Source organism: Pygocentrus nattereri, chromosome 29 (assembly GCF_015220715.1).
Source record: "Pygocentrus nattereri isolate fPygNat1 chromosome 29, fPygNat1.pri, whole genome shotgun sequence".
Taxonomy (NCBI): Eukaryota; Metazoa; Chordata; class Actinopteri; order Characiformes; family Serrasalmidae; genus Pygocentrus; species Pygocentrus nattereri.
Genome location: NC_051239.1, coordinates 4,407,861 through 4,479,949, shown reverse-complemented (window position 1 = coordinate 4,479,949; position 72,089 = coordinate 4,407,861). Strand labels below are relative to the sequence as shown.

General features: G+C 39.5%; 2 protein-coding genes across 2 annotated transcripts; both read right to left on the bottom strand.

Moving 5' to 3' along the window:
* Positions 1–30,079: 30,079 nt before the first annotated feature.
* Positions 30,080–37,677, bottom strand: LOC108442523 (H-2 class II histocompatibility antigen, E-S beta chain-like). The gene is made up of 5 exons (XM_037536273.1): positions 37,600–37,677; positions 36,996–37,274; positions 31,682–31,963; positions 30,258–30,371; positions 30,080–30,159 (listed from the first exon to the last, which is right to left on the bottom strand). Exons 1-5 carry the CDS (start codon positions 37,649–37,651, stop codon positions 30,137–30,139), a joined length of 750 nt encoding a protein of 249 aa, XP_037392170.1. The 5' UTR covers positions 37,652–37,677; the 3' UTR covers positions 30,080–30,136.
* Positions 37,678–51,268: 13,591 nt separating this feature from the next.
* Positions 51,269–66,042, bottom strand: LOC108442522 (H-2 class II histocompatibility antigen, A-U alpha chain-like). Its single transcript, XM_037536279.1, has 4 exons — positions 65,942–66,042; positions 62,071–62,319; positions 53,309–53,590; positions 51,269–51,442 (listed from the first exon to the last, which is right to left on the bottom strand). Exons 1-4 carry the CDS (start codon positions 66,027–66,029, stop codon positions 51,309–51,311), a joined length of 753 nt encoding a protein of 250 aa, XP_037392176.1. The 5' UTR covers positions 66,030–66,042; the 3' UTR covers positions 51,269–51,308.
* Between the last annotated feature and the right edge of the window lie 6,047 nt (positions 66,043–72,089).

Here is a 72,089-nt window from a genome sequence, read left to right as displayed (position 1 = left end):
GCTGGGGAAGAGCTTTTTCTTACAAAGCCCCCAAACTCTGGAATGATCTTCCAGAAACTGTTCGGGACTCAGACACAGTCTCAATCTTTAAGACTAGGCTGAAAACACATAACAGATCCAGGGGTCCATGGACACAGGGAATTATGGTAAACTGAGACACTGGTGCTGTAGTCCCACTGCGGGGATGCCACATGGGGATTCTCTTCTTTTTAGTTAAGCTGTTATATTCATTTCTGCTGGAGTTATTAGCCACACTCTGGAAATGTTCTCATTCCCTGTTTTATGTATAAACAAATGGAATAAAACTAATTTAATCTCCCTGCCTTTTTTTCAGTGTATACGACCACCCACAAATGTACGGGTCTAGCACTTCCATTTGTGCTAATATCTATTTTGAATATCTACTCTTATTATAGTTCTATCATTTGTCAGTTATAATTTGGTTATTGTCTCATTATAGAGTGGTATGATTTCAAAGGAGGGAAGTATTAATCTAGATTTGATGTTTCAATTGCATCTGTTTTTGCAAAAAATACGATATTGGGGGAAGACCATTGTAAAGGTGGTTGGTTGTTCAGGGACCCTCATGTGCTGAAGGGATTCAGACACTCAAAGATGGACAATAAGAATGGACTGGAAGACTTTGAACAAGGACACTGATGCCTGGATTCAACACATCGTTGTCACTACGTGGAGAGTTAGTGCTGCTGAGGAGCTGCAGTGTGATGCAGTCATAGGTCTTCTCTTATGTATTTGAAAATATTGGATTTTGGTTGACTTGTATTGTAATCTGGGATATTGATAGAGGTTATAGGAAAGTAATAATCTTGGTTGTGGGAGGAAACCGGAGAACCCGGAGGAAACCCGCACAGACACGGGGAGAAACTCCACATAGAAAGGACCCCGGTCGCCCACCCATACAACTGAACCCAGGCCCTCCTTGCTGTGAGGCGACAGCGCTACCCACCGTGCTGCCTCTTACAGGAAAACGCTCATTTTAATTGTTGCAATGTTATATTGCTATAAGAGAAACTGGTAAACTCATCGGATTTAGATCTTCTATTGTCTTCAGTAGTGGTGTAACATCTCATGTGGAATAAATCTCAGCATGTGGTGTTTACTTTACAAATTACCACAGGAAGTATTACATATCTAAAGGGTAGTTTGAGTGCAGCATTCCAGTTCCAGTCACATATTGGTAACAGAGTAATCTGATATACGTGAATCAGTTTAGTGGTTTCCTTTTATCGATTATGATGGACAATGATTTCTTTTTTTTAATGTGAGCTTCACTTGCAAAGCCTCATCAGGGCAATTTACACTTAGACACTAGATGTCACTCATTTCCACCTTTTTTGCTCCACATTTGAGTTGGGACAGTTGAGTCTTGGTCAACTGTAGATTAAATGAACCCGTCACAACATTAGCTTGAAAGCACGCCATAAGTTGCAATACGAGTCCACCTATTCACATCTTGTAAAAAGTACAATATACAAAAAAACACACACACTTTTATTTATATATATATATTAGTGGAATTGGTATGTATGTTATGTATTCCCTCTCTGGGCTTATTATATTTGTAATATTACTCTAAACTCAAGTCTTCCTGGGTAGCATACATTGTATCCTTCACTTTGGGTGTTTTTTGAAGCAGCTTCTCTGGCCTCCTGCTATTCAAACAGACAGTAAAATGCCGTCATTTATTCGTTTCCAGAAAACGGAGCAGGAATGGTAGCAAACAGCATTAACTTTCAGGATTTCTGGATGTAGCCTTGATGTGGTGCGTGTCACATCTTGCACAACGCTGCATAGCAACTTCTACGCCTTATTTATACATATTTATATATATATATATAGCCACGCAACACATTTTTTGTTTTCCAGACTGCTCTGAAAGCACAGAGCAGTGCATTGTAAATATGCTGACATTAGAACATGCAGCTCTATAGTAAAACATCTTAACTGTAAACAAATTTGACTGTAGAGCTCATGTATGTGATATTGTGTATAGCCCAGCCAGGTACCAGAAGGTTGGGGAAATTACTGAGAGCTCCACTATAGTTACAGTGCCAAACCTGCATGTCTTTGTAGGTTAATCTGGAGTTTAAGTTGAATATGCTTTCTATGTCCAGTAGGTGACAGTCTTGCATACACACTCTACTATTTACAAGTTGGGTGCTTTTATTAAGCTCTATCCAAAACAGCCTGGCCGTACCCACATGGTTGGAATGCTAACATGGCTCTCAGTTCCCCTTTGTATCAGAGACTCATGGGATGATACAACCCCTCTGCTGACTGCTAGATTTATTTGGGTTTGATGAGGGGAATCAGCAAACGGCGCCGGACACTGGCCCATCAGGTCCAGAACTGAATACACCTGCTCTATCTGTATGTGATTATGTGCATTTGGTACCTGAAGGTTATACAACTTTTTTTATTAGAATTAGGAGAATGCGATGAGGAAATAAAAAACATAAACAAGAGGGAACACGCATGAATTCACAGCAGTGCCATTTCCTGACTAAAAAAAAAACAACCTTTCAAAGACAGTGTGATTGTTGGAAACTGAGGGAGTGATGAGTGATTTAGGTGATTCTCCACCCCTGTTCCTCATTCCCTCAATGCTTGATTAGATTAGGCTTTATTGTCATTCGCATCACATGTGGTACATGAGGTGGAACGAAACATTGTACTCACGGTCCAGTTAAACTCCCAAGTAACAAAAATAAATAGAAGGTGCAAATAAAGGGGTGCAAATAACAGCAGCATGAACCACAGCAACATGAGTACGAGGTAGAAGGTGTACATCTTAATACTGGTGATGTGTAGGGGTGATGTAGTGGGAGCACTGGTTCAGTTTAACTCCTCTCTTCCCCCAGTACACCTAACTTATTTACCTCATTTCCTCATTATGCATAGTGGGATACCACCTAGAGGAAGCCTCTAAAAAGATTTTATGGGTTATGAACACCGTAGACTAAAATGGCTGTTAGAGGCCTCTTTATTTACCGATACACAACCAGGGACACACTGTAGTGAGGCATGAAGCAGCTTTAGCTTCCTTCAGGTTACTGACCACTGACTTTAAATTTCCAGAATCTCCTAAGAGATATTCAACTTCATTAAACACCAAAAATCTGAATATATAATTACTGTCTGTGGGCAGATTTTATACCAATAAAAAGCACATTACTGGAGATACCAATATGTACGGTATTGTGATTTCAAACTGCACAGTAACATTGTCAGCTTGGGTTACTCTTCTTTATTCTCGCAAAGCCTTCATCACTATAAATGCCAGTGCATGACTAACAAACGCAGCTTTTAACAGTTGTACACACATCATCGTCTTTATTAAAACACACAGTTCATTAATGGCAGAAAATGTCTCAATTCTCAAAGTTCCACATTGATTTTCAGAATTTGGGACACATTGTTTTGCAGTAAATGTGCTCTAACTGCTCACCGTGTGGCCATGACGGACAGGGATGCAGTCAGAGAACTTGTAAAGAGGAGAATTTCCACTCTGTAATGCCTTCCAGGTTTCTCAACCACTAGAGGGCGCTCCTGAGCAAGTCCAAAATGAATGGGTTGATATGAAGCATTTAAGTAAAATAGTTTATAAATGCTTAAACATTTTTATTGAAAAAATTCACTTCTTGAATACAGAACAGCATAGTGTTTTAACACTGCTGTTATTTTTTATTAAGAGCTTTTAAACTCAAGTTGTAGGAGGTCAGTGAGCGCCAATGCGCTGCTCTGCTCACCAACCAATCAGCACAAAGCAGCAGTAATGCTAACCAATCAGTACTCAGTAGCAGTAATGTTGGCATCCTGCTGCCCAAAACCCACAGAAAAAAGTTAACGAGGTGAGATTTCTTTGCTTCTGTAGTAAAATAAGTCCTACTTTCTAAAACTAAAGGAAAATTGTGGGAGAGTGACTTACAAACTATTGAAGACTCGCTCACGGGTGCCCTCTGGTTTTTTGCAGTCATGTTTTTGACAATGTGGGGAATAGGACAAGACCAGGCTCCTCATAAACCAACTCTGAAGTCTCCACCTATGGCCTAAATTTATTTATTTTTAACAAATTATCCCAATTTTCTCCCCAATTTAGACACATCCAGTTCCACGCACTAGTTACGACTCCCCCAGTCACATGATACCACCAGCACAAGGAGAGTGAAAGCTAGCATGGGCTTCTTCATGTCATGGGACAGCTGAATGTGCTCAGAGAAAAGTACCAACTACCAGTTCTGTTACTGTTGTGCTCTCTTGGACTCTGGGCCATGGATGGCTGTAACATCACTGAATCTCCTGATCTCCTGATGCCTTGAAAAGTTGTGCCACTTGGGAGCCTGGGACAGCAATTTTTAAATAAAATTTCCCAGTAGAACGTTCCCTAAAATTATGGTTTTGTATGTTTAGCTTATTACTATTTTAATTAGGACCTTGGGTTTAAGTAGATCACAACACAGTCCTTATAGATATCGACATTCTGGAAACTTGATCCATAGAGCACCTTGTAACTCCTAAACTCTATTCATACAGTATTTGGCCATGACCATAACACAGCAGAGCAGGAGGATGGGTAGCAAAAAGCAGAAACTTTCCGGTTTTTATTAGCACCTGTAGCTGTAAGTAAAAGATCTGTCAACGATTAAAGTCAAAGCAATGAGGCAATGAACTTAAACACTGTAATATGTCTGTGGTACAGTGTGGTAAACGGCGCAGTCAGATAATACTGGTTCAGAACATTTGAGAGCTCCACAAAGGACAGTGATCTGTATGTTAGCCTGCATAACTGAACACCAGAGGAATCAGGAAATACATGCTTTTTTTTTTACCATAAGCTTATTGTTAGTAATAAAGTTTATATAAGGGTTCCTTATGCCAGTGATTCTGAAATGGATCTCATAAATACTGCAGTGCTTAATTTCTCAGACATACAGATGTCAGGAAAGACTATATTAAAGATAACAGTACTTTATGTAAAAGACACCAGGAACACATTCAGCCAGGTTCATAAATAATTAGATGTCAAGAAGGTTATTGTTACTTTAGCTGTCGACCACATCATCTTGGAGTTGACATTAAATAAGGAATATTACTGCAGAGTTTCAGCTTTAATTTGAGAGCACTTGAACTGTGTAGGAAGTATAACCATTTTAGAGGTTCAAAGGTAATTGGACAGACTAACAAATATAAATTGTCAGTAAGTGAAACTGCTCTATTAGATTTAGGTCAAGTGCCTGACTTAGCCATTGCAGAACATGCCTTTTTTTTTTTTTTTAAATCAAAACACCTTTTTGGTTGCTTTCGTAGCATGCTTCAGGTCCTAGTCCATCTGCAGTGTGAAGCACTGTCTCTGAATCTGAGCAAACAGTAGAGCTTTATACATTTCAGAATTCATTCAATTCAGTTCCTTTGGCAGCAATATGTAACATCACACTACCTCCACCATGCTTCACAGGCGAGGTGCTATGCTTTGGATCATGAGCAACTCTGTCCCTTCTCCATGCTTTTCTCTTCCAATCATTCTAGGTTTTTTTGTCTCATTTGTCCAAAAGATGTTCCAGAACTGTTTTTTTCAAATGTTGTTTTCGGACATACCAATCATTTACATCTTGTTAACCCTTTCTTTTTACTCAGGTGAAGTCTCCTTTGGATTGTTGACTTTGACACAGATCTCCCTACATCCTGGAGGGTGGTCTTGATCTGGTTAACTGTTGTGAAGGCGTTTTTCCTTCACCAGGGGAAGATCGCCATTGTCGTCCACCGTAATTGGTTTCTATGGTCTTTCAGGCCTTTTCGTTGTTGCTAGGCTTACCAGTGCGTTCTTTATTTGTAAGAATGTATCATAGTTGGTTGTCCACACCTATTGTGTTTGCTCTCTCTGATGGATTTGCTTTGATTTTTGAGCCTAATGATTGCTTGCTTTGCTGCCATTGAAGCTCTTTGGACTTCATCTTGAAAGTTAAAAGCAGCAAATGCCAAACTTGTAGCTCTAGACCTTGTGTCTATGAATTGTAGGTGTGATGCTGTAAGTGAAAGGTCATGTACAAAAATAGTGGTAATCCTACATCATTCCTACACCACCTCATTTGAATGTAAATAAACTCAATTTTAATTTAATTCAGCCCCTTTGAGCTATATTTACGATTTACTTTAAACTTCATTCATTTCTATTTATTTAAATTATGCCACCATAATCAACGCGCTACTGTATTTTCTCATGACCTTTAGTAAAACTTGAACATGCAACTTGCTTTATTCTCATTTATCATACACTTTGTGTTTTAACAGAAAGTTGTTGTTCATCAGAACACATGAACAGATCACTTCTTTCAGCGTTATGGTCCATTTGTTAACATTTAGCACATTTGTTGTCTTCACTTAATTATGGTAATGCAGACTATATAAAACATTCTTATGACACCAGGAATGACCAGCAAGAGCTGTCAGGCAAAAACCTTGTGTATCCAAAATGGTAACTTTACAGGAGAAGGAAGAAATGTTAAATTTTAATGAAATGTGAAAATGTTATTCCAAGCTACTTTTGGGTCCTTTCTGTTGGTTTATTCATCCTGAAATTTGAAAGGGCAGCAGGTATTTTTAAATTGTGCCAAAAAATGAAACACCAAAAATGGAGATGCAAGGTTTTGTTCCAACAGCGACAGTATGCTTTTGTTATGGAACTCTATAGTGTAAAATGTAGTATTGGTAGTGCTTTACATTTAATGACATACTGATATACATTCAAAGTTAGATGTCAGAAAAACAGTCAATGGATATGGACATATTGATTTCACGTTTTTGTGTTATTATATTATAACTTCTCATCAAAAACTGGTAGCTTCAAACTTGCAGAACTGCACTGGCTGACAGATATGAGAAACAAGCAAAACATGACACTCTGGTTTTACTTTTGGGAGTTGGCATGAGCCAAATAAACCACAACCATGAAGTGATCAAACCAGTCTGGAAAAGTCCCAGATGAGTCTAAATCCCTTTCACCAAGTGAACCAATGAAAGAGCAGCAATAGAGCTGCATTATCAGTCTCTGGGAAGAGTTTAGTGTTAAAGTGCAAATCATGAATACAGTATGGGATTGATGGAGGCCTAAAGGTGCTCTTTAATATTGTTAATTCCACCTGCTCAATATGGGCAACACTTAAATTCCAAAACTACAGTTACTACCATAAATAAATGCACATATGACGTGCAAACATGGTAATTCTCTTAATTCCACATTCTTGAAAACGTGCGTAAAGTGTTCTTTAACAGCTTTTCTCAGTTTCATGAACACGTTTGTCACATTTTCTTTACAAAAAAGTCTGACCCCCACAAAATACTAAACATGTGCCACAAAAGAACTTTTGTCTATCAGACACTACTACGTATGATGGGGAGAGGAAATTCCACAATCACTACAACAACCAAAAAACACAAAATGAGTTTCAACAGAAACCCATTCAGCCTTCATTGGTGCTGTATGTCTATGCTCCATTAGCTGATATTTTACTGTAAATAATTTTACAATGTGCCAAACATACTAAACTGAAATTCCCAATGAAACGGACAAAACAACTTGGACCAGATCTGCTGTCTGAACTGTGCTGAACCACATCACTGCATCTCCTCTCTGATCAATACACACTGTGCAATATCACTACTACTGTAATGACACTTTCACTATACAATATTGATGCAACTCAAAGTTAGTCATGTCTATAATATGTGCTGTTAGACTACCTCATACCACTCAGTGCCTGCTGTCTGTAAATACAGTGAATCGGTCTCATATGCCATGTACATCTACAAATAGATATACTTTATTTCTTGTGTACTTTAACTTCTGTCTAGATTTATTTCTATTTTGTATTTTTCTGCATAGTTTGTGTAAGTTTGTGTAATTATGTCTTGCTACTGAAACACTGCAATTTCCCTCAAGGATCAATAAAGACTGACCTACTTTTCATGTTGTTTATACAGCATATACAGACACTCCAGGAAGCATTATTGTACTCTCTGAGACCCAAATTAGGCAGGTAGTACTGACCTACGTCAATTGTATGATATGGCCTGCATACAAAACCGGCAATTAAAATTGATTTCATACGTCAATTTTGATGGATGACTGTAAACTCCCTAGATAATGTAATAACAATGCTAACCAACTTCAATTTTGCACTTCAATATTTGCATTTTTTTGCATTTATTTAAGGCAGCCAACTAAGTGCATGCTTAGGATGCCAGAATTTCTGTTCAGTTTATGGAAAACAAAGATTTCAGTAATACATTTCAGAAAAGAAACATTGCCAGAAAGCAACTGCCCTACAGAGATAGACTCGCATCCCAGAGACTGGAGATGAGTCAAGTCTTAAGTCTCGGGGGTGTGAGTGAAATTGAGTCTTATGTCTCTGGAAAGGTTTTATTAAGGTTGGAGGTCATAATTAAAACTTGAAGTTTTATTCAGGTTTTGTTCTCAAGCTGAAATTTCTCAAGTCGTAAGTCTGGAGACATGATCTGCAAGTCAGTCAACATGTGACAGGAATGAGACTCAAGTCGCCATTTCTGCTCTTACACCTTACCCACCAGTCCCCCATATTCAAGCCCCTCATTTAGCTATGCTAATTTTAAATTAATCAATCAATTAATTAATAAAGCCCAGCACACATTCAAGTTCTGGGTTATCTTGTTGCACTACTACAGATTTCATAAGCATCTGAGCCACAGTCTCTTAGCGTATCTCAGTATAAATCAATTAGATTGTAGAACTTGCAGGAATATAGAAAAGGCTAATTTTGAATGCTTCACTATCTGCTTTGCATTTTTTATAAGTGCAATGGCTACTTAAGCTTCAGTTAGTTTGTCACCCCCTGTTTGTTATTCACGTTACAGAGGAAAGGACTCAATGTCTTAATCTACTGGGTTTCAGGTAATTTCATATCTGATTTTCTTCATGCAGTTTTTTTTTTTTGTTCTAGGCCATTAAGATTTTATAGCGATTGTCTTACCAAGTTCGGTGACCTAAGATTACAGTTGCAGGGTCCTGTGAGAATTATCTGCTAATCAGAAACACGAACCCAGAGCTCATTTACCGACAGATGTTAGAGCAATGAAAGTAATGAGGAACTTCTGAGTAGGAAAAATTATGGTGTGGTAAACTGGGCACAGTCAGGTAAGACCTGTTAGGAAACATTGTGAGGACTTCATGCTCACAGTGCCAAATCTGTGTTGTTTTGAAAAGGCTAGTCTGCATATCAGAAGGAGGAATCAGGAAATGAAGATGTTTTCACTTGAGATCTGTTAGATCTGTTTGCTGTTAAAGAGGGTGGGTGTGCATGAGGATACATGCAGAAGTGGCAGACAGCTTTGCATTATTCTCATAAACAAGAATGATCAGTTATTAATCTCAGCGTTACTGAGCTCTGCTAAAGCCTGAGTAGACTGATAAATCAATTCTTTATTCCAAGTTACTTTGGGTCATTTCCATGTCTTTGTTTTAAATTATTAAAGTGTTTATTCTTTTACATAAATGGTTGCAACTGCAATTTCCCTCAGGGATCAATAAAGGATTCTGATTCATCCTGAAATTTTAAAAGGAAGCTGATATTTTTAAATTGTGTTTAAAAAATGAAACGACAAGAATGGAGATTATTTTCAGCTTGGAATAAAGTAAATTGACATGGGAACATGTTGATTTCACCTCTTTTAGTCATATTATGTTTCAGCTTGCCCTGCGATGGACTGACGACCTGTCCAGGGTGTATCCTGCCTTTCGCCTGAAGACTGCTGGGATAGGCTCCAGCACCCCCCCGCGACCCTGACGGAGAAGCGGCTTAGAAAATGGATGGATGGATGGATGGATGGATGGATGGATGTTTCAGCTTCTCATCAAAAACTGGCAGCTTTAAACTTTCAGAACTGCTGTGATTGACAGATATGGGAAACAAACAAAACATGACTCTTTGCTTTTACTTCTGGGAGTTGGCATGAGCCAAATAAACCACAACCATGAAGTGATCAAACCAGATTTACCAAGTGAACCAATGAAAGAGCAGCAATAGAGCTGCATCATCAGTCTATGGGGAGAGTTTATATTGAGACTTAAAGTGCAAATCATGAATACAGTATGGGATTGATGGAGGCCTAAAGGTGCTCTTTAATATTGTTAATTCCACCTGCTCAATATGGGCAACACTTAAATTCCAAAACTACAGTTACTACCATAAAAATTGCACATATGACGTACAAACATGGTAATTCTCTTAATTCCACATTCTTGAAAACATGTGCATAAAGTGTTCTTTAATACCTTTAGAGTGTCTAAGCTGTATGAACACGTTTGTCCATTTAGAAACCCATCCATCCATCCATCCATCCATCCATCCATCCATTTTCTAAGCCGCTTCTCCGTCAGGGTCGCGGGGGGAAGCTGGAGCCCATCCCAGCAGTCTTTGGGCGAAAGGCAGGATACACCCTGGATAGGTCGCCAGTCCATCGCAGGGCATTTAGAAACCATATTCCTAAAACAGTTAAGACATGATATAAAACAAAGGCCTGCTGGTGAAAATCACAAACTTTCTTTACAAAACAGTTTGACAAACTTTTCTATCAGACAGCGTGACGCATGACCCTGAGAGTAAATTCTACAATCACTACAACAACCAAAAAAACACAATGCAAGTTTCAGTTTAAACCTATTCAGCCTTGGTACTTTGTCTTTTGCTCCATCAGCTGATATTTTAATGTAAATAATTTTACAATGTGCTTAAATGGAAGAATGTTACAATGTAGCTTATCCACCCACGCATATCCAAACATAAAGATTTCACCCAAAATATTCAGAGACAAAGATTTTTCCTGCTTTTTTCTTTCTTCCAAACTCTTGAAAGACAGATGAGACTGGTGAACCCAACATTGCCAACCACAGGCCTGAGTATTTGTCAGTAGAGGGACAGACTGTGAAAGAGGAGCCCAAACAGAAGGTCTTACGTGCGCAGCATACGAAACGAAAAGGTCTAGTGAAACAAACAAAACTTAGAACAGATCAGCAATCGTAGCTCATCCAGGACAGAAGGCAGTAGAAGGGTCCAACCCAACTGTAAGCCAATATACTGTAGCATCCATTGTATAATAAAAAAAAAACTCACTTATTACACATTTCTCTGCTGACCAACACTGTATCTGACCTGTTTGACACAATTTGGGACAACTCTATCCCTGACTCCAAGGAAATATACTGTAGCAAGCATTGGGTAATGTGAAAAATTGGTATGTCTGCAATTGTATAATTCATCTTTTCACATCCCTCTACTGACAAATACTGCCTCTGACCTCTTGTTTGAAGTAATTTGAAGACATTTTTTCACTACTCTCACTATTCCTTCATGAGTATGGGGAAAAAAAAGTGAATAACAGAAAGAAACTGAAATCTTTCTGAGGTTTTGGGATGAACGTGTTGAAGTTACCTTGAAATGCATTGTCACATTTAGCAATCTCAATAGGTATGCTCTGTTATTGTATAAATCCATTTTATCTAAAAAAAAAAAAAAAATGTCTACAGTTTTATTTTATCCATACCAGAAACCACTGATTTGTGAGTGAACATTAGTGTATTTCAAGATTTACACTAGTGCTGAAGAGCTCTGACTGTGAGATGTTTGCTTTCCCTCATTTTACATACTTACAGTATGTAACAGTAATGTGAAAATGTTAAGACATTTGTAAAAGGACACCCCTGCTGTGGTAAGAGAGTGACGGTGAGGATTAAGCTGACCCCAATTTCATTAAATGTGTTTTAGCAGTTGAGGGAAAAACTAATTTCATTTGCTCAGTGAAAGAAGAAACTGTGATACTACTTTCACTATAAGAAAAATACCAAGAGATCGATGTGTAATTAGTGGGTGTTCTTTAGTACCACTTTGCCAAGTGTTTCTGGTAAACTTTACAGTCGGGCAAAACAAGTTATGAAAAAGTCCCGATGCATATCTGCATCTCAATAAGAGTATTTTTCTTTTTAAGAATGTGATCTTTAAATTTCCTTTTAAATCTTTTAAAGTTCCTGTAAAACAAAGCTGCTGCACAAAATCTTTGAAAACCTGTTAAAGCATGTCTAATTAATTAATTCATGTAGTCTGTCTTCTAAAGACATCTTAAGTTACACTGTATTATAAGTAGCAATGCACAAATATGTAAGTATTTCAGGCATTCCACCAAGAAATGTAGTTTGTTTAGCATACGGTATCATTACTAAGCAACAATGGACCGCTGAATGAGGAGAACGTTTAGTTGCCCATTGCTGTACACTGCAGTCATTTTATTAACTTGTTAACTTTTTGTTGTATAACAATGAACATACGATACTGCAGAGCTGTTTAATGCAGAAACTTTCACTTTATAAGTACCTTTTTGGTCACAAAATCACCACCACACTATTTAGGGAAAAGGGAGCTGTTTGGGATTCAGCCTGGGTTTGATGAACTTCTGACTGAAACATGAACATTAGAAGCGTGTCAGTAGCAGTAAATCACACCATAAGTACTTTAATTCAAGCCTGTGAGCTGTTTAGGCTGTTGGCTCTTTTAGCTTGTTAGCCAGCTGACCAGCCTGGTTCTAGTTCAGAACATAAGTTGTCAGCCCCTCAGTTTAACCTCTTAACGGGCGCGAAATGTGTCATAATTAATGTTTGCCAGTGTTTATGAATAATTATAGGGTCAATATCGACACCCAATATGTCATATGAAAGCTTAGAACCTCTGCTTGCCAGCTATCTAGCCAGTTTAGCTGTATTTCCTTTCAGAAAATAACCATTTTGGGCGAAATATACCTTGCTAGCAAAAGTTTTATTAAAAAATAAGCTTAATATTTTTTATATTTGCGGTTTTTATAAATCCATATTTGATCCAATGTGGGCATGTTATACATCGTTCAAACCGTCTGGCTCTCCGGAATACGACGCGATGATCCGTTTTACTGTACGACGTAGGGTTTCCGAATTAGAGCCAAAAGAGTGTGGCGTTTCAAACAGGAGATTTTTTTTTGCGAAACCTCAGCAGCCGTGCGTAACGACCCCTGCCGGTCGGAAGAACACCTCGCACGGAAAACGCCCACGTCATCGCTTACCTCTCCTTCTTGGCTTCAAAATGACACCACACCCGTGTATTTCCGGTAACGCGTTCGGTAGTAATCCTCTTTTTTGTGCAAAGACTGCTTGAAAAAAACAGAAGGCAAAAATCTTTTATGTCTAATTTAAACCCAAATTAAAATATGATCTCTTTGTCCTATCGATTTCAAACAAACGCGGTCGTAAAGCTGAGATTCTCCCCTTTCCAACGACACGTCACTCAAACCTGTCGACCAACCAGGTGCCACGTTAGGCGGAGGCGCACCAGGGGAGGCGGGATATAACCCGGAAGATTAGCGTCAAGTGCGTTTTATTTGGCTTTTATAATACAGTTAAAATTGTTGTTATAACAAAATTTTGTCAAATAATGTAAAGAAATACACCATAGGATGTTGCCATCAAGAGTAGGTAATACATAAACACTTTTTTTCCTGCAAAAATAGTTAGAAAATTAGTTTTTTTCAATTTGGAGTGGTTGTGGTCCTTTTGGAGATTTCCAAAGGGACACTTGGAGAAATGTACACAGACATGTATGTACACTGTCTACTCTAGACTGAATAACTTCTGATCAGTGAGGGTAATCAGTTTAAAATTATACATGGTAAAAATTTGACCCCAAGGGGCAAAATATGGAACTGCAAAAACATTTCATGGACATGACCTCTTCAGTTTATGGTCCCTAAAATCTAAAACAAAAAAAGAAATTTTGAAAAGCGCCTTGTTTTTTTCCCTATTTTTACCATATTTTGGCCATTATAGTTTAATTTCAAAAATTTCAAGTGTTTTCAATTAATTTTGTAAAGGCTTTTGAGTAATAATACTTCTTAAAATTGCCTCTGGATTATATAATATTTGAGTAAAAAGCATTAATATTTGGGTATGTCATTTCAGGCGAAAATTGGCAAAAATAGGCTTGGAGTTTAAGAGGTTAAGCAAAAAAACTTTCATTGGAAGCAAAAGGGTTAAATTTTTCAAAGGGAAAATGATCCAATCAGGATTTTTGTCTCTTGGATATCTAGGTAGATGCAGCCAAGCAAGGTCTCTCACTGATTAGAACTTCAGGAGCTGAACATGTTAGATTAACTACCATCATACAGTGATGTGAGAAAATATTTACCTTCTTCCCAATTTCTTCTGCTTTTGCATATTTCGCCAGCCACCCCCAGGCATGACGGCTGCTACACCTGTTCAATCTAAACATCAATTCAACAGAACCTGTCTGGCAATGTGAAGCAGACTAGGTCTCAAGAAGCAACACACGATGCCACGTTCTAAAGAGATTTAAATCCAGATGTGAAACAGAGTAATGGAAGTCTGCCAGCCTGGAAAGGGTTACAAAGCCATTGCTGGGGTGTAGGACTCCAGCAAACCACCGTGAGAGCCATTATCTACAAATAGAGATAACTTGTGAAAAAAAAGGAGTGGCTGGCCTACCAGAATCTTACCAAGATTACCTCAATGACTCATCCAGGAGGTCACAAAAAAGTCCAGATGAACATCTAAAGAACTGCAGGCCTCAGTCAGTTAAGGTCAGTGTGTGAAGAAAGACACTGGACTAAAATGGCAACCACGGGTTGCAAGATGCAAGCCACTGCTGACCAAAAAGAACACAGAGGCTTGCATCACATTTGCTAAAAAAAACATCTCAATGACCCCACAAGACTTTTGGGATAATATTCTGTGGACTGATGAGTCAAAGGTGAAACTTTTTGGAAGACATGGGTCTCACTACATCAGGTGTACAGCCAAAACTGCATTCCACCATAAGAACATTATACCAAAAGTCAAACATGGGGGAAGTGTGAAGGTCTGGGGTTGCTTTACTTCTGCAGGACCTGGACGACTCGTCACACATGATGGAACCATGAATTCTGCTCTCTATGAGAACATCCTGAAGGAGAATGTCTTCTGAAGTACAGTTGTGTTATGTAGCAGGACAATGTTAAGAAGCACACAAGCAAGACCACCTCTGAATGACTCAAAAAGAAACAAAATTAAGGTTGGGAGTGGCTGAGTCAAAGTGCTGACTTGAATCCCGTTGAGATGCTGTGGCAAGACCTTAAAGGGGCAGTTCACGCTTGAAAACCCTCCAGTGTAGCTGAAGTAAAACAATTCAGCAAAGAAGTGTGGGCCGAAATTCCTCCACAGCGATATAAAAGACTTATCGCAAGATTATTGCAAACGTTTGATTGGGGTTGTCACCGTCAAGGGTGGCACAACCAGACATTAGAGCAATTACCTTTTCACATGGGTGATTATACTGCAGACTTTATAAATCTTTATCTTCAGTGGTTGGAATATCTGAAACATTTAAATAGGACAGATTAGCAAAAATAGTCAATCAGGTGAGGGTGAAATATTTACTTTGTCTGTAAAAGTAAAAACTTGGGAATATCTAAACACCACTCTGCATGGATTTAGCCAACTGGCCCACATGCAGATCCAACAAGGCCTTAATCAGCGGCTGGAGAGAACATCACACAGGAGCGTTTCTCAGAACATGAGCAAGCCAGCGGCGACGGTGGCAAGGAAAAACTCCATAAAAGAGGAAGAAACCTTGAGAGGAACCAAGACTCAGAAGGGGAACCCATCCTCCTCTGGTCGACACCGGACAGCAAACATTATTAGTATGAAGTATTATAGTAAAGTGGGAAAAGAAAGATCTGAGGGTGAGGACTGCACAGCGCTGTACAGCAAGAAGCTCAGTGGTGGTCAAACCGGTCCAGAAGGCTGGTGAGCAGCGGCACCAATCAAGGCAGTAGAGGCAACAGCATCAGGCGCACAGGATGGGCAGCTGATCAGCTCGGCAGAGAAAGGAGAAGAAAAAACAGAGTTAGTACTGTAAAGAGTGGCTGACCACAGATTACAGTAAAACAGAGCAGTGGAGACTCCAGCAGGTCTAGACCTGACAGGGAAGACTAGTCACCAAATGCTTGACTGTACAAATAAGTTTTTAGCCTAGACTTCAAGATTGGGGCTGTGTCTGATTCCCGAACATTGGCAGGAAGATTATTCCAGAGCTGGGGGGCTTTGTATGAGAAAGCTCTCCCCCCTGATGTAGCTTTATTAATTCTAGGTACCAGTAGTAAGCCAGCACCTTGTGATCTAAGTAGGCGTGATGGTTCATAGTAGGAGAGGAGCTCACTCAGGTACTGAGGGGCGAGCCCGTTTAGAGCTTTATAAGTCAGTAATAGAATTTTATAATCAATGCGAAATTTAACTGGTAACCAGTGCAGGGCTGATAAAACTGGACTAATATGGTCAAACTTCCTAGTTCTTGTGAGGACTCTGGCTGCAGCGTTCTGGACCAGCTGAAGCTTGTTAAGGCTTTTGCTGTGACATCCAGACAGCAGGGTATTACAATAATCTAGCCTTGAAGTGATAAATGCATGAACTAGCTTTTCTAGTTTAAGCTTAGAGAATTTGAAAACTGATCTACAGTCTACAATTGTTACTGTTACGCTGCATTAACAGGTTTTGATTGTGGTTATGAAGTTCATCAGGGTCTTAAACATGGACTTTAGGCCCCAGATTGGGAAACTGTTCAGTAACAACAGTCACTGGTGGCTCATGTCCTTCTCAACACAATCTGTTTGAGAATCTGGTAACCAGAATCTTGAGCACAGAGATCATTTACCGACAGATGTTAGAGAAATGAAAGTAGTGGTATGGTGTGGAAACGTTGTGAAGACTTCACTGTGGTCCCAGTGCCAAATCTGTGTGGCTTTGAAAGGGCTAGAGGAATCAGGAAATGAAGATGTTTTCATTTTAGACCTACGATTAAAGTGGGTGGGTCTGAAATGTATCCTCAGGCATGAGTGGCAGACAGATTTGCATTATTCTCATAAACAAGGATGACCTGCCAACTCTGAGAATGTTTTTGTTTTTTTTTCTTCAGTTGCCTCTCGGACATATCCGCATGGATGAAGGAACGCCACCTTCAACTAAACCTGTCCAAGTCTGAACTTCTGGTTATACCAGCTAAACAATCCATTCAACACAACTTCACCATAACCATCGACTCACTCTCACTCTCCCCGACAAAGGTTGCTAGGAACCTGGGGGTTATGGTAGATGACCAACTCTCCTTTACGCACCATGTTGCCTCGGTGGCTCGGTCCTGCCGCTTTGCGCTGTACAACATCAGACAGATACGGCCGTTTATAACACAACAAGCCACCCAACTCTTGGTACAAGCAGTGGTCATCTCACGCCTCGACTACTGCAATGCCATACTGACGGGCCTCCCAGCCTGTGTTGTAAAACCACTGAAGATGGTTCAGAACGCTGCAGCGCGTCTGGTCTTTAACCAACCAAAACGGGCGCATGTCACCCCACTGCTCATTGAGCTCCACTGGTTACCGGTTGCTGCTCGAATCAAATCTAAAACTCTTACGATTGCCTACAAGGTGTTAACAGAGCAGGCTCCTTCCTACCTGCACTCGCTCCTAAAGGCTTACAGCACCGCCCGGCCGCTGCGATCCTCCAATGAACGTCGCTTAGCTTTGCCAAACATTCACACAAAGCAATCGAGACTGTTCTCATACTTGATTCCCCAACGGTGGAACAAGCTACCTTCCGCTGTCAGAGCAGCGGCGTCCCTCGCTATTTTTAAGAAACTCCTGAAGACGGAGCTCTTCAGGGAGCACTTACTCTGATCGCCTCTTGCAAATCTAACCACTACCAACCTCATCTCCTTCTTGCCCTCCTTCCCTTCTCTACCCCGCTATTACCCTTTGGCCTCCTTTAAGGCCTGACTATGTTTGTTCTATGTACCTCATTATTTGTAAGTTGCTTTGGATAAAAGCGTCTGCTAATTGTAATGTAATGTAATGTAATGTAATGCCCGCACACTAAAACTGGTCGAACTCTGCTTTCTGAACCTTTTCTCCAATTTCCAAAGTAAAGCCATTTTCTCATATATGTAGACAATGTCCGGCTGATACAGACACATTTCGGACCTGCCAAACACTTTTTGCACATTTCACTGCAAAGCGCAACTTGCCATGTCCTGTTATTGTTTCACCTGCTTTTTCCCTTTTCTAACGTTTAAACCTTATTCTCTGTTTACATGTCTCTTCTGTTATTGTTTGTTGTCCGGTGTCGACCAGGGGAGGATGAGTTCCCCTTCTGAGTCTTGGTTCTCTTCAGTCTTCAGGTTTCTCCCTCTTGGGGAGTTTTTCCTTGCCACCGTTGTTGTTGGGTGATGCTCATGGGGGTTCAGACCGGGATTTTCCTGTAAAGTTTTTCCTGTTGATTGATTTGACAACACCTGTTGTAAAAAGCACTATATAAATAAACTACGACTTGACTTGAAATTTCTGCCATTCAACACTTGTCAATACCAGAGACATGGCTGTCAGCTGTTAGCATTAAAAACTAAGTGCTTTTTGATGGAAATTTTTTTTCTAAAAAAAGGATCTTTTACATTGTGATATCAACCCATTTAAAAGCCAAACACATTACAAAATAATCAGGAACCAGCAGAAACACTTCATGGTTTCTATAGTTTTTTTTTTTTACAAAGTGCAATTAAAAACAACATGATGGAGAATAAAGTTTGAAATAGATGAAAGGAATTATTCTTTTTTTTGTTCAGGTTAGAGGAGGTGGTCAAAGAAAAAAGAAAAAAGAAATATGAGGTTGAGTAAAACAGCATATTACAGATTAGATATGTCCAGCAGTCTTCAAACACATCCATGGCCAGATGGAGAAGCGTGATTGGTCACTCCAGAGAACTCATCTCCACTGCTCTAGAGTCCAGTGGCGGCGCTTTACACCACTGCATTTGACGCTTTGCATTGCGCTTGGTGATGTAAGGCTTGGATGCAGCTGCTCGGCCATGGAAACCCATTCCATGAAGCTCTCTATGCTGTTCTTGAGCTGATCTGAAGACCACATGAAGTTTGGAGGTGCAGAAATAATACTGTATTATTCTAATAAAATGTGCATGATTTGATTTTTGTTTTTTTTTTCCCTAAAACTGATTTTCATCTCCATAAAAAAAAAGTTAACATCTGGCTAGAGTTCTTTTTTTTTTTTTTTTTTTTTAAAGTTGGAAATTTACCATGAATATTTTACGCTTTGTGAATTAATTACTAGTTCATTAGAATCTTTGATAAAAGTGAGTATAGTTAAGATTTTGAAAAAATAAGAGAATTTCAGGAAATGTGTTTTAGCAGTTGTAAATCCAGTTAACACCAGGAACACCTGCGAAGAGCAGAGATTAGAGTCTCTCATACAGAGACGGCAGCATTCATCTCAACATGCCGCCACCAGCTGCTCCTTCCAAAAACACAACTTGTCTTTTTTCCTATGATGAGTCTTTAGAGAGTCATAAGTACATATGTATTTAGACTAGATGCTGAAAGTATAACCACATTGAGCCAAAAACCCTGATCAAAAAATGATTTAACTAAACCATCTGTTACAATTATTAGCACCCCTGGAAATGAATAAGAATGAAATGTAACTAAACATGTTTCAATGTATATTTTACTTTTTTATTATTATCAGTAGAAGCATTTTATTATTATTATTATTATTATTATTATTATTATTATTAATAATAATAATAATAATAATAATAATAATAATAATAATAATATTTATTATTATTATTATTATATCTCTGTCGGGCGGCACGGTGGCGTGGTGGGTAGCGCTGTTGCCTCACAGTGAGGAGGGCCTGGGTTCGATTCCCTGGCCGGGTGACCGGGGTCCAGGTGACTGGGGTCTGTGTGGGTTTCCTCCGGGTTCTCCGGTTTCCTCCCACAGTTCAAAGACATGCAGTCAGGCCAATTGGACATGCTAAATTACCCCTGGGTGTGAGTGACTGTCTGTGTCTGTCTGTCTGCCCTGCGATGGACTGGCGACCTGTCCAGGGTGTATCCTGCCTTCTGCCCGAAGACTGCTGGGATAGGCTCCAGCACTCCCCGTGAAAATGGATGGATGGATATATCTCTGTCAGCCTGAGTGTTCGTCAACAATTTAGTGGTCATTCATGACTTCCTGCTTCACATGAATACGACACAGAGGCTTAATTTCCCTTCATTCATCTAATGATGCTTAAAGAGAATATGAGTATCCTGGCTGTAAGGTTGTTTAAACAGGTTCTGTTTGTGGGTATGAAGTTAATCTGGGGCTTGAACATGGACTTTAGGCCTCAGATTGGGAAGCTCTGTTTAGTAACAACAAACAATGATGGCTCACGTCCTTCTCATGAAGACCTGTGACAATTATCTGCTAATCAGAAACTTGAGCACAGAGCTCATTTACTGACAGCTGTCGGAATGAAAGCAATGAAGAACTTCTGAGTAGGCAAATCTATTATGTGAGTGGTATGGTGTGGTAAACTGGGCACAGTCAGGTAAGACCTGTTAGGAAACATCCTGAAGATGCCACTGTGGTCACAGTGGCAAGTCTGCATAGTTTTGAAAAGGTTAGTCTGCATATCTGAAGACCAGACCTACTTTAGACCTTCTGTTATAGAGGTTACTGTATGGTTACTAGAGCAGTGGTTCTGAATGGGACCTCATACAGGAATTCAGTGTTTTGCTTTATTCTTAACATGGATCGTAATTACAGTTAACAGTGATGAGTGTAAAAGAGAAACACCAGGAACACATCAGAGACCTGTGAAGAGCAAAGATTAGAATCTCTGAAGGAGTAGCATTCATCTCACCATGCCACCCCCAACACTGACATGAAGGACACATGAATGCCCTTCTTTGTCTTTTCAAAAATAACCTCCTCCTCATTCCCATAAACTCAGACATATTTCCACTTGTATTGTTCCTCTTCAGATTTTTTACCACAGTGCCGTTTATCCAGATATAGTTGTGTGCAAAAGTTTGAACATGGCTGGTGAAAGGATTTTTTTGTTGATGTGTTGATATAACATTGTCAGATTTAACTTTGCATGCAAATAAACCAAAATTGTTCATTGAGATTTGCCATAATGGCCTTTTGTACAAATGTTTGTGTGCAATTTGTTTATTTTTGAAAAAAAACCAAACAAACAAAAAACCATGAGATCCCCTAACTTTACACAGGCCACGTTTGATGTATTATTTTTAAAATCATGTTGTTGTTATTATTAGTAATTGTGTAGTAAAGCGTGCAGAGGTATGTTGTCTGTGTTGATTTATTTTTGTACTTAGAAAACCAAAAATGCATGCAGTTTGCCCAGGAATGCCCAAACGTTTGCATATGACCCCATTAGAATGTTTTTGTAAGAACACTTGAACAGTTGAGACTAGGTGTATTTAGACATTCTGGATGTGCAACTGACTTTCTTTAATTATAATGGCATCATGAAGCTTTTGTGGTTAGTTAACTCAGCTCAGTCTCAGACTAAAAAATAGGGAAATCTGACGTTGAATTGAATTTAATTTCAACCAAAGGTAATAAAAAACCCTTATCAAGAAACACACTTTATCCAAACCATGTGTTATAATTATTGGCACCCCTAGAAGCGTGTATATTCATTTACATTTCACGTTATTTTTGGTAGTTTTATTATCACGTTATTATGTCTCACTCAGTCCACCTGGGTGTTCAGGGACACTTAAGTGGTCATTTATGACTTCTGGTTTCACATCAATACAGATGACACAGAGGCCAAATTACTTAAATTACTTGAGATTACAGAATACACACATGAAATAAGACACAAATATGTAACCAAGCAATGAGGATGAAAATGACTAGCTACATTGTCTGTAAATGTCCATATGCTCTATTAAGACAATCACTATTTTACTCCCACACCCAGTGAAGAGTGTGGTTTGAGAGGAGAACAGGATCAGGCTTGGAGAGTTGTAGAAGATGGCAGCATTTTGGGTTCTCCAAGTCTCCAAATTAGACAACACCTCCATGCCAACAACTGTTTATAAGGCATGCTAGAAGAAAACCTTTTCCTTCATTTAACCACAAAAGTAAGCAGCAGGTGTTTGCTAGATGCTACTGGAACTTTGTGTGGAACCAGTCTCTTTAGTCAGATAAGACAAAATTTCAGCTTTTTCGCATCGACCTTGTAGTAAAAAGGAAGTTATAGAGAAAAGAAACTGTTGAGTATGGTAGAGAATCTATGATGCTTTGTGGCTGTTTTGAGAACTTTATAAAGATGCATGACATCATGGGCTTCGTAAAGAACCTGGAGATGTTGAGTGAAAATCTGGCTGCCTCTGTCAGAACACTAAAACTGGGTCGTGGATGATGTTCTGGCAGGACAATGATCAAAAACATCCATCTCAATGACCACAGAATCAAGCTTTAGACAGGCCATCCCATAAAGATAGTGAAAGATTGAGCTATTAAACTACAGATACTCTTCTTTTTCTCTTTTTAAGAATCTTTGAGAGTGTCAATTATAATGGAGCTGCTTGTAAATGCTTATGTTACATCAGAGAATCAAACATTTTCCTTATTTCTTTCTAAATGTGTCATCTATCAAATCCTTACCCACCAGAAATGAGACTTTCTTCATAATTTGTCATAATATGGACTTCACATGGTGAAGTATGGTGATTTCATTTCACTTCTTTCTGCAATATGATTTCAACCATGCAACCAAAACTGGAAGGTTCAAACTTGCAAAACTGCTGTGATGGATCAGGTTGGATTAATAGCTGCGGCTAACCTTACAAGCCTATATAACAAAAACTGGAAGTTTGAAACTTTCAGAACTGCCATGATTGACAGCTGCGGCTAAAAAACAAAACATGACTCTGTTTTGGTTTTGAGTTGAGTACAGTTTAGGGGGTGGGGGATGGGACAGCATAGAAGGCATTATGTATCAGAGACATCAGTAATCTACTTCATTGGAGCTACTACACTCTGATAAACCACCACCTTAGAGAAAATGATTTGTTTCAAGGAATGCAATAGATGCTTTATGTGGATTTGTTTCAGTTGTATTCTGTGATTATAATATTTCTGCCTCTCATCAAAAACTGAAAGCATCAAACTTTGAGAACTTCTTTCATTGACAGCTGTAGCTAACAAAGAAAACATGGTTCTGTTTTGGTTTTAAGTTTTATAGAGTTAGCGTGAGCCAAATGAAACCACAACTGTGAACTGATCAAACCAGTCTGGAAAAGTCCCTGCGGAGTCCAACCATTTATGTTACGGAAAGTGATTTTCATTTTTAAATCAGATTTCTTAGTGGGCCTATCTGTACAGAAGTGTTTTGGTAAACATCAGTTAGGGAAAAGTTCTCAAGTATTAATTTTGGTTTGCTTGTTGCCTTGAAAAAAACGGTATTCTGGCATCAGTAAGCGTAATTGAGAGGGCATTCTTAAAAAATGGTAATGCAGTAATTTTCAAGGTCACAATCCAGTGCTGTTTGACAGTACCTTATACTGATTACCTTAAATTGATATTAATAATTGCTAACTCTTTGCAGGCCAGTATTTCAGAAAACTTTGTTTTTCTGCACATGGAGGTGTATAAGAATTCTAAACAGTTGCTTAAAATCATGAACCATACAAAGCTTTTCAGATATAGGTGTCAACCATTTGGTGTCACATTTAGTGCCTTCACTTTTCCACAGAGCAATGGACTTGAGTGGCCTGCAAAATATCCAGGGCTACTTACACTGCTCTCTACAAATACTGGCACCGGGGTAAACATGAGCAAAGCTCAAGGTTGTAAAAACATTCTGGGGCACATCGCAAAGGATCGTAGACCATTTGTCCATATAGAACCTCTGCAGATCCTTCAGATTCTGAGCTCCACACTGGACTCTCCTCTTCAGATCATCCCACAGGTTCTCTGTAGGGTTTAGGTCAGGGGACTGGGATGACTGTGGCAGCACCTTTATTCTGTGGTCAGTGAACCATTTTTGTGTTGATTTTGAGGTGTGGTTTGCTGGAAGATCCAAAAACTGCCCAGTTTAAGTTTCCTAGTTGAGACTTTTGTGATGTTTGGTTTTGATTGTATTTCTGCTGGTGGAGAAATATGATGGAGTCTGTGATGCCATGTTTCTGAATAAACTTTCCAGGGACATTGAATCCACCGGTATATTTCACAGTGAAGATGAAGTACTTTTCTCCATGACTATCTTTTGTTTATATGCCAAACACATCTGGTGTTTATTGTTGGACTCATCTGACCGTAAAACCAGGTCCCGTTTAAAGATCCAGTATTTTGGCAAACTGTAGGAGCTTGAGTTTGTTGGTCTTTACAGCAGAGGCCTCCTTCTGGTAACCCCCCCAAACAACTTGTGTTCATGTAGGTGGTGTCTTATCTTAGTCTGGGAGACCTTCTGACCCCAGGACCTAACTAATCACTCAAACTATGCTCCTCACTGTTGTGGGGTCAATACAGACATATGTCCTCTTCTCAGAAGATTCTTAACATTTTTTATAGCCATTTCCTGATTTGTGTAGTCAACCTTTTGTTACACATCATTGCTGTTTTCTCTGGTTTTTCTCATAGTGATGGATGACTGAGGGAATTTGGCCTGTGTGTCACCTCATACATACCCTAATAAAACAGTAAGTCGTGGTTGACCACTTAAGTCTTCCTAATCACTCAGGTGAACTTTAATACAGAAAATATGAATGAGAACTTCCGTTACATTTCACTCATAAGAATTTCTAAACATGCCAACAATTGTGGCTGACATAGATTTGAGAAAATATTTTGACGGAAGATCAAAAGGATAAGCAATAAAGCATTTTTTATTGATCACTGATTTTGCTTGTTTACCGGGGTAACATTTACAAACTGACAGCAATCAGTTATTATCTGAACCAAGGTGTCACAATTGGCTCCTTCCAGTCCTGTCCATGTGCTTTTGTTTTGGTTTTTGTCTTGGTCTTGTCCTTCCCGGTCCTGCCCCCTTGTTTCTAGACCCTGCCCTTGATTGTTTTCACCTGTTACCTTCTTGTTAACTACCTATGTCTCATTACCTGTCCCTGTATTTAAGCCCAGTGTTTTCCCTAGTTTTTCGGCAGTCTTTGTTAGAATTGCTTGATTTGCTTGGTGTTTGTAGTGTGTGTATTGTTTATTATTTGTGAAAGGGTTAACTTTCCTTTGGCCTGTCTCTTCCCCGGTGACTAACATGTATTAATAAAATCAGACACTGCTGAGGGTGCAAGGGTGTCTGCCCTTTGTGCATACTTACAGGCTGTTAATAACTATTGTTCCTCTTTCATTCTGTAAACCACTTGCACTTTTGACTTACTGGATTTTGATGTTGAACTGAGCACATCCAGAGATGGAGAAAAACAACTCCATGTATGGACCAGCAGGTTACGACATATGTTAGAATGTGGTCGGGCCCTTCCTGGCTGCCTGCGTGCACGTGGGACGGGCTCTCTGTGTTTATAAAGAGGGGACTGCCCCTTCTTCTGTGTGCTTTGTGAATAAAACTCTCATCTCTCTACGAGAGTGTTGTTCATTATTGCATCGAGAGCTCTCTCTGTCTTGGGACTTAGTAGGATTGCCGAGCAGGTTTATCGCTTCATTCTCTGGTTTCTGAGGGAGAGCACTGTTCTAGGTGACCCTTCCTAACAATTTGTTTATTCTGGCCTCCATTGTGTTTTGCCCGTTTCCCTTGTTGTCATGTCTGTACCCCAGTCTCTCCGTGTTGGCTCTCAGACCCTGGACCGTCTTGACTCTGACAGTCTTGATTGGGGGTAGGGTTGGGGATTGGGTGTGTTTGACAGATTAAAATAGGAAAATTACCTACTAGATCTTAAATCTGCCCTGGTTACCCTTGGCCTGTTCATTAGTAGCAATCTGTATTGGGGCTATATGTGAGCTACCCTACATGAACATTGTCAATGATAACTTCATTAAATCAAAGTTCTAATCTTAGGTTAAGATTTCTTTATCAAAAAGTCTCCATTCATTTCTTTATTCAGAATTATTAGGTAACAAAATAACACAAAAAATCCTTTAAAAAGCACTTTTCAATAGTGTCACAGACTCAAACATGTCTGGCTCACTTCATGAGATCTCCTTTTTCTTTAAGTGCTCTGAAAAATAAAACCAGGTATCAAGCGTATAGCAGATAGAAACCGATGATACACCAACAAACACACTGGCACCATGTTGGATACCCGTCTTGGAGGTAGCAGGACAGCAGCAAGATAGAGGGGTGATCTTTTTGAGTGTTTGAGTGTTTCTAAAGCATTACATGGCCTTGCACCTACATATACAGTGCCCTCCATAATTATTGGCACCCCTGGTTAAGATGTGTTCTTTAGCTTCTAATAAATTGAGGGTTTTTTTAAATAATATAGGACCACGATGGAAAAAAGAGCAAAATCCAACCTTTATCTCAAGTGCATTTATTCAGTAGGAAAAAAATCCCACATTAAGAAATAATTGTTTAACATCAAATAATGTGTGCCACAATTATTAGCACCCCTGATGTTAATACTTTGTACAACCCCCCTTTGCCAACAAAACAGCACCTAATCTTCTCCTATAATGTTTCACAAGATGGGAGAACACAGAAAGAGGGATCTTCGACCATTCCTCTTTGCACAATCTCTCTAAATCATCCAGCGACCTGGGTCCTCTCCTCTGCACTCTCCTCTTCAGCTCACCCCACAGGTTTTCAATGGGGTTAAGGTCTGGGGACTGAGATGGCCATGGGAGGAGCTTGATTCTGTGTGTGGTCAACCATTTCTGTGTAGATCTTGCCATATGTTTAGGGTCATTATCTTGCTGAAAGACCCAGTGATGACCCATCTTCAGCTTTCGGGCAGAAGCCACCAGATTTTGTTTTAAAATGTCCTGGTATTTCAAAGCATTCATGATGCCATGCACCCTAACAAGGTTCCCTGGGCCTTTGGAAGAAAAGCAGGCCCACAGCATCACTGATCCTCCCCCGTATTTCACAGTGGGCATGAGGTGCTTTTCTGCATACTCAGCTCTTGTGTTACGCCAGACCCACTTACAGCATTTGTTGCCAAATAGCTCTATCTTTGTTTCATCTGACCAAAGCACACGGTCCCAGTTGAAGTCCCAGTACTGCTTAGCAAACTCCAAACGTTTACGTTTATGATTGTGAGTGAGAAAAGGTTTTTTCCGTGCATGCCTCCCAAACAGCTTGTTGGCGTGTAGATAGCGTCTGATGGTTGTTTTGGAGACTTCGTGACCCCAAGATGCTACCATTTGTTGCAGTTCCGTAACAGTGAGCTTTGGAGAACTTTTTATTTCTCTTATCATCCTCCTCACTGTGCGTGGTGGCAAAATAAACTTGCGTCCTCGTCCAGACTTGTTTACCACTGTTCCAGTTGTTTTAAACTACTTAATAATTCCTCTGACAGTAGATACGGACAGGTGTAGGTGAGTGGCTATTTTCTTGTAGCCATTGCCTGACCTGTGAAGGTCAACACACATCTGCCTTACTTGAATGCTATGTTCCTTTGTCTTTCCCATGTTGAAGAGAAATGGCCTCTGTGTCACGTCATAATTATACCCCAGGGAAACAGGAAGTTGTGAATTGCTAATTAAATGTTCCTACATACTTTGATTAACTTCGTAAACTACTGTAGAAGTGACAGGAATTCTTTAATTACATTTATTTCCTAAGAATTGTTAGGGGTGCCAATAATTGTGGAACAGGTGATTTTATGAAGAAAAATTATTTCTTAGTCAGGGATTTTATTTTCCCCCTAAAACTCTACTTGAGTTAAAGGTTACATTTTTCTACAATTTTCAGTGTGACAGTATGTTTCCACAATAAAAACTGAATTTATTTTAAGGCTTTTGACACATCTTAACCAGGGGTGCCAATAATTATGGAGGGCACTGTATCATGGACATGCTCTGTCAATGTGCTCCTTCAAGATCTTTGAGCAAGGTTTTTTGAATGCTTCATGGTTTCTGCTTAAGCTAATAGTAGATTTTAACTTTACTGTTGCTGTGTCAAGACTTTGGAACGGTATACCAACTGATATCACACAGGAACTGACTCTTGTTAAATTCAAGCTCAAAATATATTTCTATCAATTGGCTTTTACTAACTATTGAATGCTTTTTGCTGGTTGAGTACTGGATGTGGTACTGTTAATGTGTTTCTACTAGCAGCACTGTCGTTTACATAGAGTTCACACACCATTTGTCTATTAATAATTAAGCGCTTTAGTTTTATATGTGCAATATAAATAAAATTGACTTGTTTACTTACCAAGTTTTTTTTAGTAATAAATTTTACCCTTGTTCTTGTGCACCACTGTTCTAATATGTAAAATAATCAGATTCTACAGCCTTCACAGAGACACATGAACACTTTACTGAAGTTTTATTAAGGACAGTAAAATACATGCTCACAAAAAATAACTTGTCAGTTAAGAGAAACTTTGTCTATTGGATCAATATGCAAATACAGCAAAAAAGAAACTTATGCTAATTCAGAAAGGAAATATAGAAGTGATTCTAAGAGCAGGATCAATGAACAGATTTACCCCATGCTTATTCATTGTTAATTCTTTGCATAATCATACTAGTTTTTGTAGTGTTAATACACATATTTAGCAGATGTGAATATTGATGTTTGCATTTGATAAAGATTCTTAGAGATAAAACAGCTTCCATTTAGTCTTCACTGCATTTATTGCAGCTACATCAGCCCAAGGACCTGCAAGAATTCAGAGAAACATGGAATGCATAGGTTTTTTAACAGTAATAACACTTCATGGCAAGAGTACCTGAACCAACAGTAGTTTACAAAGTAACAATTAACCAGAAACCGATATGCCAAGAAGCAGGAACAAATTAATAAGTAGTCTATCAAAAAACATACAATTTAAATTACTCGGCATTAACTAATGCATATACTAATGTATGAAGAGGAAGGCTTTTGTCAGTGTGTGATTTTTTCCAAAATTGATAATAAACATGTTAAAAAGCAAGATATGGCCAGTAGGACTACTTAGCTCATTTGATTTCCTTGTATTCAAGCAATTCGTATTATTACTTATTGATTACCACAATACTTATATGGCTTATGTGGGAACACAAATGTTTTTTTCACAATTTTTTTTCCTCCAAAAGAGGCAATTTAATTTTAATTGAGCTGGTTTACAGCCATTTACTCGGCAGAACATTGAACTAGTACATATGCAGTGGCCACATGTTGCAGACGTACACAGCTATGTAGGCCATGTCGCGCAGCATCCAAAAATTCAAAACAATTGTTTTTAACAAAATTCCACAAACAACCACCACCGTTTGGTGTTCATGCATGTTGATGCTCAATGACTTCCAGAACTGCTTTCATTTTCTCTCCACAGCTAAATTAAACCCACAAAAAGTCCACAAAAAGCCATAGTAAGTGATGTGAATTCAAATGAAATACACAAAAAAGACAGCAAGTCTTCTGCTATTGTTCTTTTACCTCGTATATATTGTTAGCAAAATTTTTAATCTTTCGACTCAAAAGCAGTGATTTAGATAATGAATGTTTTATTTTGTCCTGTTTATATAAGAGGGTGTAGAACAAACTATAGCAACTGTCCCAAATGAGGACTGCAGGTTGAAGATTGTAAGCCTGACTTGTTTTATTTTATTGATTAAACACAGAGTCCCAGGGCATGAAGAAACAGACATCGTAACACAGGAAACAGAACAGGAAAAGAACAGACACAAGACCTGACAAAGACGCAAGTGAATACAAGCGCTGCTTTCTCAGCAAAACTAACAAAACACAGATGGATAAGATGATGACAGGATGGAGCTCCAAACAAAACACAGGTGACTGTGTGGGGAGGGGGGCAGGGGGGGGGGACTTGTGACAACAACATGCGTAAAGCCTTCATGACCTTCATCTTTGGTACATGCAGTAGTTAAAACTGAGGAATTTAATCTAATGGTTGTGGATATGACATTAATTTGTTCCTGCTTTATGAATAATTACTTTTTAAATTATTCTTTAGTAAATATCTTAATTATGGTCAGTTCGTGTACTGTTACTGTTACCAAAAATGAGTTCATACATTAAAAACAAAAGAATAACACTGTATAGCTTACCAGTACTTAAGTTGCCACTGGCAACTTCCCTGTAAAAACACATGAATAATTGTATGATAAATCATATAAATATATTAATACACCAGACAAGCCAATAATAGCTGAAGCCACTCTTCTTTCCACTGACCTGGGGATTTCCTCTTATAGTAGATGAATCCAGAAACTGCCATGACAATTCCCAGCAGCACTCCTGCACCACCGGCAGCAATCTTGCCCTTTTCAGAATCAGGAAGAGACGGATCTGTGGGACATAAACAGCTCATCATTTTGTCTTTATGATGTGGAGTTCCCAAAAAGAAATATATGAATATTATCCTTATTAAAAATGTATTATCAAGAACAGAGTCATTTCAACAACTCTGATTATTAAATATTGAGGCTTGCTGGCACATTGTTTGAAATATGATTACACTAAGAGTCTGTTTACACTTTTATTTTATGTGTCTCATTCAGATGCACAGACAAGATTTATCTTGACAGATAGAAAACTTCAAAAATAAAGCTTCCTAAATAAGTCTTGAAATAAGGCTTGAATGTACAGTTCTAAAAAAAAACTTAAAGTATGGAATAGATCCTTTACATTATGTAGAGATCTTTTACACTTTACTTTCTCACATCTCATTTGTTAAAACACTTCTTTGAAAAACCATCCATTGAAAGGTTCTTTAAGGGATCAAAATGTAATCCTTCTATGCAGGCTTGGATCATCCAGTGGGTTTTATGGCATGTGCTCAGGGGCCCAAGCAAGTAGGGAGCCACCAGGCTTATTATGGGAAAAATATAAACTTGGGATGGCACCTTTTGTAGTGGGACAGCGAAAAAAATAGCTAATTAATCAGTGTATTACAGCCAATCATAATCCTGATGCTCTCCACAGCCTCCCAGGGTGCCCATTTCCTTATACAAGCTATGAATGAATAAAGTTCTATTGTAATTTGTCATCTTCATTCGAGTCAATGTGTTGTGTGTGAAGAGTGGACGAATGCTTCATAAGAATGTTGCATTGTTTGTTGGACTTATGTTAACCTATGTTTTTGGTAAAGATTGTGTAACCTTGCTGTTGCAATGATGTGCCCAAAAATGTAGTTGTCATTGTTGTCATCCTGGTGCTATATGGAACTTGTGTATCTGCTGTGATATCATAAAAATTCAGTGTCTGTCCAAAGAATTTAGCCAAACTGTGGGACCAAACATTTGTGCTCATGGACTAATAACTTGATGATCCTGGCTTGCTTCTTTATCACCACTTCAAAGAAACCTTTGCGGCACTTTTATTTTTAAGAGCACATGCAGTTATGAATTTTGTAAGTGTTTGTCTCTCTTCTGTACAGTTTGTGAATATTTTTCACTAGTAACATAGTTGTGCTTAGTCATCTGCATCATTTGCCCCAAACCACCTCCTGAAATGTCTGAGCCACTGAGCAGCTGCATTTACACTGGCCTTTTTTATAACCCACAATTACTATTACAATCCAATCAGCTCAAGACTCATGAACTGGCTCGGTGTAAACAGGCAGTAAGGTCTGCAATAATCTGACTCAATATTCTCACCCCAGTCAGTGATGATGGGCTCCATGGAGCTGGCATGGTCCACCACACAGGAGATCTTCTCTCCAGATTTGGGTTTGTACTCCAGGTGGGAGTGGACCTGGTAGGTCCAGTCTCCATTAGCCATCTCCTCAATGAAAACAGAATCAGTGGTCACCTTTTTATTGTTTTTGAACCAGTAAATGCTGATGTCTCGGGGGTAGAAGTTGTATGCACTGCACATCAGTATGGCTGAACGATCAGCATCTGCTTCCTGTTCTGACCTGAGGTGGACCTCTGGCAGCACTGTGGACAGTAGAGATATTATTAGTGCCTTCATAAAATAACTTGTTTATAAATAACTGATTTATTTTAGTATTAGTATTGATAAAGTTATAATCTGTTTATTATTATTATTATTGTTATTATTATTATTATTATTATTATTATTATTATTGTTTCATTTGTTTTAAATTCTTAGCTTATTTACATATTAACTGTGCTAACTACTGCTTATTACACTTTTCTTCCCCTCTGCCTTGTTGTATGGAAAACATGTAATTATTCCTAGTTTCATGTTACTTAATCTTTCGCGGCTTATTTCTGTATCCTTCCACAGGTGCACAGTTTGAGTGGTTCTTTGTAGGTGATTAAGCAAAGCATCAGTAAACTATCAAAATATCAGTGAAGTAGCAGTAGTGAAACATCTGAACACACTGAAGAAAATAACTTGAAGCTGTACTGTAGCTAAAGATAGTTGGAGGTGGCTAAAGTGAGTTAGAATTAGCTAAAAGTAGTTAAAAGTAGCTAAAATAACACCCAATTTCCAAAAAAATTGGGACACTGTACAGAGTGTAAAAATGCAATAATATTTAAATGATGTAAACCATATTTTGAAGGAAAATTGTAAAAATAACACACCAAATGTTGAATGCCCATTTTGAATTTGATGCCAACAATACGTTCCAAATAAGTTGGGACAGGGGCCTGTTTACCGCTGTGATTCATCACCTCTTCTTTTAACAGCACTCTGTAAGTGTTTGGGATCTGAGGCTGCTATAGCTCTGAAATTTAAATGTTTTCCTGTTCTTGTTTGATACAGGATTTCAGCTGCTCATCAGTTTCAGGGTGTTCTTTGTCATATTTTTCATTTCATAATGTCCCAAATGTTATCAATGGTGACAGGTCTGGACTGCAGGCAGGTCAGATTATCACCTGGACTCTTGGAGTAATGGAGCAATGCTGCTGTAATACCTGCAGAATGTGGTCCGAAGATCACAGCCAGCAAATACTGTTTTTGGCCTTGTTCCTTACATGCAGAGATTTCTCCAGATTCTCTTGAATCTTTTAATGTTATTATGTACCGTAGACGATGAAAAGCAGTTCTTTGCTGTTTTATGTTGAGAAATGTTCTTCTTGAATCATTGCACTATTTGATGGTGCAGTCTTTCAAAGAGTGGTGAACCCCTCCTCATCTTTACTTCTGAAAGTGGCTCTGAGATGCTCCAATTAGACCCAATTATGTTACTGACCTGTTGCCAATTAACCCTTTAAAATACCAGTTTTATTACATACTAAGGCTTATTTTTTAGTAACTAGATTGGCTTCAATACCATCCATCCATCCATCCATTTTCTAAGCCGCTTCTCCGTCAGGGTCGCGGGGGGTGCTGGAGCCTATCCCAGCAGTCATCGGGCAGAAGGCAGGATACACCCTGGACAGGTCGCCAGTCCATCGCAGGGCAGACAGACACAGACAGTCACTCACACCAGGGGCAATGTAACATGTCCAATTGGCCTAACTGCATGTCTTTGGACTGTGGGAGGAAACCGGAGAACCCGGAGGAACCCCACGCAGACACGGGGAGAACATGCAAACTCCACACAGAGAGGACCCTGGTCACTCGGCCGGGGAATCAAACCCAGGCCCTCCGCGTGCCCTGCCCCCACCTTGGCCTCTCTGATCACATCTTAGTCATGCTGGTCCCTGCCTAGCACCCCCCGCTGAGATGCTCCAGACCCACACAGAAGACCATTACTGTGTGGCCCAGCGACGGTTAGTCTGTGCTGCAGGACTGCTTCGAGTGCACAGACTGGCAGGTGTTCAGGGATGCTGCTGTGCAGGATGGGGAGCTGGATCTAGAGGATTATACATCTGCTGTCCTCGGATGCATCAGCAAGTGTGTTGAGGATGTCACCACCACCAGGACTGTGACGTGCTACCCGTACCAGAAACCCTGGCTGAATGCAGAGGTCCGATCTCTGCTGAAAGTCAGGGATGCTGCCTTCAGGTCTGGCGATTCACAGAGACTCACGAGAGCTGATGGCAGGCGTAAAGAGGGCCAAAGCTGCATACGCTCGGAAGATCCAGGGTCATTTTTCTTCCCAGGATCCACGGAGCATGTGGAAGGGCATCAAGTGCATCACAGACTACAACACCAGAGATGCACAATACACTAAGGACCCCTCACTGCCTGGCGCTCTCAATAAGTTCTATGCCCGCTTTGAGAACCCAAATACACCCCCCAGCACCAGACTCACTCCAGCACCCGGAGAACAGCCCCTCAGCGTGACCCAAACTGAAAAGAGGAGGGTCCTAAAGAAGATTAACCCCCGTAAAGCTGCTGGCCCAGATAACATTCTGGGGCGGGTGCTGAAGTGCTGTGCAGACCAACTCTCTGAGGTGCTGACAGGCATCTTCAGCTCCTCTTTAATCCAGGCAGTTGTCCCCACCTGCCTGAAGACCGCTACCATCATCCCAGTCCCCAAGAACTCCACAGTGACAGTCATTCAGCTCTGTCGGCCAGTAGCCCTCACCCCGATAGTCACAAAATGCTTTGAAAGACTGGTTATGACCCACATCAAAGCCAACATCGACGTCACTGGGGATCCACATCAGTACGCGTACCAGAGAAACCGATCCATAGAGGATGCCATCTCCTCTGTGGTCCACACTGCCCTCACCCACCTGGAGAATAAGAATTCTTACGTCCGGATGCTCTTTGTGCATTTCACGTCTGCCTTTAACACCATGATTCCCCAGACCCTGGCTTACAAACTTCACACACTTGGACTGATCACCTCTCTCTGTAATTGGGTCCTGATCTTCCTGACTAACAGGCCACAGTCTGTGAGGATCCACAACATCTCCTCCTCCACCATCATCCTCAGCACGGGCTCCCCTCAGGGCTGTGTGCTGAGCCCCCTCCTGTTTTACACTGCTCACATATGACTGCTCAGCCGTCCATCCAGGCTGTCATATTGTAAAGTTTGCGGACGATACGGCAGTGGTTGGATGCATCACAAATAGTGATGAGTCTGGTTATAGGCAAGAGGTGGAACACCTAGAGAGTTGGTGAAGTGAGAACAATCTCTGCATCAACGTGAAGAAGACAAAGATGACAGAGATGATTGTGGATTTCAGAAGGGGCAACATCATCCCTCCCCTCCCCCTACATGTCGGCGGATCTGCAGTGGAAGTGGTCTCCAGCTATAGGTGCTTGAGGTTGAGGAAGTTGAGGAATGCTCAAAAAACACCTGTTTGGATCATTCCACAGGTGAACAGGTTAATTGGAAACAGGTGAGTGTCATGATTGGGTATAAAGGGAGCATCCCTGAAAGGCTCAGTCGTTCACAAGCAAGGACGGGCGAGGTTCACCACTTTGTGAACAACTGTGTGAGCAAATAGTCCAACAGTTTAAGAACAACGTTTCTCAACATGCAACTGCAAGGAATTTAGGGATTTCATCATCTACAGTCCATAATATCATCAAAAGATTCAGAGAATCTGGAGAAATCTCTGCAAGTAAGCGACAAGGCAGAAAACCAACACTGAATGCCCGTGACCTTCGATCCCTCAGGCGGCACTGCATTAAAAACCGACATCATTCTGTAACGGATATTCCCACATGGGCTCAGGACACTTCAGAAAACCACTGTCAGTGAACTCAGTTCGTCGCTCCGTCTACAAGTGCAAGTTAAAACTCTGCCATGCAAAGCGAAGCCACATATCAACACCACCCAGAAACACCGCCGGCTTCTCCGGACTGACGCAGAGTGGAAAACTGTCCTGTGATCTGACGCGTCCACATTTCACACTGTTTTTGGAAATCATGGACGTCGTGTCCTCCGGGCCAAAGAGGAAAAGGACTGTCCAGATTGTTTTCAGCGCAAAGTTCAAATGCCAGCATCTCTGATGGTGTGGGGGTGTGTTAGTGCCCATGGCAGGGGTAACCTGCACATCTGTGAAGGCCCCATTAATGCTGAAAGGTACATACAGGTTTTGGAGCAACATCTGCTGCCATCCAAGCAGCGTCTTTTTCAGGGACATCCTGCTTATTTCAGCAAGACGATGCCAAGCCACATTCTGCACGTGTTACAACAGCGTGGCTTCATAGTAAAAGCGTGCGGGTACTAGACTGGCCTGCCTGCAGTCCAAACCGTCTCCCATTGAAAATGTGTGGCACATTATGAAGCACAAAATACGACAGCGGAGACCCCGGACTGCTGAGCAACTGAAGCTGTACATCAAGCAGGAATGGGAAAGAATTCCACCTACAAAGCTTCAACAATCAGTGTCCTCAGTTCCCAAACGCTTATTGAGTGTTAAAAGGAAAGGTGATGTAACACAGCGGTAAACATGTCCCTGTCCCAACTTCTTTGGAACGTGTTGCAGGCATCAAAATGAGTGAATATTTGCAAAAAATAAAGTTAATCTGTTTGAACATTAAATATCTTGTCTTTGTAGTGTATTCAGTTGAATAGAGGTTGAAAAGGATTTTTTATTTATGTTTTACACAACGTCCCAACTTCATTGGAATTGGGGTTGTAGGGCTGTGACAAGCTTCTGAGTTATCACAAATTTTTTTTTTTTGCTCCTTGGAACTTTTCCTTTTCTCCAGAGAAATGGTATTATATGTAGAGACCTAAATTTGTTTGCATCAACAAACACTGTTGTTGGCAACACCAGAATTAGAGTCTTTTTTTTTTCTTTTGACTATAAGAATAAGTCTGATGTAGGGCCATGATGTAAGGTGGTAATATTAAGATAAGACTAAGAAAAGAAAATAAACAAAAATAAAAGCTTTCAGCTCTTGAAAAATCTTTATACATGCAGGACGTTCACTGGATTAAAATGGTTATTAATTTATTATAAAAATCTATGGAAAGATTTTTTGTAAAGTTTATTTCAACAGTATACTTAAAATTCATAAACAGCTAAATTAAAAACTCTAAGGGTCCCTCTCTGGGGGGTTTCTAGACACTCTATATCTCACATCCTACTGTTAAAGTGTTCAGAGGTCTTCTTTTAAACACTGTTCACTGTATGTGCAACTCACCTGTTTTTTCCAGAACAGCAGAGTAGAATACTTGCAGATTAGGTTTGCAGTATCGATCCACCTCACCCTGTAACTGCTGTAGAAAAGGACTTTTGTTCCATTTATCAGCCACTTTCTTTCCAAACTCAGTAAACCCTATAAATGTCCCCACACTGCTGTTAAACTCTACAAGTGTATCCTTATTAAAATAAAGGGTATACTTGTATTCCGCATCAAACAGATCTGACGAACTAGTGATGCATTCATCTGTCCTGCACATAAAATATCCGGCAACGATATCTGTAAATGAAATAAAACAATGTTTTTTATTATCCTTTAATTAAAGGAAAACAATTAACCACATTAACAATAAAACTTGTGGAAGTAAAAAAGAATATTAATTGAAGAAATCACTTCATAATCTTAAACAATGTGGCAAATATTTAATCTTTTAATCCCTAAATCAGACTAAAAAACATACAGTGAATCATGTGCATCTCTGTCTTTCTCTCTCTTTCTGTCTCTGTCTGTCAAATATGTGCATGTGTATATATGTATATGAATATCTCTCATATATGTATATTCTGTTAAAATAGAATTTATACAATTTTAAGAACAAACATACCTGTTCTTATAGACAGAGTCAGTAGGAGCAGCAGCTGCGGACTGAAGAACATTTTGTCACACTGCACATCCACCAACAACTGAGAGAGTTTAAGATACAGAGCCTTCATATAAATGACTGATGAGAACCTGCTAAACAACTTCATCACATGTTACTAGGCAGGCTTATGAATGCATTTCAGATGAATTAAGAGTTACAGTGCCTATAAAAAATGTTTTCATGTTTTAATATCATAGGACATTGAATCACAGTGGATTTAATGTGTTTCTTGTCCTGATAAACAGAAACTCACAGAGACTCTTTTATGCCAAAGTGAAAACAGATCACTGCAAAATAATTCAAATTCATTACAAACATAAAACACAAAGTATCTGATTGCTTAACTATTCACCACTTTAATATGACTTAATTCATTACTGGTGCAGGTGATTTAAAAGTCACATAATTAGTGAAATGGATACTGCTTGTGTGCGCTCACGATAAGATAATCCTTTATTAGTCCTGCAGCCGGGGAAATTCACAGTGCTAGAGCAGCAAAGGGACGGCAATGCACTCAAGAAAGAAGTAAGAGGAAGAGAATTAACAAACAAACTAATGAACCTGGTTAATTACTTAGCATACCGCGACCCTATCTGGATTAAGCGGATAATGATGACAATGATGATGATGAATTACTTTACATGGTTACAGTTTGTGGTGGCACGGTGGCGTGGTGGGTAGCCTCACAGCGAGGAGGGCCTGGGTTCGATTCCCCGGCCGGGTGACCAGGGTCCTCTCTGTGTGGAGTTTGCATGTTCTCCCCGTGTCTGCGTGGGGTTCCTCCGGGTTCTCCAGTTTCCTCTCACAGTCCAAAGACATGCAGTCAGGCCAATTGGACATGCTAAATTGCCCCTAGGTGTGAGTGACTGTCTGTGTCTGTCTGTCTGTCTGCCCTGCGATGGACTGGCGACCTGTCCAGGGTGTATCCTGCCTTTCGCCCGAAGACTGTTAGGATAGGCTCCAGCACCCCCCCACAACCCTGACGGAGAAGCGGCTTAGACAATGGATGGATGGATGGATGGGTTACAGTTTGTTACTACTGTATAGACAATATATATAATATACTACAAATAAAAAAAAGTAACTGTTCTTCACAAGAATGAACAATATAGACATAATGACATTACAAATAAAAAAGCAACAAAAAATTACACTGTATGGATCTTTTACTCGATTTTCACGTAGAATAATGAACATTAATTATTGTACATGAACTATTGATTATATTGCACACGGGAATGGTGATGAATTAACAATATAATAATTATAAATAGAAATGCAAAAAGGGTCTCAAGTGATTGTAGTATAAATACAACTGCATCTGAAAAGTCCAACTTCTGGTAAATCAGTGGCATAACCTGCACTATGAAAAGAAAAGAAAACTGCAAGCAACTCTGTGAAAAGGTCACTGAAGATCCAAGTACAGTAAAATCAATCATTGAGAAATGGAAAGAGTATGGCACAGCTGTAAATATGCAAAGAGCAGGCCATCTACAAAGACCAAGAAACCTATGACAAGACTTACAAGCTTCAGAGGCTGAGATTGGAGAAAAAAAACACAACGTCCCCACCATGAAGCATGGTGGTGGCAGCATCATGCCGTGAACTGTAAAATAAACTGGTGAAACAGAGAATTTTTATAAATTTTATAAAGTATCTGGTTGCACAGCTTTTTGAGTTTGTTCAACTTTCTTAATCAGTTGTTGCAGGGACTTAAATATCAACATTAACAAACCAAACAACTGTCCAAACTGATACACAAATTAAAAAAAATTAGTTAGTTTGAAAAGTCAAACAGTTGAGTTAGTTCAACTTCAAGTAACATGGAGTATGTCATGTGGGATGGAAAGGAAAGATGTGAACAAAAGCAGTACCACTTTTAGTCAAAGCTTTTCTTAACAGAAAAGGGTGGTATAATACTATTAATATTAATATAAATACTATAATAATAATAATTTTGCACAAAAATCACTATAAATGTGTTTCAGGAAAGTGAGGATAAGAGGTAGACTACTTGACAGTGAAGAAAAACATACAACTAAGCATATTGCCAAAAGTTTTCAGTCACCCATCCAAGTAACTGAATTCAGAGGTTCCAATCACTTCCATGGCCACAGGTGTATAAAGCCGAGCCCCTAGGCCTGCAGACTGCTTCTACAGACATTAGTGAAAGAATGGGTCGCTCTCAGGAGCTCAGTGAATTCCAGCGTGGTGCAATAGCCTGTGCAGCAAGTCCAGTCATGAAATTTCCTCACTACTAAATATTCCACAGTCCACTGTCAATGGGATTATAACAAAGTGGAAATGATTGGGAACGACAGCAACTCAGCCACAAAGTGGTCGGCCACGTAAAATGACAGAGCGGTCAGCGGATGCTGAGGGGCATAGTGTGCAGAGACGTGTTCTCTGGAGTGACCAATCATGCTTCTCCGTCTGGAAATCCGATGGATGAGTCTGGGTTTGGCGGTTGCCAGGAGACGGTACTTGTCTGTCTGCATTGTGCCAAGTGTAAAGTTTGGTGGAGGGGGGATCATGGTGTGGGGTTGTTTTTCAGGAGTTGGGCTCGGCCCCTTAGTTACAGTGAAAGAAACTCTTAAAGCTTCATCATTTTGGACAATTTCATGCTCCCAACTTTGTGGGAAGAGTTTGGGGACGGCCCCTTCCTGTTCCAACATGACTGCTCACCAGTGCACAAAGCAGGTCAATAAAGACACGGATGAGCCAGTTTGGTGTTGAAGAACCTGACTGGCCTGCACAGAGTCCTCACCTCAACCTGACAGACCACCTTTGGAATGAATTAGAGCAGAGACTGTGAGCCAGGCCTTCTCGTCTAACATCAGTGTCTGACCTCACAAATACGCTTCTGAAATAACAGTCAAACATTCGCATAAACACTCCTAACCCTTGTGGAAAGCCTTCCCAAAAAAGTAGAAGCTGTTATAGCTGCAAAGGGTGGGCCAACATCATATTAAACTCTATGGATTAAGAATGGGATGTGACTCAAGTTCATATGTGTGTGAAGCCAGATGAGCCAATACTTTTGACAATATAATGTATGTAACAGACTAATAAGGTTGATCTATAAGACATATGATCAAAAGGACAAAAAGTGAAGATAACCCTGTTTAAGTATGTGACACTGGGAGTAAGCTTGACTGATCTACACACAACCAAGAGAAAGGGTTGCACTCACACCTTTGTGTCTATACTACTGTGATAAAATGTAAAGTCTCACTCTGCCAGTCCACACATCATGCTGGAGGCAGAGGGTTCAGGACAAAGTGAGACTAAGGCAGTATGTTTGCTATGTATTTAAACAGCACCACAAAACAACAAACTGTTAATGACCTACAGAGGTGGACAAAGTACACACATCATGTACTTCTACATCAAAGTAGAGACACCCAAGGTAAAATATCACCCCAGTAAAAGTAGAAGTTCCTCCCTTTAGACCTCCACTTGAGTAAAAGTACTAAAGTATTTCCCTTCAAATGTACTTAAGTATAAAGTAAAAGTACTAAAAGAGTAATTCTGGCTCTGATGTCCTGTTATCATTTTTATAACCAGACTGGCTTCATGAACTCATTTCAGGTGAAAGTCCTCCAGCGTCTCTCTTGGTAAACCAGTCTTTTAATAGAACGTCATTAATTAGTGACGCTGACGTCTATTAAAATGATCAGAAGCACAAAACACTGAAGGTAAACAGTTTCCATCAGGGAGAACCGAATGGCTCTGAAATCACTTTTTACACACAAGCAAAGTTTCAGTTTCAGATTTATTTACAACTTAGTTCCAAGTTTAAGTTGAATAAAAACTGGCTTTAAACTCAGGATCACAGATGAGCTCCTTTACTATGTTGATCTGTAGGCGTCTGTTCATAAACACAAACCAGCCCAAACTCATTTACTATAAAATGAAATGGTGTTTGTAGAAATTCAGAAAAAAGCCACGTCAGTGGGGAAGTCCAGAGGCAGGCGTGGATCAAAGCCAGTACAGCATATGATCACAACTGTGATCATGTCACTAGGCATATACTGTACAAGAGGATAATCCAATACACAGAATAAACAAAACTAGCAGAAGGGTCAACACCAGAAATCCAAGATCAGGCAGACAAATACAAAAGGGCAAGGCAAAAATCAAAGTCGAAAGTAACAGTCAAAGGGTCAGGCACAAATACAATAGGCAAACAAAGAAAACACTCAGCAAGTTAATCAAAGAAACAATACATCGCAATGAGAGCTGGCTAAAGTCCGGGCTTATGAACTATACTCACTAAGTCACCTGATTACCTATCACAGGTTTAGAGTCAGTAATCTGGTGATTGTGATCGGTGAAAGGTGCATGGCTGATCATCACCAGACATGTGATCTCCCAGAGTCTCCTGGGAAATGGAGTCCGCTCTGGACTCCAAAGCTGTCAGAAAGTCCAAGGTTACATGTACTCCCAAAGTATCTTGGGAGATGGAGTTCGCAACACTGAGGGGATCTATCTGTGGTGTGACCAAAACAAAGTGACCGCTGGGCCCTGATTGGTGCTCTGGCTTTGCTCTTCTTTTGTTTTGACATGTTACGTATTTATACACACAGAAACCAAAAGGAACGACAGATTTCTCAAAATGTAGGAGGAAAAAGTCGGATATTAGACTCTGAAATGTAATGGAGTGAAAGGAAAAAGTCACCTAAATGATAACTGTCACCCACTGAAGAGATTTGTTGCGTTATTAAAAAAAAAAAAAAAAAAATGATAAAGGAGAAACAAGCCAAACAGATGAGCTGCCTTAACTGTATTAAAAAACACTTTTTAATTTATTTTAGAATTTTAGAAAGAGACACCCGGAACACAGTATAGATTGAGTAGTCAATTAAACCACCACAAGAATTTAAAAAATATATAATTATTTCAACCTTTATTATTTAAATAATTTGTGATTACATAACACAATATTTTGAATTAATATGTTAGAAATTCTAGAAACTAAAGAATAATTCTGACATTCTGTTTTAACCCATGTGTTGTTCAGTGTTTACCAAAGTAAATTAATAAATACATGAAAAATATGCAATATATTATTATTATTATTATTATTATTATTATTATTATTATTATTTATTTATTTATTTGGCAAAACATGGTTATACACAGGAAAGATAATACACACAGAACCGTCAGTAGATTTAGGAAGATGCAATTCCTCGCAACTACACTATGCTAAAGCCTGGGCTTATAAATTAAACTATCATGGTCATATGACAGAAAAGACAGGTAAATCAAATTAGTATTCTGGTGATTTGGGGAGTCACTTGGGTCATGTGATGAAGTCCAAGTGTGTGTTATAGCTGGAGGGATGCATGACAGTAGGTAAGGTGCAGATGTGTGCATTTGTGTGCAAATGAGCAGGAGGTAATGCAACAGGAAGGGGTTAATAAATATTACGAATATTTATAAATTATAGCAGCATTTTTGTGCAGCAACAGTTTTGTGTAAGTGTACGTATAATTAGTATTAATTGTTGTGCTGGTTGACAACCTGAACTTCCTGAAGGAGGAACTCTCATTTCAGAAGCTCACTTTTCATTTTCAGAAACTTCACTCTGTGCTGGCGTTCAGGGAGTGCAAGTGTTTCCCTGACTGCCAAAGAGAGAAAAATCCATTGATGGGATGTTTGTGGTCTATCTTTCTTGTTTTGGTCCAGCACTGCTTACTGTAGACAGATTGCAGGTCTGGGAGCTCCATTCAGATGATCCGCCCAGATTATTGCATCCTGCTTATTGCTGATCCCATGTTAACATAATTTCCCCTCCTAGTGTTTAGATGGGGAAGAGCCATGTGCAAAGAGAGGGTGATGGCATCTGTTGGGATGCAAACTGTAATGTATCCAGATTGACAGGCAGTAAAAAGGTGATAAAGTTCACCAACCTATCAAAGCACTTCATCACAACTGAGATCAGGGTTGTTGGGTGACTGAGGCAGGTGGACTGGGGTTTACTTGGGGCAGCTATGATAATGGACCATTTGAAGCATGCAGGAATTACAGATTGTGCCAGGGATCGGTCAAAAATTATTATGAACACTGATATGCTAGCGAATGCTAGTCAGTGAATGCTGTGAAAACCTACCAAAGATGCCATCTGGACCTTCTGCTTTGTGGTGTCCACTCTCCAGAATAACGTCCTCACGTTGTGCTCTATGATGGTGAAAGTGTGCCCTATTCTAATGAGCTACACATGATAGGTTAATAGCTACACGCATAGCAGAACATTTTGATCACTGCTTTTGATATCTGCTGTTACTCCAACATCAGAGACTTGACTTTTTGCTCTCAGATGTCAGAGTTAATTCTCTCATGTACTATTTAATATATCAGTTGGTTCAAGGCATCTTTAGCCTGGTTGCACTTCTAACAGCAGTTAGAGAGCATTCAGAGAAGAAGGTGAGTCAGAGTAAAGTTCTTTCACATGGTATGCTCTAAAAAGAGAAAACTAACAATACAAATTGTTGAAATATCACTGAATTGTACTTTATTTAATTTGATATTCAGTTACTGACTGTATAAGATGTTGTTGATATTCCTACTAGGCTACTTCAGTAAATAGTATATGGCACTGAGTCATGATACAAGTTAGACACTATGATGTTCTGGACCTTTGCTTGAGGAAATTTTCTCTAACTGGGCCTTATTGAATTTTAATTAAAGACCCCTGATCTAGACCATAGGATACTTCTAAATCGGCTTGATAACTTGATTTGTCTAAATGGAACTGTGTTAAACTGGTTCTCTACGTATTTAACTGGATGACAGTATTTTGTAAACAACAAGTACAATCAACAAATTACAACTTGTGCAAAATGCAGCAGCAAGGATATTAACATGACTGCACTGGCTGCCTGTCTCTTTTAGAATTGACTTTAAAATTTTACTACTAGCTTTTAAATCTGTTAATGGTTTAGCACCTTCATACATTTTTGAGTGCTGATAGATGACATTCCTAATCGAGCTTTAAGATAATCCAGTGCTGCTGCTCCATATTCCGCATATAAAACTTAAACAGCTAAGAGGCAGCGTTTTATTTTTATGCACCAAAGATCTGGAACCATATCCGTCAGGCTCCTTCTGTCAATGTTTTTAAAAAACAGTTAAAAACTTACTTCTTTACTTTAGCGTGTAACTAATTTTTTTATTGTTTTCTTTGTTTATACTGGAATATTACTACTACTTTCACATTATTGTTAACTGCATGTTTTTATTTACACATTTATCCTGTGTTTTTAAATTGTATTTTTAAACTATCCATTTTCCTCTCCAAGGATCACCACCTTTTTGTGGTGGAGGGGTTTGCGTTCTTCAAATGATCCTAGGAGCTATGTTGTCTGGAGCAAAAGCTCGTGGTTGGGTCTCCCATGGCAAACTGGTCCTAGGTGACAGGTCAGACAAAGATTGATCCATAATCACCCCTATGAAAAGACAAGAACAGGACTTGTGTACCCTGCCCGGGAACAGGTTACCGGGGCCCCATCCTGGAGCCAGGCCTGGGGAGGGGCTTGCCAGCGATTACTCATGGTGCCTGGCCGGGCCCAGCCCAAAGGAGTTACATGAGTCCCCCTTCCCATCGACCCACCACCAATGGGAGGGGCAGTAGTAGGGGTTCGGTGCTTTGTGGATCGGGCAGTGTCCGAAGGCGTGGGCCTTGGCGTTCTGATCCTCGGTTGCTGAAACTGGCTTTTGGAACTTGGAACGTTACCTCACTGGCGGGGAAGGAGCCTGAGTTGGTGCGCGAGGTTGAGAGATACCGGCTAGATATAGTCAGGCTCACCTCAACACACAGCTTGGGCTCTGGGTCCAATCTCCTTGAGAGGGGCTGGACTTTATTCTTTTCTGGAGTTGCCCATGGTGAGAGGCGGCGGGCAGGTGTGGGCTTTCTCATAGCCCCTCGACTCGGTGCCTGTATGTTGGGGTTTTCTCCGGTGGACGAGAGGGTAGCTTCCCTACACCTTCAGGTTGGGGAACAGGTCCTATTTATTGTCCTACTGGGGGGACTTTGTAGTCGTGTCATCGGACTTGCGGCCATGTGTTTTGGACACTCGGGTAAAGAGAGGAGCTGAGCTGTCAACTGATCACCACCTGGTGGTGAGTTGGATCAGGTGGTGGGGGAAGATGCCAGTCAGACCAGGCAAGCCCAAACGTATAGTGAGGGTTTGCTGGGAACGTCTGGCAGAAGAACCTGTCAGATTGATCTTCAACTCACACCTCCGTCAGAACTTTGACCAGATATTGAGGGAGGTGAGGGACATTGACTCAGAATGGGCCATGTTCCGCTCCTCCAATGTTGAAGCAGCTGACTGTAGCTGTGGCCGTAAGGTAGTTGGCAGGTATCGACAGGCCAAGAGATCTGCGGCTTCAGTCGTCACCAAGGCAAAAGCCTGTGTATGGGAGGAGTTTGGTGAGGCCTTGGAAAGTGACTCTGAAAAGATTCTGGCAAACCATCAGGCGACTCAGAAGGGGAAACACTCCTCAGCCTCCCTGGTAAGGTCTATGCATGGGTACTGGAGAAGAGAGTCCGGCTTATAGTTGAACCTCGGATCCAGTAGGAGCAGTGAAGGTTCCACCCTGGTCGTGGAACACTGGACCAACTCTTCACCCTCTCCAGGATTCTGGAGGGTTCATGGGAGTTTTCCCAACCAGTCCACATGTGCTTTGTGGATCTGGAGAAGGCATTCGACTGTGTTCCCCGGGGTATTCTGTGGGAGGTGCTTCGGGAGTACGGGGTACATGGCTCTTTGCTACGAACCTTTCAGGCCCTGTACAAACAAAGCAGGAGTTTGGTTCGCATGGCCGGCAGTAAGTCAGACTTGTTCCCAGTGAGAGTTGGACTCCGTCAGGGCTGCCCTTTGTCACCGATTCTATTCATAATTTTTATGGATAGAATTTCTAGGTGCAGTCAGGGGATGGAGGGTGTCCGGTTTGGTGGCCTCAGGGTCACATTGCTGCTGTTTGCAGATGATGTGGTCCTATTGGGGACATCAGGCCGCGAACTTCAGCTTTCGCTGGATCGGTTTGCTGCCGAGTGTGAAGCGGCTGGGATGAGAATCAGTACCTCTAAATCCGAGACCATGGTTCTCAGGCGGAAAAGGGTGGAGAGCCCTCTCTGGGTCGGGGATAGGCTCTTGCCTCAAGTGGAGGAGTTCAAGTATCTCGGGGTCTTGTTCACGAGTGATGGTACAAGGGAGCGGGAGATTGACAGGCGGATTGGTGCTGGGTCAGCAGTGATGCGGGCTCTTTACCGGTCTGTTGTGGTAAAGAAAGAGCTGAGCCATAAGGCAAGGCTCTCGATTTACCGGTCGATCTACGTTCCCACCCTCACCTATGGTCATGAGCTTTGGGTAATGACCGAAAGAATAAGATCGCGAATACAAGCGGCCGAAATGAGTTTCCTCCGCAGGGTGTCTGGACTCTCCCTTAGAGATAGGGTGAGAAGTTCGGTCATCCGGGAGGGACTCGGAGTAGAGCCGCTGCTTCTTCACATCGAGAGGAACCAGCTGAGGTTGTTTGGGCATCTGGTTAGGATGCCTCCTGGACGCCTCCCTCGGGAGGTGTCACAGGCAAGTCCACCTGGGAGGAGACCCCGGGGAAGACCCAGGACACACTGGCGTGACTATATCGCCCAGCTGGCCTGGGAGCGCCTCAGAATCCCCCTTGGACAGCTAGTGGAAGTGGCTGGGGAAAGGGAGGTCTGGGCCTCATTGCTTAGGATGCTGCCCCCGCGACCCAAACCCCGGAGAAACGGAAGATAATGGATGGATGGATGGAACATTCATTTTCTGCTATTTATTATTTGTTTATTATATTTAGTTTTTATTCTTGATGATCTTTTTTTCTTCTTTTGTTATTTTTCCTTAATAAGGATGCATGCTAAAATGAAACTCATGGCTAAAAACCCCTGTACCTAAGGAATGTGTGCCCAGACTTACTTTGCTCTGCTACTTAGCTCAGCTATAACCGCATTTCTTGCATCTTCACCAGGAAAAGCGAAATAGTTCTTGTAATTCTTGTAAAATGCCTCTCAACAACTGATTTTTTACAAGGCTGAAGTCAGCTTCTCATTCACCAGCCGCAGAATGTACTCTCCTGAACACTTAAAATACATAAATTATATATAAACAATATTCAAAGTGCACTTTTCAAATATATTGGTCTGTAGTATGTATGTTATATGGTAACACTCAACATTCCATCCTCTACCATATCAGACCAGCATTTTCTGCACCTCACTGGCCTTATTGTGCCACTTATCTGTCTGTTACCTCACTGATCCCTTTTTCCACTATACATCTTTTAACTGCACTTTAACTTAAGTCATATACTTTGCAAAATGCTGTTTGCAGGTGTGACTGTGTGTGTGTTTGTGTATGATGGTCCAGTTGTGTGGTAGGAATGCAAATTCTATTCTATTTTATTCTTAATTTTTATTTATTTATGTATTTATTTATTTGTCTACTGCTGTAAAACAGTTCAATACTGTGCACTGTGAGCTCCTGTAACCAAAAGCAAAATCCTTGTATGTGCAAGCAATAAAGCTTGATTCTGATTCTGATGTAATTGCTGCACAATTTAAGGTGGAATAGGAGAGCTCTAATAAGAAGCTTACAAATGAAGCTGGCTTCATGACTTTTTAGTCTTTGACAGTTTCCCATTGTAGATTATATTGGAAACCAGATGGAGTGATTATAAATGCAGATGAGTCCATTTGTCTACAAATGATCAATGTTCATCTTAAATCTTTCTCTTTGCCTTTTCTTTAGCTACTAGATAGTTGAGGTTGTTTTCTGCGTTGCATGTGACTAACTAGGGGGCAGTTGTGGGCTGGAGGTTAGGGATCTGGCCCTGTGACCGGAAGGTCGCCGGTTCGATTCCCAGGGCCGACAGTCCATGACTGAGGTGTCCTTGAGCAAGACACCTAACCCCCAACTGCTCCCTGGGCGCCGTGGATAGGGCTGCCCACCGCTCCGGGCAAGTGTACTCACTGCCCCCTAGTGTGTGTGTTCACTAGTGTGTATGTGGTGTTTCACTTCACGGATGGGTTAAATGCGGAGGTGGAATTTCCCCGTTTGTGGGATTAATAAAGTATCACTTAACTTAACTTAACAGTCTGAGCACCAGCAGAGCTGTTATAGGCTTCATTACTCCAGTGTTTAAGACCATTTATTTTTAAAAATCGGTTAGCAGAGCTTTATTTTCTCCTAAAATCTTAATTTTGCTGTGGAGCCACAACAGGGCAGCTGCAAATAGCTGGCCCCTCATTTACACAAATACTGAACAAGACACTGCAGTTACAGGCAAAATTGTATCAGACCAAAAACCATTTGCAAGCTATTTGTTTAATTCAGTTCTTATACTTGCCTGTCCACATGCTTGAAATGTAGGTATTTTTTTGTTGAAGAGGTTTTTATTGGACTATATTTTTCTTGCTTAATTGCATAGACTTGTTCAAAGTAAATAGTAACACCAAGTACAGTGAAATTCATTTTATGCATGTTTAGTGTTGCTACTACTGATACATTTTGATCCTAAATAAACTATGGAAAGAATGATTGTTTATTATTTGGTAGATTTGATATTTTGTATAGGTTATAGAATGTAAGTTAAAAATAATGAGGTTTAAGATGACATTTTCCAGAAAGTAATGAGTAAAGTAATGACAGTTACATTTAAAGTAATTACAAGTAATAAATTACAAGTAATTACAGTTTTAGTTAAGTAGTGAGTAATCAGTAATGGATAACTTATTTTGAGTAACTACCCCAACACTGTCCAGCTATTTGTTTATTTGTTTATTTCCAAATGGCTAGAAAAGTGCATTTCCTGAAGGAAAAGTGGAATGGTTGTGCAGTGGTTACTATGGAGGTCTAAAGGATGAATAAGAGAGGAAAAAAATACACATAGAGGAGTGTGGGTCAGTAAAGTGGTGGGTTACAACTTTTCTGTTGCACAATGGAAAAAATAGGGCTATGGTTTGGCTGAAGATGAATGGGATGCTAAGGGAGGAAAGAGGAATGAAAAAATTAGGTGCAGAGGAGTGCGGGTAAGTATGGCTATGGATTACAGCTTGGGGATGTGCCCTGAGTGAGTACATACATTTTGGTGGTTGTCAGGCAAAGACGTAATAGAATTTGACTGGTGGCAAAAATGAATGGGACTCTAATGGAGGAAAGAGGGATGAAAAAATCAGAAACAGAGGAGTGTGAGTCAGGATGGCTGTAGATCAGAACTTGGTGACCTGCCCTAAATGATTACATGCATATTAATGGCTGTCGGGAAAAGATGTAATAGAGTTTGAGTGGTGGCGAAAATTAATGGGACTATATGGGAGGAAAGAGGGATGAAAAAATAGACAGAAAGAGGAGTGCAGGTCAGAATGACTTTGGATTGGAGCTAGGGGGCCACCTTAAAAAAAATCATTATGCACATAAAAGACATTGTGCTCTGTGTGTGAGTTTGTATGTGTTGTGTGAGAGAGGGGCCCATTGTGACATCACATGTGGCATGCTGCCTACATTCCACCCCTTCATTCTCTATGGGAGAAACAAGGGATGGAATAAAACAACAAATAGATGAGTGCAGGTCAAAACGACAGTGAATTCATGTTTGGGGGCCTGCCCTGAGATAGTGTAATGGTGTCGACACGTGAAATGGCGTCATTCGGACAAGCAGAAGTACCGTAGATTGGCATGCAATGTGTCACCCCTTTCATTTTCTATGGGAAAAAATTCCACAAAATTCCATTGCTACACAGAATCCATGTATCGGATCAAAAAGATGTATACAAATATGCATCACACTGCCAGGCCGGACAATCTGGAGTTGTTGGAACAATGTTGATATTTCGAAAACTGCGGTACGAGTTACGCAGCAAAGAAACGGCAGAAAAATAAGAATAAAAAAGAAGAGTAATATAAATCAGATAATATTTGCTAAAGCAATGGGCAACTATAATTACGTACTAATTCAGGTCATAATGAATGAAGCATAATGTACAGTGAATAAACCATTTAGAGGAGTCTAATTCAGGCTTTACTGAACAAATATTGTTCATATCAATAATGTGTTACTAGTGCACTTATATGGTAAGTGGAGCTGACAAATTTTACAAAGAGGTAGTTTTAATATACAATATACAATGAATATACAATGAATTCCTTAGCTGGACCACAGAAGGGTTAACTTGAAGACACCTCTTTACTTCTTTATATGTACAACTTACAAACAGAAATTTGAAGTTGAAAGTTTTAAAAGATTTATTTTATAAGATTTACTTCAAATTCAATGTAGTACAAATTTACTTTGCTGCTAGCACACCACATTGTAAATGACATGTTGTTATTTATTCTATGTCCAGTGTAAATAGCACTCAAGGAAAAAATTTTTTTTTGAATAAAACAATTAAAAAATTTTTTTAATGGATTTTATTTATTCATTTTTATTTATTTTTGTGCTTAACTGGTCTGATTACATTAGGTCCCATATTTTAGTACAAGGTTGTTTTAAAACAGAAAACAGACACTTTGATGGCTAAATAAAGAAAGGATAGTGCAATCTGAATCACAAATTATGTTAATTGAAAATAAAAAAGTCACACCTTAGAAAAACACAGTGTAATAAGCTTGCTGTAATGTTTAGTCAGATTCTGAGCTGAAGTTTCTTCCTTTGATGAGAAAGACTATTCCAGCAATGACTCCGATCAGTCCCAAACCCAGACCGACCCCACAGAACGCAATTGGACCCACGTTGGGCATAGCCACCTGCACATCTGTAGAAACACACACACACACACACACACACACACACACAAATGAAAGCCTGTATATAAATTTTACTAATTAAGATTTCTTTTAGTCTTCTAGGGACTCATTCACACTGGTTTTATATGTATTGTCAAGTCTTACTAAAATATGTATAGTTGTACATAAGCAAGCTCACAATGCATCTGAAATAAATGTTGGGTTCACTGTAGCTAATCATGCAAGCTTCCCTTAGGAAAGCCTGGAACTGTGGTACAGGGTTTAAAATGTGCAGTGAAACAGAAAAAGAAAAGAAAAAAGAAGTGAAAAAGGAGATAATAATACTGAAGGTCAATTCCATAAAACTTTAAAGGGGTGTTGAGTGTTAAATATCTTGTGTGGTACAAACCTGAGGGGTATTTTAACAATCAGGAATGTTTGTTAGCCAGATAATTTAAGCCCGAAGTTGAATATTGCTGAAGAGTAACATCCCTGAGCTCTGTTTCTATTTCACTGGTTTAAATTGGACCTATTTTGTTCATTTCCAGTGTTCATAATTGTATTTTTTTGTCTACTAGAATGGATTTACATGCTTTAATATTCCAAAAACAACTTATTTTTCTCACTCTTACTGTACATCTCTATTCACCCTCTGTCTGAAACGCCCCTGCTCCCTGATGAGCCCAGGGTCTGATTGGTCAGCTCTCCCTTTCTGTTCTGATTGATTAATTCTTTGTTGAACTTCTTTGTTGTTCTACATTGAGACCTAAATAGATCTTTTTGGTTTAAACGAGAAGGATTAGGTCTGGAGAAAGAAACACTGCATTCCAGCATAAGAACCTCAACTCATATGTGAACCATGGTGGTTGGAGTATCATGGTTATAATGGTTTGGGCCTGTTTTGCTAAATCTGGGCAGGACAGCTTGGTTCATTGATCGAACAATGAATTTTGAATTATACCAGCAAATACTACAGTAAAATGTCAGGACATCTGTCTATGAACTAAATCTCAAGAGAAATGTGGTCATGAAGCAAAACATCGACCCTAAGCACACTAGCTATTCTACCAAAGAATGTTTAAAGAAGAAAGTTAATGTTTTGCAACAGGCAAGTCAAAGTCCTGACCTTAATCCTATTGAAATGCTGTAGAAGAACCTTAAGCTAGCAGTTTATGGAAACCCACCAACATCACAGAGTTGAAGCTTTTCTATAACAAAGAACAGGCTATAATCCTCCTAGCCTTGTGCTGGACTGATCAACAGTTACTAGAAACTTTTAGTTGCAGTTGTTGCTGCACAGGGGGGTCAAATCAGATACTAAAAGCAAAGATTCACATCGCCACCTACTGATATGTAATATTGAATAATTTTCCTCAATAAATGAATAACTAAGCATAATATTTTGTTTCATTTGTTTAACTGGGTTCTCTTAATCTACTTTTAGGACTTGTCTGAATATATTTAAAATCATATTTATGCAGAAATATAGAAAATTCTAAAGGGTTCATAAACTTTCAAGCAACGCTGAAACAGTGCTGAAATCTTTACACAGCACTTAAATGAGCATTGAATTATAAGCTGCACTTATTTTATTGAACTGCACTCTGTATTGTAGTTTATTGTATTGTATCTCATTGTTATTGTATTGCATTGAATGGCTCAGAGTTCTGCGTTCAACTCTGGTTCTTTTTCTCTTGGTGTCTGCAGTGACATTAGTTTCTAGCAGTATCTGAGCTCAGGACCGTCTTTTTCTCTAAGCTACTGGTAACTAGCAAAGACACTTTCTCTAGATTGACAAAGCACTTCTTGTAAGTCGCTCTGGATAAGAGCGTCTGCTAAATGCTGTAAATGTAAATGTAATCATGGAAACGTGTATAAGCAGGTATAAATCTCACCCCATGTTTTGGTCAGATGTCTGTCCAAGGCCACGTGCTCCACAGTGCAGGTGTAGATGTCGCCCTTCTCTGGTATGACGCTCAAACGAGAGACCAGGTTGAAAGTTCCATCACCGATTGGATAAAATCTGCTAAACCTAACTCCATCAGTCACATTTGCATTGTTCTTGGTCCACCACACTCCAATGCGTGGTGGGTAGAATGCAGTAATGAAACAGATGAGGGTGTTATTGGAGCCCAGCTCCACATCGTCCTTGGAGTAGATTGAGCTTTGGGGGGCAACTAGAAATAAAAGCCATTTGACTGTTATTCATGACATCACAATGAATTTCAAAAAGTAATTTACAAAACTAGCGAATAAATAATTAAATAACTGATACATACAGTACTGTGCAAATGTCATTGACCACCCCTTCAGTTATTTTATTTTGATAACTTCAAAGCACTTGTCTATGCAGCAGGGAGGATTCTAAGATCAGAGCTTCAGGGGTGCTGAGCACCCAGTGAGACAACACACCCTCATTAATTAGGCGATATGCATACAGACAATACTAGCCAAGCACCTTGGCTTTAATATCAACATATAGACCTACTAATGACACAACAGCTCGCTTCTCTCACTCGAATTCAAACAGTGGACAGTCATTGATTGCGCGTGTGTGTTTGGTTCTAGTGCTGCGCCTGCCATGTATGAGAACTTTTGATGGCTGAGATAGCAGACTCTTTAGTGGTGTCACGATTGGCCTGTCCATGTGTTCATGTTTTGGTTTAGCCCCCTCATTTCATGACTCCGCCCCTGATTGTCTCCACCTGTTTTCCACCTGTCCTTCGTTTTCCCTGTGTATTTAAGCCCGGTGTTTGCCGGTCTTAGTTGTGTTGTTTGTACTGCTCTGCTTGTTTGATTCTGGTTTGTCATGTCTGTCCCCTGATCAATCAGTGTTGGATCTATGAATCTGGACCGTTTGAACGATGACCCTGGATTTGACCATAATAATACAACTTCTCGCTCCCCGCTACAAGCTGCAATACTTTAAAATGCTAGAACTATTACTTTCAATTAGCAGTACTGTTTAAATTACAATATATACTTACATAAATAATTGTACACAATGAATTACATTTATATTTGATTTACATTCTATATTGACTCAAAGACTCCTTATCATCAGGAACTGAGGTCTGACATCTAAAGTAAAGATTTTGACTGATCAGTTTAAATTTATATAAACAAGCAGGAAATGTTAAACCAACTTCTAAGACTGAACTTTGGAGGTGTGTCTGCAGATTTACTAGAGAAACTGAAAGTGAGTCTCCTGAAAAGAATGGAAGCTGTAATAAAGGTAAAGAGTGACACACTAAATATTGAAAAATCTGATTTTATATTTAGCTGTTGAGCACCACTGGTCAAAGGATGTTTTGTTGTAAATAAATTACACATCCTCCACAAAGAACACACTTATGCACATTTTAATACAGAATGGCTGTTATTTGCTGAATTTTACATATTGGGAGAAACAAACAAACATTGACAAAAAAAAAACATTGGCTTATGCAAAAGTACTTGTACAATACATTACAATACTGGTTATTTTTTAAAGAATAGAAGTTTTGTAAAATGTCATTAAGTGTTCCTTGTGGAGTGCTAAAATGTCTTTAATTTTTAATTGTATTCAGTTGAATTCAATACAATTATTTAATAGAACCATGCTTGTATTCAAACACTGCAAGTATTATGGTAGTACCCTTGTGTATTTGTATGTTAATCTACCTGTCACAAGCTTCAAGTAAAGCATGGAATGTCTTTAAGAAGCTTTGGTTATCTGTGTTTAATCTAGAACTGCCAAGAAATAATATCTGAATCATTTTTTTATCTTAGATCTTAACGCTAACAAACTAGTAGAAACCCACAGGGATGCTGGCAGGAATAAACAATATTATTTTTCCTGCATGGTTGGACCACATTTTGACCTATGCTGGGCTTTACTTTGTTCTCAAAACAGAAAATAAAGGATTTTGTTTGCATTGTCAAGTATGTGGCATTTATATTTAGAGGTTATGTGGACACTGGTGTCTGCCCTGCAATGGACTGGCGACCTGTCCAGGGTGTATCCTGAGGCACAGAAGGACCCAGTGGGATGGTAGGTCTTGCACCTGTTTCACTGCTTCTTTATTAAGCTTACCTATAGCTTGCTTGAGTTTGTGACTTGTGGCAGGTGCGTGCGTGGGGAAAATGTGCTCGTCTGTCATGTGAGACTGGCCTACCTGCTTGGAAGTGGAAATAAATTCCGTCTCAGAAAGGTTGCAGTAGCCCAAAGCAGTATATCTGCTGTCGAGGCATTTGTATCTTCACAATCTTCAGATTTTCTCTCCCAGCCATCCAACCTCCTCCCCCACCCTGGCTCGCTCACCGCTTTCTCCCACTCTTCTGACCATCAGTGAGCAGCATGTTAACAAGCTATTCAGCAGACAGAAGGTGAGAAAAGCTTCAGGGCCAGATGGAGTCTCTCCATCCATCCTAAAACACTGTGTTGCTGTGAGCAACTAGCACCTATTTTCACCAATATCTTCAACAAACCACTAGAGCTTTGTTCAGTTTCCTCATGCATCAAAACAACAACCACCTTTCCAGTCCCCTAAAAAAGGAACATTACATGTAGCCCTGACCTCTGTAGCCATGACGGCCTTTGAACTTATGGTCCTAGCCCACCTGGAGGCCATTAAACACCTTCTGCTGCATCACCTACAGTTTGCTTGTAGTGTAGGTTCTAGGTCTGATGATGCAGTGCACTTGACCCTGCACTTCATGCTGCAGCATCTCAACAGACCTGGAACCTACACTAGAGTGCTCTTTGCGAACTTCAGCTCTGCTTTCACCACCATTGTGCCAGAGCTGCTGCAGGTTAAATGGTCCCAGGACAGTTTGGATATTCTGACAAACTTTCTGACAAACATGGACACTGTAGGTGCAGCTAGGTAAACACACGTTAGACCCCACACAGCGAGCAATGTTTTGTGCTATTAGCTCCTAAATCAACCAAAAGCGGTAAGTACCTGAAATACCATGGCTTCTGCTGGTTGTTTTTATCTGCTCAGAGTGTGGCATGTTTATTTTTAACCCCCTTTTCCGCCACTAGCGATAATGATGTGTTTGTGCAAAATGCCAGCTAGTTAGCTCTCTGGTGGAGAAGGTGGACCACCAAGAGGTGCGCATCTGGGGGTTATTAAAGGACAGACAGCAAGATTCAGCCCCCGGTACCCTAGAGAGAGTTAGCACCCCCTCGACTCCGGCGTTAGAGCCCTCACAGCGGGGTGAATGGGTGACGACTCTGCAGTCTAGCCGGAAAGCTAAGGCTAATGCTAACGCTGAGGCCAAAGCTAGCCCAACGGAACACCACGCTCCTCCCATTCGCGTGTCAAACAGGTTTGCCCCGCTCAGTGAAGCGCCCACTGTGAAGCCTGTTAAAAGCACTCTGGTCATAGGAGACTCGATTGTTCGACATGTGAAGTTAGCTACTCCATTAGGGGCACCAGCAGTTACACAATCAGGGGCGGAGTAACCAAACAAGGGGGCAGGACAGAAAAAAAACAAAACAAACGCACATGGAAGACCAGGAAGTAAACATGAGCACATGGACAGGACAAAGGTAAACACAAGCACATGAGGAGACTGGGAGTGGCCAATCATGACAGCAGCATAGCTCATAGTCTTTTAGTTAGTCGGCAGAGTAGTGTAAACACCTGCTGACAGTCCAAAGCTGGGACCAGGCCGCAGACAGACAGGCTAAACTGACCGTCTGCGATCCGCCTTGAGGCGTCACCTAAGATTAACCTTATTGCGACTGTGTCTTTGCCACAAATTAAAACAAAATTTAATCATAGAAAAACTCAATCAGCCTGTTTAAATAACCTAATCAACATATATCCATGTTCTGATGATGGCACTAACACCTTAGATCTAAAACTTGGACTACTTAATATAAGATCATTAAACTCTAAAGCAGTCATCGTAAATGAAATTATAAGTGATCATAAATTTGACTTTTTCTGTCTTACTGAAACGGGTTAGACCAGATGAATATTTAGCTTTAAATGAAGCCACGCCTGTAGGCTATAATTATGCACATAGGCCAAGACTATCAGGCAAGGGAGGTGGAGTCTGTATAATATACCAAAATACGCTCGATATCAGTCAGAAACAATGTGACACTTTCACTTCCTTTGAGGTCCTTTCTATTCACGTTACATTTATTTAACATTTACAGGCCACCAGGGGGCGACTCTGAATTTATAAAAGAATTTAGTGACTTCGCTGCAAACCTGGCTGTGTGTAATGATAAAGTAATAATTGTAGGGGATTTTAATGTTCACTTTGAGAAGGTAGACGACCCATTAAAAAGGGCATTTTCCTCAATCCTAGACTCTGTTCGTTTTACCCAAAATGCAGCAGGGCCTACACACTACTGTAGTCACACGTTAGATTTAGTTTTGACACCAGGTCTTAACATAGACAAGCTTAATATCCTACCGCAAACCACAGCGATCTCCGACCATTACTTAATTTCATATGAACTACGATTTAGCCATAATATATATACGTCCCCTCGTTATTCAACAAAGCGCACAATAAAACCTTTTACCGCCCTACAATTTATAGAAAATCTCCCAGAGTTATCAACCCCAGTCTCCACTCCATCAGACCCAATGGAACTAGATTTACTAACCGATTATTTAGAAAATACCTTACGATCCACTTTAGAAAATGTGGCCCCACTTAAAATAAAAAGAATAAGGCAGAAAAAGCCCCGTGGTACAACGATAAAACCCGGATCTTAAAACAAACAGCTCGGAAATTAGAGCGGAAATGGCGTCATACCAAACTAGAAGTGTTCCACACTGCCTGGAAGGACGGCCTTATAGAGTATAGAAATGCTCTCACAGAAGCTCGCTCAGCATATCTGGCCTCGCTGATCGAGAACAATAAATATAATCCTAGAGTTCTGTTTAATGTGATTTTCCAAATCACACAAAATCAGGCAGGTAATGAACCAGAAATCCCAGCAACTCTCACCAGTGAAGTTTTTATGGACTTCTTTAATAATAAAATTGATAATATTAGACAACAAATTCAACCCACAGTATCAAATTCAAATCCAGCTTGGCTGTCATCTGACTTGGCTGATATAGAACAAAACACAGCTGTAGAAAAGAGCCTGGAAACCTTTTACCCACTCCCACAGCTGGAGATAGAGAAGATGATCTCTTCTGCAAATTGCACAACCTGCATACTCGATGCAATTCCATCAAAATTACTCAAAGAAGTAGTCTGGGCCATGTACCCAAAGCTTTTAAACTAGCAGTTATCAAACCTCTGATCAAGAAACCAAATCTTGATGTCACCGTTTTGTCTAATTACAGGCCTGTTTCTAATTTACCGTTTATATCAAAGATCTTAGAAAAAGCTGTGGCCCAACAACTTAGTTCATATCTACACAAGAACCATATATATGAAAAATTCCCATCTGGATTCAGGCCACACCACAGCACTGAGTCGCTCTAGTTAAGATAACTAATGATCTTCTTCTTGCCTCTGATCAAGGCTACATATCTCTCTTAGTGCTACTTGACCTTAGCGCGGCTTTCGATACAATAGACCACAATATTCTCTTAGAAAGGTTAGAAAACATGGTTGGAACATGTTTTAACAGTTCCTACTAAACAGTAACAAAACAGTGGTTCTCCTTCTGGGTCTGAAATTGGCAAGAAGTAAATTACCAGATTTAATCCTAAATCTTGCCGACTTTCCAGCCGCACCTGGCTTAGCAGTAAAAAATCTTGGCGTTATAATAGATTCAGATTTATCATTCGATCAACACATAGGCAGCATCACTAGGACAGCTTTTCTACATCTTCGCAACATCGCCAAGATCAGAAATGCCCTGTCCCTGCGTGATGCAGAAACACTAGTACACGCCTTTATTACTTCTAGGCTAGACTACTGTAACGCACTACTGTCAGGATGTACGAGCAGGAATTTAAACAAACTCCAACTAGTCCAAAACGCTGCAGCCAGGGTCCTCACTAAAACTAGAACATCTGATCATATCAGTCCAGCGCTATCATCACTTCACTGGCTGCCTGTTAAATTCCGTATTGATTATAAAATCCTTTTATTGACTTATAAAGCCCTACATGGTCTCGCTCCTGAGTACCTGCAAGACCTTATTTCTCATTATGAGCCATCACGACTACTCAGATCCCAGAGTGCTGGCTTATTAATAGTTCCCAGAATTCCTAAGGCTTCAGCAGGGGGAAGAGCTTTTTCTTATAAAGCCCCCAAACTCTGGAATGATCTTCCAGAAACTGTTCGGGACTCAGACACAGTCTCAATCTTTAAGACTAGGCTGAAAACTCACTTGTTCAGTTTACCTTCTGGTAGCTAATGTTCCCCCTTAGATAAAGGCAGCAGATCCAGGGGTCCATGGACACAGGGAATTATAGTAAACTGAGGCGCTGGTGCCGTCGTCCAGCTGCTCGCACGCGGTCACTCAGGTCTGTGGACGGTGGAGTGGAGGGATGCCAAACTGTCTCAGAGTGCTGCCGTGTCTGTGTGATCTTCTGGTTCTCTCCTGTTAGTTAAGCTGTCATAGTCAGATCTGCCGGAGTCGTTAGCCTCACTCTGGGAATGTTCACATTCCCTGTTTATGTACAAACGGATAGAATAAAACTAATTCCATTTACCTGCTTTCTTTCCGAGTATACAATCACCCATATGTCCGGCTGGACACTGAAGGACAACTGACCTGTCGAGCCCTACTGCTACCCACTTCAGACCAGCTGCCCATGCCCCAGCTGCCACCACCTGCCCTGGACTAGCTGCCCACCCTACACTGATGTTCTCATAGACTCCTAGTTATTCCTAATATCAATATTACTGCTATTAATATTAGTAGTATAATCACTTGTAGGTAGTCTGACCAGAGGAGGACTGGTCCCCCTGGTGAGCCTGGTTCCTCCTAAGGTTTCTTCCTCAGCTCTGAGGGAGGTTCTCCTTGCCACTGTTGCCCCCGGCTTGCCCACTGGGGGTTTTACATTCTTGTTAAAACTTTGTCTTTTCTGGAATTCTGTGAAGCTGCTTTGCGACATCTGTTGTAAAAAGCGCTACAAATAAGTTAGATTTGATTAATAGTTCTTCAATAGTAGTTATTCCAAAGCATTTTATAGGCACCATATGCAAATACTTAAATAAAAAAATAGAAGAAAATAAAAACACTATCAACACTATTAACCGTTATTAATACCCAGCCCAACATTTTTTACCAGCATGCATTCGTGGTTCTGTGGGACAATTGTGTAAGGATGATGACCCACTAAAATATGTAATTATATTAATTATATTTTATACATAGACTAGGGTTTGTAACCTGGACAGTGATTCATTATTTTTATCTTGTTTCATAAAGGCAAAAAAACCTCTCAGTGATTAACAACTCAGTGATGAGAAGTGCTGTAAAGATTTCTATGTTGTCTCTTCTGACATATGTTTGTAAAAAGTCTAACTTGATAACACCTTTTTCATAGACTATTGTATTTGATCTTTCCATTATATTACAAAATAGATGATTTTATTTGCAAAAGTGCAGTTTGCAGATGTAGTATTTCAGTGGTAAATGACAGCTGTTACTAGTGTAATTGTTTGGCAATTTTAACTTTGGAGCCAAAGTTTTCCCCCTTACGATCAAAACAAAATGACCTTAAACAGTAACTGCATAGTTTGCCCTTTGTAAAGTTCATATGAAGGCCAGTTGTGCTCTCTTGGACTCCCGGCCACGGACAACTGCAGCATCACCAGGGATCAAACTTGCGATCTTTTGATGACAGAGCCAACACTTAGACAATTGTGTCCTAGGCTGGGTTTTGAAGTCAGTGTGCATTGGTCCCTCCCCAGGCCAGTGCCACAATATATTGTAGAAAATTATTTTTAATTATTTTTCTACATATATTTCAGCAGATCATTACACAAATGTATTTAATGCTGGATCAAATCTATGAGGTGCCACAACCAGATTTGACATGTACTAAATCATTAAATAAAAAAAGTGATATTTGACTTTTACACAGTACTGTATATAGAAAGCAAAACATCCGATCCTTACATTTTCAGCATTTGGCTGACACTCTTATCCAGAGCGACTTACAATTTGATAATTTTACACAGGCAGGCCAAGGCGGTGTTAGGAGTCTTGCCCAAGGACCCTTACTGGTATAGTGTAGGGCGCTTGCCCTGGTGGGGATTGAACCCCAGTCTACAGTGTAGAAGGCAGCGGTGTTACCCACTACACTAACCTAACCACCTTACATAACAACTGGTCTTAATAAACTGAAGTGTTAAAGTGTTTCTTTTTATATTGTGACAATGTTTTACTTAACTGTATCTAAGGTTCTGTAATGAAAGTATACATTTACCTACATTATTCTAATACAAGTAATAAACATGTTCTTTTGAAGTGCAATACATAGATGCATTTTACAAACTAAACCTGGGTTGAATGTAATAAGAAGCTTTGACCACATAAAAAAGCTGTCTGATTCTGGAAATAACTCAGCTGTTCCCTAAGAACTGTCATTAACAATATCAGAATATTCTATATATTGTTTATTTGATTTGATTGATTATTTTTGCTGGAAGGTTTCCAATGTATCATCTTGCCTCTTTATTACATTTACTTGTGAATATGTGTGTTGCATGGATGCTCATGTCTTACCCCTTGGTTCTGCAGGGTTATCGTTAGCTTTTATACTTGCAGCCAAATTTGCTTTGCATATTTCTAGATTATTAACACTCATCTCATAGGTTCCTTCTACATAGGCCATAGGATCTACAAAATCCGGCAGTGTCATCACTCCTGTTCCCTGACTGAAGTCAGCGTGCCACAATTCTTCTCCATCAAGTCCATATATAGCCTCTTTCTCTGTATCAGAGCACAGCTCTACCAAAATATCTCTGTGCACAGCTGTGGGAGAAAGAGAAAAGTATGTCAATGACCATTTTTTTTCAGATTTTTTTGCTTACCTAGTTTCTACTCCTCATGTATCTCTTTGAAGCAGAGGGCAAAATTGTGTGAAAAGTGCAGAATCTAAAATTTTAATCCATACCATATTTTCAATCTTTAAAAAATTTTTTTTTGTGTGGAAAGAAACTATTTTTGTCATTTTTCAAATGAGATAGAAATGGTAAATCCACCAAAAATTACTCATTCATTTTATTTGTTTCAGTAGCGATCAGTCACCTCAACAAAACCAGGTGACCTTTCTCTGTGTTATAATGTATTTTATGTGAGTTAATATACTGATGTTTTGTTGTTACCATGGAAGCCCTGAAGAGTAAGATGAAAAAAATGTTCCTCAGTAAATAAAAATTCCACTTTATTTTTTTCTGCTTGTAAACAAACAACTGCAAAAGAAGCATCACTTGTACAATTTCAACCATTCCAAACCTACTTCACTTTTTTCTTTTTTTTTTTTTTTACACTGTATGAAAAAAATACTGGCTAACACTTAGCATAGTATACCAGCTTCAACCAGCAGGTGTCGCACTTACCCTTCATGAATTTCATGAAAACCATATATATATATATATATATATATATATATATATATATATATATATATATATATTTTTTTTTTTTTTTTTTTTTTTTTTTTTTTTTTTTTTTTCTCATATTACCTGTGCACCTCAGTAGTGGAAAACATGTGAGGGAGAAGTGAAACTCTCATCTTACATTTCAGGTCTTCCATATTGTCGTGCTAAATTTAGGGGGTTAAATCAACTACAATTTGTTACAACTTTTTTTGTTAGAATTCTTAGGGTCTGTCTTTTTAACACAGTGTATTCAGATGTGGTTTGAAGCTAATCAAGATAATAAATGATAAGCAAAATTCTGATTTTCTCTTTTTTGGAAAGCAGGCTTGACTTAATGAAATGAAGAAAGAAGCAGAACATTTTTAGTCTCAGATTACCAGCAATGTAGTCTTACAAAGAGAATCAGATGAGAAAAATAGACTTATATTGAGTCCCTGTATCTTATTATTGGTATTATTACTTATTTCAAGAAATTGGTATCACTTTATAATAACATTCTCTTGTGAATGGCAACTTAATCATTATCTAATAGTTTGTTAATGATAGTTCAAATGTAATTGCTATATGATTATTATTTTGTTTTATTTTTTTGTTTAAAATAAGCATTTATAACTCAATTTACAATATACATATCGGATACACACAATACAATGGCTGTTTTGCATTGCATGTGTTGCATTGGCTTGCTGTTTGTTGTAGTTTTATATTCTTGGTACACAAAAGCTATTTATAAAGTCACTGTGGCGATGATTAGCGCACCGGTGTCCCTTTAACACAGATGTATTTTCAAACTCTACATGTATATGGGGTCATACAAAAGACCCAGTCCAAGTGAAGTTCTGATTGGCTGCCAAACTGGACAAGATGTAAAACACGAGAACAAAGAAAACCAAAATTCTCAGAAACGGAGCTACAAATATTAAAGATAGAAATGCTGACAAATAATAGTTAATTGTTTGGTAAATATGCAGGAAAAAATAAACAACAGGAAAAGATATAGGAGACAGTTGTGGAGCCTATAAACATGGTAGCAAATCTAACAAAAACTGCTGTCAACTGTCAAAAGCGGGCAAGATGAAAAAGAAGAGTCCAAGGACGCAAGCATGACAACCCACTTATCTTTTAGTTTAAAAATATCAAGTTTCTTTGTCAAAAAGAGTTTGTTAATAGGAAAAAATGACATATAAAAAATTCATTATAACATCATAAAATTCTATTTTTAGTTGTAGAAATTATATTTTATGTAAGATTTAATTTCTCAGTGGTAATAATTCAAGCTTTTTCTTATTGATTATAGATGCATCAGGAATTTTTACTAACAAATTAACACATGAATTCGCATTTAACATCAAGAAATACATTTTACATTCTTGTTATCAAAAGTTCAGCTGAAATTGAGCTGTGTAAGAAGTATTAAACTAGGAAGTATTAAATAATAAATTTGACTAGTAAAAATTCTGTTTTCACTAGTAAGAAATGAACATTCACTTGTAAAAATGTCATTTTAATCTGTAAATTAAATTTCTTTGTAAAATTCATTTTTAAATTTGGATTTAAAGCTAAAACTGCTTAGAGTAAAAATCAACTCAAACATGTAATTAGAATCTCAAATGTCAAACTCGTGACTTATTTGGATCATGAGGTAAACCTACTTTTAAACCCTGGAGTTGGAGTCACCAGGCACTGAATTTCACCCAGGATGAAGAGGCTGTTTTGAGTGTTATACCAGTTAAAAGTGTGAGAAGAGTCTGTTAATGTCTTCATCTGTAACAACACTCTGCTTTTCTTAAGGCATAAGTTTGTGGGAATCTGAAATCCTCCTAATAAAATAGCACTTAGAAGGTTTGTCATGATGCTTTATTAAAACTGATCAAACAATGTGTTCTAAATATACTGATTAATCAGTGAATGAATGAATGTGCAGAACTTGTTGATTATTTGCACACATGAGCAGACAAGTTTGAAAACATTGTAGAAAATATCACACTGGCTTCTTACTAGGAATAATTACTGGTGTGTGTTTCAGGTGTTATGTTTTGTGGGATTGTGTTGTCTTATGAATCACTGTCAGCACACATACACTCCCCAGCCACTTTATTAGGTACACCTTGCTAGTAAAAGGTTGGACCCCCTTTTGCCTTCAGAACTGCTTTAATTCTTCGTGACAGTCTTTCATCAAGGTGTTGGAAACGTTCCTCAGAGATTCTGGTTGGTTATTTGAGTTCCTGTTGTCTTTCTATCATCTGGACCCAGTCTGCCCATTCTCCTCTGACCTCTCACATCAACAAGGCATTTTCGTCCACACAACTGACCGCTCACTGGATGTTTCCTCTTTTTTGGACCGTTCTCTGTGAACACTAGAGATGGTTGTGTGTGAAAATCCCAGCAGATCAGCAGCTTCTGAAATACTCAGACCAGCCCGTCTGGCACCAACAACCACGCCACGTTCAAAGTCCCTTAAATCCCCTTTCTTCCCCGTTCTGATGCTCGGCCTGCACTTCAGCTAGTTGTCTTGACCACCTCTACATGCCTAGATGCAGTGAGCTGCGGCCGTGTGATTGGCTGATTAGCTATTTGTGTTAACATACAATTGAATTGTACCTAATAAAGTGGCCGGTGAGTGTAAATGAAGGAAAAGCAGAGCCACACTTCTCATCACGCATGTGGTATAAATTTTCTGGTAATCTTTTTTTATGAATGAACAAATATTACTGCTACACTATTTGTTCTTAACATCCAGCTAAATTTAGTGCTGCATTTTACGAATCTGGACCAGTTTGTGGAAGCAGCATCTGGAACTACACATACAGAAAGCTCATATTTGTATGAACCAGATCTGATTATAACACGCTAAATGCTGCTGACATCTCTTCTCTCTCTCAGGATCACCAGAAAAACCCATCACCTTCTGATTGTCCACAATTACAACAATAATACAATGATTACACTATAACAGTTCACTATTAAATACTGAAATATTCACATTTACTCACTTTTAGCCTCTGTGGAGTGAAGAACTGCACAGATGAGAATCACACACAGCTTCATCTTGATCAGCGTAGAGGAAACAAACTCAAACATGAGGGAGAGCCGACTGACTGCAGCCTCTCTGTTCCTCTCTATTCACCTGAGGTGTTTCAGGTAAATCGTCCAATAGGATCATTACTTCACTGACACTGCAGTATCTGGCTAAGTCTAACTTTCAGATCTTCATGTCTCTTGTTCTTTTAGCAGAGCAGTAGCACTAGACTGACAGTACAACACATTCCTGTAAACTTGTTCTTTAGGATTCTTGAGCATTAAGTCTAGTGTTATGATCTATGAGACACTGTGCACCTTTGCTTAGCTTGATTTCTAAATCACAACTGGTTTTAAGTTGGGTGAACATATTGGCATTTCTCATTCAGGCTGTATTTTTCAGTGAAGGTTCTGTATGCCTACCAGTAAGAATGGGTATCAACAAATCTGTCAACCGTGAAATATTAATCTTATCACATCTTGATCATAATCTTAAATATAAATATTATCACAACTATGTACTCATAGTCATTGCAATATCATACGTTCTTATTGCTGAGAAATATATTAAATTGATAGCTTCCAAATGCTGAAAGTTCACTGCAATGTGGCCCTATTGTAACATATATTGTTAACATACATTTTTATATTAGTTACAATATCTAGGTGTGGAAATAAAATGGCATAAAAAAACTCTCCACTGTTTAAATATGAATTGGCACTTACTCTCTGGTAATACACCATGCATGCAGAGCTCATGAAGCCATGAAGACATATGTATTGGAGAAGGGGAAGGCTGAGGACACTTCATTAAGCTTTCACGATCTAATTTCTCAATATAATATCTCAAATGACTAATTCTTCCTTCATATTAGTTGAAGATCTGCCTTGAAAACCCCTCAAATTTCCTGGGGCTCAGATATCATTCAACATGGAATGGATTTGGAAGGATTATGTCTTTTGTATGTTTTTGCTTCTTCTTCCATTTAAAAACCTACAAAATAAAAAAAAATGGGAAGCATATAGATATGGAGAAAAATTGGGATAATATATGGAGAAATCTGCTTGAGTTAACAGAGCAAATCCAGTTCTGATGAGAATATAGTCAAGTGGAATTGAGGATGTGCAGGCTTCTCTGTTATCATAAGGTATAAATAAATCAATCAATAAACATAAAATTGTTTTCTTTTCTGTTAGCTCAGTTGTGGTGGTTGGGTGGAATGGAATCAGATGGGTGTGGGTGGAGTGAAAAAAGGGTCTGTTCAATATGTCAGATGACTCTAGGTCATTCTTTATATATTTCCCTAAAAAAAGGTCAAATAAACATTTAATGTAAAAAAAAATGAAATAAGAAAAATAAATAAATAAAGAGTATGCTTTATTCAGGTTTATCAGATTAACTGTCATTTATTTCCAGGTGACTATCACCTGGGGAACAACACCAAGTGGAATTGGCCCTCATTTTGCTTAAAATAGAAATAATTTCTTTCTGCTGAATCTATTTTAGCACAGAAATCTGACGAGGTTTTACACAGACTGTGCCCAGTCCATAAGCCAAAAGTAGAGTTGGCACTTATGATAAAATTTGAAACACTTGCCAGACAAAACCTGTATGTTTTCTCAATTACAGTAAAAATCCGTAAAATTGCTGTAATTCTATTCAGCTTCTGTAAATGGACTACAGTGCTTTGGAAAATAATATATTTGTTTTACTTATTCAATTTGATTTATTTAATATAGTTCTTTTTTGTTAGTTTTAGAGTTGTAAAGACTTTGAGCATTTGTTAAGTGATGATGATAATAATAATAATAAAAAATAATAAAGATGATAATACAATTCTGTATATTATCTTTTGCATTGGGTTCAAATTACTCTGAAAAAACCTTCTCCCATAAAGCTACCATTTCTGAGATACAAGATTTTTCCTGTCAGCAACATTATGAAACTTATGAAAGCTTGTGGTGCTGCCATGATACTGTAATGGCATAGTCATATACATTTTCTGTGGTTATTTCATGCAGTCATGTTTAAGTCAGTGTTCTAGTGCGGCACAGGCCTACTTCAAGTAGCCGAATCGCTCATAACGCTTCACATCTGACCTGCATGGAGGTATGGCACCCTCTGCTGTAAACAAAAGACATTTACACTTATAAGTAACATTAATCCTCATCTAATAATTTATTACTCATTGTTAATAATGATATAAAAGCTACATATGCATTTGTAGATGCTTTAATTAAAAAACATTTACTTAGTGACATACCAATAATTTAATAATAAATCATTATTATTACAGAGATCATTAAAAACTATTTGTTAATAAGTATTTAGTAATTTCATACTCATGACAAATAGTTCATAAACTACAACCCCAATTCCAATGAAGTTGGGATGTTGTGTAAAACAAATAAAAACAGAAAACAATGATTTGCAAATCCTTTTCAACCTATATTCAATTGAATACACTACAAAGACGAGATATTTAATGTTCAAACGGATAAACTTTATTGTTTTTTGCAAATATTCACTCATTTTGAATTTGATGCCTGCAACATGTTCCAAAGAAGTTGGGACAGGAGTAACAAAAGACTGGGAAAGTTGAGGAATGCTAAAAAAAACACCTGTTTGGAACATTCCACAGGTGAACAGGTTAATTGGAAACAGGTGAGTGTCATGATTGGGTATAAAGGGAGCATCCCTGAAAGGCTCAGTCGTTCACAAGCAAGGACGGGCGAGGTTCACCACTTTGTGAACAACTGCGTGAGCAAATAGTCCAACAGTTTAAGAACAACGTTTCTCAACGTGCAACTGCAGGAATTTAGGGATTTCATCATCTACAGTCCATAATATCATCAAAAGATTCAGAGAATCTGGAGAAATCTCTGCAAGTAAGCAGCAAGGCAGAAAACCAACACAGGAGGAGACAGGAAGAGGAAGAGACAGGAAGACGCTATGCTGTAGTAACGCAGACTTCAACGCGAACCTCGGCAATATTGAGCAAGGCAGCAAGTCAGTAATCTATAAACCACATGGATTAGTTTTCTTAGCCAACACAGTTATAAAACAACTTTAAAAGCTATAAAATTTATATTAATAAACTACTCACTACCGGAAGTACACTGGAGGACGGTGAAGAAGATCTGGACAGTCTGCAAGCTTACATCGACGAGTGTTTCGACCGAGTCGTAATGGGAAAACCAACCAACACTCCGTCCAGCAACAAAGGAGCTCCATCCACCAAGAGGAGTCGCCCAGAAGATTCACCAGGGGCTTCTTCTCAGTCCAGCGAAGTGGCGGACATTTTGGAGTCCATCGATAAGAAGCTGTCCAGTTTCGACGCTCGCCTCTCCATTTTGGAAATTCTTCACAAGGAGTTTCAGGCTCTCCGGGAGTCGGTAGAGTTCAGCCAACAGCAGGTGGAAGCACTTGCTGTGGAGAACGCCGCTCTCAGAGAGTCGGTGAATTCCCTCACCAAGGGAATGACCCGGCTCTCGGAGGAGAATAAAAAAATCAGGGAAACCGTCACCGAGCTCCAGGCCCGCAGCATGAGGGACAACCTCGTGTTTTCGGGTCTACCGGAGAAATCGGAGGAAAACCCGGAAACGACAGTGAAAGAGTTCTTGCAATCCTACCTGAAGCTCCCGGAGGACACCGTTAAAACCATCAATTTCGATCGTGTTCACCGTATAGGAGCTAAGCGACCCGGGGCACACAGACCCAGACCAATCGTAGCCAAATTCGAACGTTTCAAGCAGAAAGAGCTGGTGAAGAGCCGCGGACGGGAGCTGAGAGGAACGGACTTCAGCGTCAACGATCAGTTTCCTAAAGAGATCCTGGAGCGACGCAAAATCCTGTTCCCTCTCCGGAAAAAACATATTCAAGAAGGTTCACGAGCTCAGGTGGACAAACTCTATATAAACGGACAGCTCTATCACGACCAGGAAACCACGCCATGGCTATACTGATCAGGTGACCTGTGTATACAAACGCCTTTTTTCTCTATCTTCTTTGTTTTGTTTTTTTTTCTTTTTTTACATGTCTATATATAACAATTAATGCCGGTTTAGACAGCATAGTGGACTTTATGTTAAGTAATTATTATTTTTATTTTTATTTATTTATTTATTTTTTTTTTCTTTCTCTTTTTTTTTTTTTTTTTTTCTTTCTCTTCCCCTCATTCTTTTGCTATATTTGTCACTTTGGAGCACCCGTTCCTTTTCTTTTCTTTCTGCATCCAACATGTTTGCTACACAACACACACAATGCTATACAGGACACATAACATGCAATGTACACTCACACACACATCCACACACACACACACATCTTCAGTGAGCACGCAACACTTTCTCGATTAATTTCAATATGAGCACACTGAGGTTTGTTTCATGGAATGTGCGTGGAGTTGGTTCAAGGGAGAAGAAGGTGAAAATTATTAACCGATTAAACGACTTGCAGGCTGACATTGTGTTCCTACAGGAGACACATGTGTCCAGAACATCTGCACACACACTCTCCTCTTCACAGTTTCCTCATATGTACTCAGCCTGTTACAACTCTAAACAAAGAGGTGTAGCTATATTAATTAACAAAAGGATAAACTTCTCTATTAGAAACACGATGTCAGACCCCGAAGGCAGATTTATAATACTTAATCTATCTATTCAGAATATAGATTTATGTATTGCCAGTATATATGGACCAAATGTTGATGATCCCTCCTTCTTTCATACCTTCTTCACCTCACTTGCTGATCACTCTGATACCACAATTGTAATAGGAGGGGACTTCAACCTGGTACTTAATGCAGAGATTGACAGGCTTAGTACAGCAGTGAGTCAAAGAAACTGGCAGTCTGCAGACATTCTTAAACAATACATGAAGGATTTTGGTCTTTGCGATGCTTGGCGCTCACATCACCCCACTCTGAGAGATTATAGTTTTTTCTCACAAGTACATCACTCCCACTCCCGCTTGGATTACTTTTTAGTCAGTAGCTCCATGATGACGGAAATCACAGACACTCAGATACATCCTATCACTATTAGTGATCACGCACCTGTATCTATGTCTCTGACACAGAAACGAGTTACACCACCAACTAGGAACTGGAGATTTAATACATCATTACTTAAAGAACAAGATTTCATTAATTATTTTAAACGAGAGTGGGCTATATACTTAGAACAAAATAATCTGCCGGAAATATCGCCATGTGTTCTATGGGAAGCAGGAAAGGCAGTAATGCGGGGTAAAATAATTTCTTACTGCGCACATAAGAAAAATAAAGAAAAAACACTTAAATTAGAATTGGAACAGAAAATGAAATCTTTAGAAAATGCCTATGCTGCATCACCACAAGAAAATATAATTAACAGCCTGAGGAAACTTAAATTGGAATTAAATGAAATACTTGATAAGAAGACACAATTTATGTTGCAGAGGTTGCGTCTGGAAAACTTTGAACATGGAAATAAATCTGGAAAATTCCTGGCCAATCAGTTAAAACTGAATAAAGAAAAAACAGCTATTCACTCTATTAAAGACTCGGTCGGTAATATTACTCATGACCCACAACAAATAAATAACTCCTTTAAAGACTTTTATGAAGCCTTATACTCATCACAGATTAATCCATCTGATGCTGAAATTGAAGAATTTCTTAATGATATAAATCTTCCTAAATTAAATGAGGATCAGATTACGACTCTTGATTCACCGTTTTCATCATCTGAATTCTATAAGGCAATACAGCACCTTCCAAATAATAAAGCCCCAGGCCCAGACGGGTTCCCAGCAGAATTCTATAAAGAATTTTGGCCTGTGTTAGAACCTACTTTTTTCAGAATGGTGACTCAAATCAAGAATAACCACACAATCTCCCCAAACATGAACTCTGCCAACATTAGCCTGCTTCTTAAACCAGGCAAAGACCCAACACTTCCATCTAGCTATCGCCCAATCTCTCTTATTAATGTAGACCTTAAAATTATTTGCAAAGTTCTCGCAAGAAGATTAGAAAAAATCACTCCATATATTATACATTCGGACCAAACAGGTTTTATCAAGGGCCGGCACTCGGCCGATAACACACGCCGACTAATAAATATAATAGACTACTG

What these genes read in the sequence shown, in the direction of transcription:
- LOC108442522 (XM_037536279.1), bottom strand. Translation starts at nt 66,029, where the DNA reads ATGTTTGAGTTTGTTTCCTCTACGCTGATCAAGATGAAGCTGTGTGTG. An exon ending in TAACCCTGCAGAACCAAGGG is followed by an intron (nt 53,591 to 62,070) that starts GTAAGACATGAG and finishes TTTTATTTCTAG; the next exon opens with TTGCCCCCCAAAGCTCAATC. An exon ending in ACATCTGACCAAAACATGGG is followed by an intron (nt 51,443 to 53,308) that starts GTGAGATTTATA and finishes GTGTTTCTACAG; the next exon opens with ATGTGCAGGTGGCTATGCCC.
- LOC108442523 (XM_037536273.1), bottom strand. Translation starts at nt 37,651, where the DNA reads ATGTTCTTCAGTCCGCAGCTGCTGCTCCTACTGACTCTGTCTATAAGA. An exon ending in GACTCTGTCTATAAGAACAG is followed by an intron (nt 37,275 to 37,599) that starts GTATGTTTGTTC and finishes TTTCATTTACAG; the next exon opens with ATATCGTTGCCGGATATTTT. An exon ending in CTATAAGAGGAAATCCCCAG is followed by an intron (nt 30,160 to 30,257) that starts GTCAGTGGAAAG and finishes GTGTTTTTACAG; the next exon opens with GGAAGTTGCCAGTGGCAACT.